Source organism: Gorilla gorilla, chromosome 10, assembly GCF_029281585.2.
Source record: "Gorilla gorilla gorilla isolate KB3781 chromosome 10, NHGRI_mGorGor1-v2.1_pri, whole genome shotgun sequence".
Lineage (NCBI taxonomy): Eukaryota > Metazoa > Chordata > Mammalia > Primates > Hominidae > Gorilla > Gorilla gorilla.
Window position 1 is genome coordinate 107,843,300 of NC_073234.2, and position 72,089 is coordinate 107,915,388.

Sequence of the window (72,089 nt, forward strand, 5' to 3'; positions counted from 1 at the left end):
TGTATTTATACCGTTAAGCATATTTTATTATCTTCAGGTTTGATATTTCTTTGTTGCATATATATTATACATATATATAAATACTATATACACATACATACATGAATTCTTCATTTACCTAGAACCAAAAGGACCTTCTCCTAGCATGCTGGAGAATGTCTAGAGACCAGACATTGCTATTATCATCTCTGAAAACTGTGGCATCAGTGAAATGACCTACCATGAAGGATGTCACTGGGAAGTCTGTGATGGCAGCCCATGAATAATTTGCACTTGTTCCTGCCAGTCTTTCAAGCTACATGACCTTGAGTCATGGAGATATGGGTGAGCAACTATCACAGTGCTCTCCATGGCCACCATAACTCACTCAAGTCTTAATATCTTCTCGCAAGGATAAACCCAGCCTCCCTAAAACAAAATCAAGCTCATGTTCTTTACATGAGAAGCCAAATTCATCTTTCTCCAAGCACAAAGTAGTAAAGAGTGCTGGACATCTGATTTCTATTTGTAGAACTTCCAGGCAATTATTGTGTGTCTTGGGCAAGGGACTTGATTTTCTAAATCCTCAGTTTTCTCTGTTGCAAAATGGAAGCAAAAAGATCTCTCCAATGTCCTCTCCTTGTTTGCTGTTTTATGCATCTTTTCTCCTACACAATTGACAATTTTAACTGCCTTATCGGTATAACTACTGAAGAATCAGTTCCCAATATCCATGAAGGTAAAAGTCAGATATTATTATTCATCCACTCCAAATCCTCCAATGGCTTCCCATTTCACTAAAATAAAAATGTAAGTCCTTACGATGTCCTCACAACATAGTTTCTCCCATCCCTCTGTACAGCCTATTATTTCTTTGGCTTTATCTATTATTCCTTCCCTCTGTATTAGTCAGCTGGGTTCCCGTGGTGAAATACCACTGACTGAGGAGCTTCAACAACACAAATGTATGTATGTATTTATTTATTTATTTATTTATTTTATTTTATTTTATTTTTGAGACGAAGTCTCACCCTGTTGCCCAAACTGAGTGCAGTGGCAAAATCTTGGCTCACTACAACCTCCACCTCCCAGGTTCAAGCGATTCTCCTGCCTCAGCCTCCCAAGTAGCTGGGACTACAGGCATGCACCACCATGCCCGGCTAATTTTTGTATTTTTAGCAGAGATGGAGTTTCTGTATGTTGGCCAGGCTGGTCTTGAACTCCTGATCTCATGATCCGCCCACCTCTGCCTCCCAAAGTGCTGGGATTACAGGCGTGAGCCACCGTGCCTGGCCACAAATTTATTTTCTCACAGTCCTAGAGGCTGGAAGTCTAAAATCAAGGTGTCAGCAGATTTCATTTCTTCTGACGCCTCTCTCCTTGACTTGTAGATGACTGCCTTCTTGATGTGTCCTTACATGGTCTTTCCTCTGTGCACGCACATACCTGGTATCTCTGTGCATGCCCAAATTCCCTCTTCTTATAAGGACATCAGTCAGATTGGATGAGCGCCCAACCTAAAGGCCTCATTTTAATTTAATCACATCGTAAAAGGCCCTATCTCCAAGGACTTTTAGATATATTAGAGGTTAGGGCTTCAATGTGTGCATTTGATAAGGGGAGGGACATAATTCAGCCCATAATACCCTCACTTACTGTGTTCCAGCTAAACTGGTCTTCTGCATGGTCTTCACACACACTCTTGTCTCAAGGCTTTTGCACTAGCTATTCCTTCTCCCCGTGCCGCTGCAAAGAACGATCATGTTTGCTGCAATCTTGTAGTTTTAAGGACCTTTTCATAACCTAATGCACATGTCAACCCATGGCCAGAACCCTATGTAAGATTCATCCCCAGTTTTTTTTTTTTTTTTGCTTCCTTGCTCCTCTCTTTTAATGTGTTCCCTTTGGCTTCCTTAAGTATTAACTCTAACAGATAATAGCTTTACAGTTTGGCTTCCCTTGTTTTATTCAACTCAGTTTCAGGTTATTACAATATCTTCATTTCTGATGTGGCCGCCATATTGGATGGTGCTGAATCACCCATTCAAAAGAAATGTATTAATGCCAGTTTATGTGCCAGTCATCGTTAGTATCTGGAAATACACAGGAAAATATTAGGGTTAGGATTAATGAAGACTAATGAATTCAGTAGTGGTATACACAGAGTATCATCAGAGCCCAAAAAAGGAACATTTACATGAAAGAATATCAGGAAGGCATCTGGAAAGAGTTGGTACTAGAGCTAAAGTTTGAAAAATGAGCAACTTAGCCAGGTATACAGAGGGGAAGAGAATTTTCTAGACTGTGTTAGCATCATGCATGAAAGTATGGAAGCATGAAACAGTATGATACGTTTAGAGAAAAGCACATGTAGAGAAGTATGAGATAATGGGGCTTGATTGATAGAAGGCTAGAGAATAAAAATCATGTGTGCTAAGATAATTTATCTTGAAAGGTCCAGGGAGCATTTAAAAATTCTTAACAAGGGAATCATTTGGTCGGGTCTCCAATTTAGAACGTTTAGTATTCCATCATTGAAGACAGTGACATATAAGAGTGAGTTCTGGATGAAGGAAGCCAGGTAGGGAGTTACTGTAGTAGTTCTTCTATGAAGAAATGAGGACTAGAACAAGAGCAGAGGCAACACAAATATAATGGAAGGTATGGCTATATGACACAGTAAGGAAATTGAATCTATAGAATTGGTGCTGGGTTTAAACATGAGAATTGAATGAGAAGAAAACTCTAAAATAAATCCCAGGTTTCTGGGTTTGGCAAAGAAAGAGATGATGATATTATTCATCATTAGAAGGAAGAGAAACATTAACTTGCAGACACATTGAGAGTAGTGAAACTTCCATAAGAGCTGTCCAGTGAACAGGTATTTTTATACATTTTGTCAAGGACAAGAAAATTTCCCATTGATTGGGGCCTATTTAATTGCCTTCTTCTTGCAAGAGTACTATTTTTCTCATCACACCTTGTAATCTTAGGCAAAGGGAAGAATGCTTTTATTTGGAGTTGCTTTTATATGAGACCAAGTATAACTAAAAAGATATAGCATATCCTCAACCCCACCCAGCCCCCATTCATTGCAGCACCTCCTAAGGTGTAGATGTCCCCTGTATCCCAAAAATGTGAGTGGTGACTAAGTGTGATGTGGCACAAACGTTGACCACACTAAAGTGACCACATAGTACTTTGCTGCTCCCACTGGGAAACAAAACATAATACAAATATACAATGCTTCACAGAGTAGCAGGTGATTTTTTTTTTCTTAAAGTCAGATTTATTGAGGTATAGTTTACACTAAACAGTTTACTTTTTGTAACTTTTATTTTAAGTTCAGAGGCATCTTTTGACCTCAAAAACCTAGTTAAGTAAGCAAAGGAGAACTTTTTTTTTTGTTTTCATTTCACTGATGAGGAAGCTGATAATTAAAGAGGTTAAATGACTTGTCCCGGGTCATACTTAGTCTTGAATAAGCAAGATTAAGTCTTCTGAGTCTTAATCCTGCTTTTTCCAAGATATCACAGTGGATCTTCCAGAACAGCTTACTTAGAAAGGACATATAATCTGTTCCTCATAACAGTTTTATGGTAATAGGAATTTAATCTTCTAAGTAATCAACTCAGGCTTTTCCACTTACCAGTGAAATTGCAGGAGGAAACTATAGAACTTGAAACACTATCTTCCACATTTCTGTATTGATCCTGTTTGATGGTTTGTGATATTAAGGGAATACATGACTATCATCTAGTGTTTCAAGACCAAGCCCTTCAAAGTAGAGTAAGCCACAACATAAAAAGTGCTTAGTTACCTTCTTGGCTCTAGAGAGTCATTAAATCCAACCTTTCTCTTCTGTCTAGCTGCCTAGGAGTGGCTTCTGTTTTAATCATCATCATTATTATTTGTATTAGTCTGTTCTCGCATTGCTATAAAGAACTACCCGAGACTGGGTAATTTACAAAGAAAAGAGATTTAATTGACTCACAGTTCCACAGGCTGTACAGGGAGCATGGATATGGAGGCATCAGGAAACTTACAATCTTGGTGGAAGGTGAAGGGGAAGTAGGCACATCTTCACATGGCAGAGCAAGAGAGACAGAGTGAAGGGGAAGGTAACACTTTTAAACAACAGATCTCAGCTGGGTGTGGCGGCTCACACCTGCAATCCTAGCACTTTGAGAGGCCAAGGCGGGTGGATTGCCTGAGCTCAGGAGTCTGAGACCAGCCTGGGCAGCATGGTAAAACCCCGTGTCTACTAAAATACAAAAAATTAGCCGAGAGTGGTGGCACATACCTGTTATCCCAGCTACTCGGGATGCTGAGGCACAAGAATTGCTTGAACCCAGGAGGCAGAGGTTGCAGTGAGTTGACATTGTGCCACTGCACTCCAGCCTGGGCAACAGGGTGAGACTCTCTGTTTCCAAAATAAATATGTATATACACACACACACACACACACACACACACACATATTTATTTATTTATTTATTTATTTTTGTGTGTGTGTGTATGTGTATGTGTATGTGTATGTGTATGTGTATATATATAAACAACCAGATCTTGTGAGAACTCTATAATGAGACCACACCAGGGAGATGGTGCTAAACTATTAGAAACCACCCCCATGATTGAATCACCTCCCGCCGGGTCCCACCTCCAACACCGAGGATTACAATTCAACATGAGATTTGAGTGGGGACACAGAGCCAAACCATACCATTATTTTATCATTTCTTTTAAGAGTTCCCTGCATTTGAATCTGGCCTAGAATACCTGCTGAGATCATATTCTTATAGATATTACGTGATGGTGTCATAAATTACCATCTGCAAAATACTATTTCAGAAGCTGTAATTCTCTGTCAAGTTCTCTGTTATATTGCTACACTCTGCAGATTTTTAGAAAGTTAAATATTATATATGTATACTTCTGCATTAATGACTTTATTTTGATTCTTGTCGTATCTCAGGAATGTAATATGCAAAGTTTATATAAATGTTTTTCTTTAGTGTAATAAATTATTAGGATATGACTCTTTTGTAAAAGGGAGAAAGAACAGTAATTTGAATCCCTGCAGAGATAGCAATGTATTTGGAGACAATTTGAAATGTTTTATCTTTATCTACTAAAAATTCCAGGTTGAAAAGAATAAAATCACCTCCTCTCTCTAAATGCTTTACTCTGGTAGTATTATTATGTAATTATTCACAAAAAGGTGTGTTCTTGTTACACATCACTACCTTCTCCTTGGAGATTTCAAAAATAAATAGATGAGAAATTATGTCCCTCAAAAAAGACCACAAAAGTTTATCCAGAAAACTTTCCCTGTATTGATTTTTCTTTAATAAATGAAGCTACATGTTTTCATTTTTAAGAAATATAAAACCTTAACTTGTTCTTCTCTCTTGATACAGTTTAGGAGGTCTTGCATGCATTCTCTAACCTCACCTCCTTTCCCTTTCTCCAACTACACTGTCCTCTTTCAGTTCACTGAACACTCCAAGCTCATTCATGCCTCAGGGCCTTTGCATATCCAGATATCTCCTTCTGCTCACTCCTTATTACCACCATGGGCCATTTGAACTGGATCCTCCCAGTTTTTTCTCTATCACTTCACCCTATTCATTTTCTTATTACAATTTACAAAAACCAAACAGTGTTACTTCTTATCTCTCTTGCCAGCTCTATCAGAGCTGCTACCACATCTGTGTTGGATGTCATGTATAACCAGTGGCTAGTTCCATGCCTGGTACATCATTGCTTAATATCTTTTTGTTGAATGAATGAATGAATGACAAAAATTCCTACTCAAATTTTCTGTTGCTACCTTTTATACTTACAACTTAATATTACATCCTTATACTCTAAACTCATACATATTTCTATAAATAGGAGAAACTTTACCTACAGAAATAGCACACTAAGATTGTAAGCAGGAGAAAGATAACTGAACTTTTTCGAATTTAGAATCCATTCTGGTCACTTTCTAATGAGTTCCTGAATCTATGTTCCCATATTTTTGGGAAGCAAATAATTGACTTTTAATAGCTTTTCAAATATGTCATCAGAATGGCAGATGAGGCCTGAAATTCTCAATGGATTGACAAAAAGCCCCTGTCCTCTTGGTAGAATGAAATATAGTACTTGTAACACTTCCTTACTTCCCCCAATTTACTTATTCTTTAAGTTACAGAAAAGGAATTCCACAAACTACAATGAAAACTCAAAGGAAGTAATTACTTTAGGTAACATACAGGTTAATACTATGTCTTTTGTTTGGTTTTTCTTCAGACAGAAAATAACCCAAACATTTTTTTAATTCATTCTTGAATTTTAGAAACCACTGTTAAAGTATTAATCATTTCTGAGCCATCTGTAGATTGAGTTTATTCATCCTTTCTTTAAGTTCCTCTCAACAAACTTAGCCATGTTTTATGATGTATAAAACATGCTAAAATATTTTTAATCTAAACCAAAATGGATTTTGGTCAGGTATGCTGACCCTGAGCAGTCAGGATATGACAGGGAGACCTAAACAACCCAACCAGTTCTGATTTTACACAAGTTCCTTGCCTTCTCCTTTAGCATATATCGGAATTGCTACCTTAGATGGTTCAGTGTTATGGGAAGTTGACAGACAGAAAATGCAGTATTATATTAGGTCAAAGGTTGACAAACTTTTCCTGTAAAGTGAATATTTCAGACTTTGTGAGACATGTACTCACTGTCACAATGACACAACTAAGCCATCTTAGAGGGAAAGCAAGCACAGACAATATATAGGTGAATATGCATAAGTAGGTGTCTTACTTCAGGCTGCTGTCACAAAGTACCATAGACTGGGTGGCTTACAAACATATTTCTCACTGTTATGGAAGCTGAGGAGTCTTAGGTCAGAGTGTCTCTCTTCCCAGTTACAGACTGCTGTCTTCTTGTATCCTCACATGGCAAGAAGAGGACAAGAGAGCTCTCTGGAGTCCCTTTCATGAGGACATTAATCCCACTCATGAGGGCTAAACCCTCGTACCCTAATCACCTCCCAAAGGCTCTACCACCTAATAAGATCACACTGGGTGCTAAAATTTCAACATATGAATTTTGGGAAGAACATAAACATTCAGTCCACTGCAGTGTGCTATAATAAAACTTGATTTACAAAAGTACACTGTAGGCCAGACATGGCTTGCTGACCGTAGTCCGACAACCTTTGAATTAGGTGATCACTACAACATGTAAATGAATATGTATTGTGTCTTAGTTCAGGCTGCTATAACAAAGTACCACAGACATGGTGGTTTACAAATGTTTCTCACAGTTCTGGAAACTAGGGAGTCCTAAGTCAGAGAGTCCGTCTTCCCAGATATAGACTATTGTCTTTTTCTTGTATCCTCACATGGCAAAAAGAGGATAAGAGCACAATACCTAGATGTATTTGTGGTGGGGAGTCAGCCATTTTAACATTTATTAAACACCCACTAAACTCCAAGGTTTCCAGACAGTGTCATAAATAAGCTTCACAACTGATCTGTATTCAGTAGGTGTGAAAACTGAAACTGCCTGGTTATTAAGCTGTGTGGCCAGGCCATGAACCCATTCTCTTCCGTCAGGTTCAGCCCTTAAGCACACATGCCACAGAGTCAAAAACAACCTAGGTTTGAATCTTGCTCAGCTATTTACTGATGGTTTGCTGTATGGAAAATTACTAGACCTCTGTGTATCTCAGAATCTTCCCCTATCTCATGGAGTGGCTAGGAGGATTAAGAAATAAACCACAAATAGCACTCGCTTAGAACAGTGCTCTCTGCTCAATGCATGTGGCTAGCTTTGACCACAATTCTGCAGACACTTCAGGTTCCAGAGAGTTCTTTCAGAAGTTCCACAAATGTTTGATTTAAATGCTGCTAAAAAATATTTTTCACTACTTAAAGTACCTTAATAAAAAGAAACATATATTCATGCAATGTATACCAAATTGAACACATATTCTCACTCTATATGTTAACTTGTGTTGTCAGTTAACTTTTACACAGACATTGAAGCAAAGCTTTTCCTGTTCTTTCTGTTTATTTAAAAATTTTGCAGAGAATTCAAGGTAAGCTGATAAAAATAATTCTTACCATTGTAACCACTTAGCTGTGTGAATCAGAATTGTCTCGACACTCTGCAGCTGAAGTAAAAACAATCTAAAATTGGAGGCTGAGGTGGACATAAGATTCTCATCTCTAATATTGTGTTAATCAGAAAAACTTTATTATTCCCATTGATTGGCTTTACAATAAGTAAATGTTATAAATCGGTTTTAAAGCCTTTATATGAAAATGACTTACTTTTTCTGTTTTATGTATTTAAGGTTTCATGTAAATTTTCATTTGGAGCTAAAAAAGACATTTTTCAGCAGAAACATTTAACTAGTACTTAACTAGTCAAGATCTGCCTCTTTAGATTGGGGCTTTTTTTAGATCAAGACTTGATTCTTATGTATCTTTTTTAAAAATTAGACTCTGATAATTAGGTCAAGACAAAGAGTTACCCAAGCAGAGTTCTTCATTCTCCTTTACTCTCCTACCCACATCATTATGTCCTAGCGCCCTTAATAGATATTTTCTCCTTTGATCTTTATAATAATCCTCTGAGTTTGCCAGGCAGGTAATATTAGTCTCATAAATGAAGAAGGTGAATGAGACTCAAAGAATATAAATGACTCCCAAGGGCATATGACTAAACAAGTGGTAGGGTCAAGACTCAAATCAGAAGACTTCTGACTACTAATCGAGAGTTTTTCCCACCCGTTTTGATGTCAAAGATGGCTGAGATTTTGGGGAGGGGCTTTGGGAGTTCAGAGGTGACCCTTTAGCCACTGCTGAAGCTGATAGAGATGCAGGATCAGTAAACATATCTTATTCTTTGTTTGTTTTTCCATAGGTTGGCTAGGCTTTCTAGTGATTAAAAAAAGCAATGTAGACACTTGTAAAGTGCTTCAATTTATTGTTCTGGACTCTGTCTCACTTGTTGCAAGAGTCATTTGACATGACGCCTTGCTAAGAAATCCACACGTAGGTCTCAAACTCAGTCCTGGTTGATCTCCTAGGGTCTATGCTCCACGAAGGCAGGGACAGTACTAGATATTTGTGTCCACAGACATCTAGAGGCATCCAATTCTGATCTGTTCATAAATATATGATAGAACCAACCATCATTCTATACATTTTTCTTTAGATCTTTTTTCCTTTTGCTACCATTGTTTTTTGGACCATTATTGCAGGCATATCATAAACTTCCTTGGTAACTCTTGGCATTTTGGTCCTGCCTCCCTCAGATTTTTTTTCTGCATAATCTCAAAGCATCCAGCAATGCTTCTCCAGCGCCTCTCAGAACAAGGCCCAGATTATCCTCCTGGGATTCAAGTTTCTTCATGATATGGGAATGCCTTATGAATACACCTCCGCTTTGGTCTCATCACCGTCCCTGCAGTCCTCTCTCTATATGGGACATGCTCATTGCTGCTTTGTGTCTCTGCCGTTGCTTGTCTGTTTGCCAGCTTTCATTTCTCTACACAGATCCAAATTGTACCCATGATTTCCTACCTAATTCAACTCTAATTTTCTATGATCCCTGCCCCAGTAATTTTAGCCCATAAGAATTTTTATAGCACAAATTTTGTACTTAATGACACTTGTATTATTTCATGGGTTAGTTAGTGCAATCTCTATGAGGCTGTAGGCAATCAAGTAAGATATTTAAATTGTACCCACATTGTCCTACCTTCCCACACTGTAGACACCTACTAAATTGGAGTAATGTGTAATAAAATAATTTATAGATTTAAGTAATTGAAATCATCCCAAGGCACAGAGAGAACAAACAAACATATTCCTGAGACATGTCTAATTCATGTGCCATGGTTATCTTGAGATAATTTTCCACTGTACTTTTAATAAAAGAGACACCAAAATTATTTCATAGTTTGCTTTTGTTTTTCCTCCTTGAGCATTGCCATGGTTATTGATATTTATTAAATCAAATCTGCCACTGAAGCATATATAACCACTCAAGAATGAATTACAGCAAATATTTAACTGCCTGCCTGCCTTTGAATTGGTTAATCAGAATGAGTGATGCATTAGCTGGTTCAACTCCTTTCACCTGGAAAGATGGCTATCGATTTCCTTTATTGTGATTTAAAAGATTTGAGGAAAGTCTAAAAGCATTTCAAAAGATTTCAATAAGTAAGACATAATTCTGCTTTTCATAACCACTAAATAAAAAAAAAACTAAATACAAAAAAGATTCTTTGAGTAAAATTCTGTCATTCTCCACTTTTTATTGTGTTAAAAAAATCAACTGTAATATGAGTGAAAGTCAAGTTCTGCTTCTATGTATGAAATGAGAAGAGAGGTGCTGTAGGTTATTAATAACAGGGGATGTTTTGTACCTGTTCTGGAAGATGAATATGCATTTTTGTGTTGGAGCCAGTCCATAAGTCAAATTCCTTTAAAACAGGCAGAGGCCAGCCTGGTTCTGGCTGCAGCCTGCACAGCCAGAAAAACAGAGGAAGAAGCGCCTTCCACCAGCATGAAACGTTATCCACTTTGATATGTAAACATTCTTCCTTCACCTGAAGTTGATGTCAGGGTAACTAAAACACAAGAACTTGGTTGACTGAGCAGAAGCAATCTGTTGTATTCTTCTGTTTTTCAAAACCAGAGATAATCAAGGACTGTTATGTCAGATGCTGGCTGACCTAACTTTTGAGTGGAAAACGAACCAGGAATCTGAGATAACTGGATAGTCTCCGCATATTTTTAAAAAATCAGCATGTCTCTTGAAACTGCTCAGACTTAGCTGATTTTTATTGTTGTTGTTGTTCTGTTTATAGTTTTTTTTCTTTTTTCTCTGTATTCCAGACTCCTGGCATTTAATCTATTGGGTGGGAATAAATGATGTAAATTGTACTCATATTTGCAAAAAGCCCAAAAAAGATGTTAAGGCTGTTAACAACAGACTTCTGCGCTACAGTTGAAATGGGCTAGGTGAATTGAGACAGAATTCTATGAACATTTTATGAAGCTTTCCTTAAATTTCTAATTGAAAATTGCTACTGTTTGTGTTACTGTTGATTCATTTCATTTAAGTCTTGGTCTTGTAGATTCTATTGATACCCCATTCTTGGGGATGAAAAACAATGTTAAATGCGCACATTTTTTAGGAAAATGGGCTGGGTGGGAGATGGAAGGCTTTGGCTGCCATCCTAGGGCATTCCTGTGCATTGCGATGGTCAGCATTTCTGTATCTAAACATTGAAAAAGTACAATGAAATACAGTATTATAATCTGGGACCACTAGCATACACACAGTCTTTCTTGACCAAAACATCCTTATGCCGTGCGTGGCTGTGCTGAGAAGGAGGAGCACTCGTCCTCTCCAAGCACATCCAATTTGCCTCAGTCCTCATGACTCCTGCCCTGTTACCAGAACTGAGCTCATTTGTTATTGAAGTTGCTTTTCTTATACCCAGCCCAGTTTTCCATTGATGCTCCCGCTTATTCTATGTAGGTATTTTCATTTATCACACAATATCCCTAGTCTAAGATTTCATTTGAGGAAAGAAAAAAAAAAAAAAACCTCTGCTGCTAAAAATAATTTGAAAACTCCTAGACAAGAGGACCTTTCAAATCCCTTACAATTCTAACAACCAGTGAATTCATGCTTCACAGCCATTCAGATCTATACGTATGAAATACAAGACATATGTGTTCAACTTTCCTTCATCGCCTCCTTTAAACTTTCTTTTTTCTTTTTTGAGTCAATCCCTGCAGGAACAGACCAAGTGAGCCCATTAAGAGAACAGTTCATTCCCACCTGCTACCTCGAGCCAGCCAACAATCTCAGCCTCACCACTCCATTCTTGATTATGTAGAACCATTCCAATCCTGAGTGACAGGATTTGCAAAGACAGCTGTTGGGCTCCACAAACATTTGGAGGAGGGGAAAATGTGAGGTTGGTTGCTACATTCTCCTACTTCTTTTTACTGAAAGGAACAGCTGCGATCTTCACATGTAAGATGAAGTAAACAAAAGCTGACAATGCCCAGCACCATTCAGCAGTAAGCATTCAAATGGATTTTTCCTCACCGCGTTTGCAGGCCCGGCACAGTCTCAGTTCCCCACAGCACAGAGAGGAAGCAAGGTCTTTGCATGCCCTGTTCACTTGGCCAAACTTTGCCCTAGATGTGCAATTCAACCCGTATAAAGCAAGCGTAATTCAAGAGCCCTGACTCTTTCACCATTTCATGATGGCTTATTACTCGTACACGGCATTGTCAGGTTCCAGCAACTCTGTGTGCAGCAGGCAGAAATGCAGTGTTTATCTCTGACAGGCAAACATTCTTAGGTTCATCGGCATGAGTATCCACGCTGAACTGGCTATCGGGGAAGTAGATCCCTGCATGGGAAAGTCAAGGTATGTTTAGAGGGACTCGATGATTCAACCCCATTGGCTGGCTCATTCCTTTTGTTTCCTCTGCCTTTTTATTTGCTTACACAGAAAACAGAGCATTCATTTATTTCTTTTCCCTCTCTCATCTCTATTAACCGCTAGGGCCATCTGCCCATCTGAAACTGTCTTTGGCTGCATGGTTGTGAATCCAGGTGACAGTGAAAATGAAGAAGTGGTGATTGTCCCTGCATGTTTTCTCTGAAGGGTTAACAAAAAAAAAAAAAAAAAAAAAAAAAAAAAGCTTTTGTGTCTGTTTCGAGTTCTCCAGTTGAAATACTGTACTCATTGAACTGCAAGAAATAAAACCTGCAAGTAGGCACTGTGCTAATGTAATAGAAATGTGTTAGACAGGGGCACTATTTCTTAAATATGCTTGAATTAAGCAAGTTCTTTTAAAAAGTGGGTGGGACTTTTGATGTTTTACATAGTTATATTTTCAATTTCTTGTGCTCAGTTTAAAACTCAAGATTCTTTGTTTCTGTGTGTGTCATTAGGGCAGGTGTTGGATGACAAGTAAATGCATTGAAAAATGAAAAAAAAGATTTGTGCCCTAACCTCCATGAATTCGGTGACTTAATATATCCATACAGATCTGACTTTTAATCAAAGACGCTCACGGGGGGGTAAGGGATAAAGAAGGAATTTGTCTACAGGATCCTTTTATCCTAAGATGCCTTACAACATCCAATTGTGTTACCGTTTTTTTTTTTTTTTTTACAAACCCATTGCTAGGCTAAGAAGTATTGATTCCATCTAGTTAAACATGTCAAGTGAGAGGAAGTGATCAATGGATTACTTCTTCAAAACATTTATCCCCCCCAGTGGAATCATCTGATTTTTATAACCTTAAAGAGCCAGGTACAGGAGTTGGGAGAAGAATTTAAAATTTGAAATGTCTTCTTTTTTCAACTCTGTTCATGAAAACTCTAGTTAATGCATGTGATTTCCTGGGTCTCCCTCTCTACTTCCCTCCATTATCACCACCTTTTGTTGCTGCTGGGGATGTGGGTGCCCTGAAGGAGCATGAGATGGCCTTCCTCAGATATCTGGGTTTTAAATTCAGTTCGTATCTCTTAAGTGAAGTGGGTAGGGCCAAAAATGACTCACTGCCCAGTGGTGTCTGGAAACATTATCAGCAAAGGCATTCACCTAAGGAGAAAATAAACACAGAATTCTCATATGGGACCATCTTTCCAACCATCTCCTGGACTTTGGTAGTCTTTTCTGAGCCAGATATCTCTCTAAAGTCACTTGCTGTCAGACCTTTTTGTCTCATATTTAGGAATGGCTGAAGTTCTTTATAAATCCCAGATGAAACAGAAGGAAAACTACTTTGAAATGATCATTTCCATGATCTCTAAAATGCAACAAACAGTATTTCTTAAGATTAACGGATGTGAGCCTATGACAGGTTCAATGTGGGACCAACTCAAGGGAAATTAATGACCGAATTATTAAAAGGCATTCATTACATCGCAGTTTCACCTGAAGAGGGGGTATCCCCCAGTAGTGCTTCTGCAGCAGAATTGCTTAGAAACTGCAGAACATCCACAAGGCAAGCACCCCAGGCCATTGTGTCTGACTGTCTTTCAAATAGAGGAATGGCTAGTTGCCATTTGCTGAGGGCATCTCCTGCACTGAGAACTGTGTGCATATATGGATGGTATCGCCGAGACTCACAAGTATGCAAGATAGAAACTAGGTGCATTTTTTTTCAGATTAGGAACCTGAGAATGGAAGATAAACTGAGAAGGGGAGCAGGGGAGGATAGGGAGAGATTGGGCAATGGGTAAGAACTTACAGTTAAATAGGAATAAATCCTGGTGCTCTATTGCACAGCAGGGTGCCTGTGGTTGACAACGTTGCATTGTCTATTTCAAAATAGATAGAAGAGAGGCTTTTGAATGTTCTCACCACAAGGATATGATAAATGTTTGAGGTAATGGATATGCTAAATACTCTGGTTTGATTATTACATACGGTATGCCAGTTTCAAAGCATCACATTGTACCCCATAAATATGTACAACTATCATGTGTCAATTAAAAATAAAATTAAAAAAATTTTATTGATAAAAGAATAAAAAATAGCATGCTTTTGGCCACTCTATTTGATAGGCATCATTTGAAAAACATAAGACTATAAGGCCGGGCATGGTGGCACATGCACCTGTACTCCCAGCTATTTAGGAGGCCGAGACAAGAGGACTGCTTGAGCCCAGGAGTTCGAGATCAGCTTGAGCAACATAGTGAGACCCTCATCTTTAAAAAATATACATAGTATAGATGATGTAAAAGGGCCACCTTTCCAAATGAGTCAATTTCTTCCTTAATTTAATACATTCCTAGGTAGTAAGTTTTTAGAGAGCTAAATTAATTCCTTGCTATGTCTTAGGATACCATTTATAAGTGTTCTTATGGGGGTTAGCTTCATTTTATGTACTAAACACTTATTTGAAAGGATCGTTGCCTTTTTCCATGTGCTAATTTGTATAGAGAGTTTACGTATTGTGGGAATTTAATTTATTCCTGCATTTTATCCAGGAAAATAGAGCCAGATGCTTTTGGACACTTGTTATTTGCTTTAAATAAGATATCAGGTTAAGATAAGAGAAATATATTGATTGGATATTGCGTCTTCCTCTGGAGAACATAAAACCTTTCACATCCTACATCTCATCATACCTTACAACTTTAGAACAGACTCTAATAAAAGGAAAATGTTTTAACTGTCCCTTTACTTATAGAGGGCAGGGATGGGAAAGTGCACTCAATTATACTAACAGAGCTCTCAATTAATCTAAATTCAAAGCGAAGGCTCCTGTTGTGGATCAGGGACCCCGAATAAACATGCTTTCTAGGAGACTTCACCGCCAGGTTCCAAGAGAGGTCACAGTACTCCTGCACTCCTGATGGCAGACCCTTGGATTCCATTGCAGGCAGTGACACACCAAGAGTAAGAGGAGCTGGCTGCAGCCCTGTCCACGTGTGTCTGCTGGCTCGCCCTTCTGTCTGGCATCTCCACGCCCCTCCTCTTCCGGACTCCCTTGCATGACCTTCCAAACAGAATGAGCTGTTCTTCCAAATATGACCCTAACTCATTCAACAGCTGGAGGCAAGAGCAAACTAGAGCTCATGCAAAGGGTATTAGCATTGAGTCTTTTTTTTCCCCCTCTTTCTCTCAGACTAAAAGGTATTTGGAAAATTCATCTAAAAACCTTTTTTTAAAAAATTTCATTCATAAAAATAGCCAAGGGGTTTCTCAGAGAGTTTCCTTTTAGCAAGTCTTTTGGAAGGAATAAATGTCTACTTTATTATTTTTCCTTCCTGTCCCTGACCTCGGAGAGGATTAGAGGGTCTGGGCAAGGAGAGGAGCCTCACACCCAGCCACCCACACTTTTCCTTCTGACGAGCCCCACCGCCATGCCATGCTCTGTACAAGTTCTCTGGAAGAACATAAGAGCCACCTTATGTGTGAGGGAATGAGACCATGCTTTGAAGAGCCAGACTTTCTCCTTTTACTTGCTCTTGAAATTGTTTTCACTCTGATCTGCAAGTCAAAGAAGTGATCTATTATACATTTAGGGACCTCAAAATCTGTTTGACTCTGTGCAAATAAGGTACAGTCCCTGCCTTCTTCCTATAGTTTTCTTATCACTAGGGGACTTGAAAAGGATTTCGTTCAACAACTGAGTCAGCATGAGCTCACACAAAACAAATCGTTTCACACCAATGTCGTTTTCTTTCTTTCTTCCCCCCCCCCCGCCCCCACTTTTTTATTTAAATAATTCGGTCAGGGAAATCCCACATGCTTAGTATCATTTTGTCAGCAAGGTACATGACAACTCTGGTCACAATAGAAAGTCGTTTAGTGAATTAATGTCAACTCTGGAAAAAGTGGCTAATGTGTCTTGGGGAGTTTGGTCCTTGCCTGTACACCTGCCTGAAGATCACAAGAGTAAGAAGGACAGGTAACACACACTGAATGACAGGATCAGAGGTTAGGAATGTCTCAGAAGCCTGCCATATGAGCCAAACCCAATACAAAACAATTTAGCAATATTAAGTAGTTATCACATTTTGTACTTCAATAAAAAATTTAATATCATGACTTTGCGGTAGGAAAGGCCAAGTTTAATGTTGGTTAAAAATAGTTTGGAGATTATATTTGTCTGTCTTCAATATGATGTTTCTTTCAAAATATCCCAAATAATCTGAATTAAGAGTAGAAATAATATCTACCATTTATTGAGTACCTACTATCTGCTAAAATAACAAATTTATAATGAAGGTGTAACTATTCCCATTTTACAGATGAAAAAAATGGAGGAGGTTAAGTAACCAGCACTAAGTCAAAATGGCTAGCAAAGATCAAAACCAACATGTTAGCCAGTGTTAGGCAGCTCAAGTCCTTTCCTCTGTGCCTGAAATGAAAGAAATTTTCCAGGAATTTTGCATTGGTTATTCATATCAAGTATAAAAAATGTTATTCATCTCAATGAACCAAAATTAAGTCAAGACACTTAAGGACTGTCTAGAGGAAAATGACCAGGATAGGAAAGAGTCTGGAAGCCATGCAAGAAAAGACACAAAGAGATGGTAAATATTTAACATGACAAATAGAAGATTTGTGTGGGATATAGGAGATACCTTCAAATAATGAAGACCTGTGGTCAACTGGGGCAAATATTTTAACCCCAAATAAGTTCTTCAACAATAACAGTTTCATTACAAATAAGGGAAGAGAAAGTGCCCAAAATGAGCATTCTCAGTCACTAGATGCAGAATCAGAAAGCCACCTGCCAGGGTTGTTATTGAGTGAAATTCTGACTTTGAAAACATTTGGCCTATACGAGGGATTCTTAATCTGATATCCATGGAAGAACTTTAGGTAAAGTCTTTGAATCCCTGGAAATTATATGAAAAATTGTATATGTGTTTTTTTTTCTTGGGAAATGGTGGGTATATTTCTTCAAATCCTCAAAGCAATTCTACAATATTGGTGAGGCAGTGAAAGGAAATCACTTCCAATTCTACAATTCTGTTTTGTAAAAGTAGTCTTACCCTTCACAGAGGTGCACCCAAGAGAACTGTGTGATTGATTTAATATTAGGGGTGAATGAACATAAACAATTGAAGAAAACTTCAAGGTTTTGAGCCTTGTAACTAAGATGTTGATACAATTTAAAAAAATCTTTAATAAAAAAGAAGCAAATTTAGTGGAAGATAATTAAGTAGAAATAAATAGGCAAACTGAAGCCTGTCTAAGATTCCAGTACTGAGTGTACTGAGTATGTAATTCAAATATTCTTTTACATCATGGCAGGAAAATGCTGAAATCTAGGGATATATGCTGACTAGTAACTGAGTCTTCTATAAATAATTTTTTTAAAGCCACTTGAACTTGAGAACCATAAAATGTTATAACACTAACTGTTCTAGAGACTACTTACTTCAGTCTCCTAATGTTACAACTGAAGAAATCATGTCTCAGAAAAACTAAGAGACATATTCTGTATTCTGGGGCCTGGTTCCCGATTCACGTCTCTGTCTGCAAATTTAAGGAAAAAAAAAATTCTAAAACATTCAAATCTGGAATAAACCTATGTATTTTTCAGGAAGAAAATATGTATATAAAAAACTAGTCTTAACTACATATAATACACAAAGGTCCACTTTGTTATGGTATAAGGCAAGACCGTAAGGAGGTCTTATGCCTCCTTATGAGGCATAAGATTGCCCCTTAGGAGTTTTAAAGTATGAATTCCACACGTCAGCATGCTCTGGGATGTTTTCACAGTATTTTTAACATTGGTCCTCATAGTCTTAATTTACCTCTGGAAATTTCCATGGATGATTAAACTATGAAGAACAAAGAAGCACATGGCTGTGTTATTTAGAGTTAGTGAATTAGGTCTGCAAGTCTGTTGGTTTCCTTTTAGATGTTGTCTTGTCCGTTTCTAAGATCAGAGGGAGACCAGCTCCAGGAGTGCTCATGAATGCATCAGTGGTCTTCCACACCATCTGATAAAAAGATTCATTCTGTGTCTCAAAATGATATTCCAGATCCAGTTCTGAGTCAGCAGGTCTTTGGTATATGGATATACATATATATATATATAAATTTTTCCACTGCTTTATTTTTTTAAATCCATCTGACAAGGTCAAGGTGGGGTTGAGACAAGAAAAATTTGGAACTAGTCCCATTTGAGACTTATTTCCTTAAAAAAGGAACTGTTTTTTAATAATCTGAAAGTTTACATAAATTTGACATGCAAGTTATATACGTGTGTGTGTACGTGTGCATGCTTGTGTGTATGTTCATTTTTTTAAAGAGACTCAAACTAAATAAAATTTTGATTGGGGGTGTTGCTGAAAGGACTATAGTGTCAGCTGTTATAACTTCAGCTTTAAACACTAAACCAAAACATGGGCTACATGTTCCAAATCATACTGAAGCTTTATAATATATGGCCTTAGAGTAGAAGTATAATGATCTCTTGGGAGAGGCAAGATCCAATTAAAATTCAGTTTGCTGTCTTTTGGAAAGACATAAGCAGTTATATATCCTTTGAGAGGGTCTTAAGAAATACACACCTGAGCTTTAAATGGCCACTCATTTGACTGTGAAGTTGAATTTCAATTCATCTGGGAGTCAGAGCACAAGAAAGAATTCAAATAACAACACTCTGATATTTCCTGGTGTGTTACCAGGGAGAAAAGAGCTCCTGGAAAATGAACGCCTTACACATTTGCAGATATTACCAACCACTTATAAAAACAAGGCTATTGTTATGCATAAAAGTCATTCCTTTTAGGGGAAGCCTAAGAGTGAATTGAAATGTGGCTGACATTTCTACCACAAGACAAAATTTTTTTTTAATATCATGTTTAAGTTCTCTTAGTTAAAAAAGAGAAAAGGGAAAAAAAGAAGAAGAAAGAAAAATATCTATAATCCAGTATTCAGAAGCAATTCCAGACACTTCACCCATGAATTAACTCACTGGACGACATTACATTTCTAAACACAAAAGCTATTAGCAGCCGTTTCTAATTCTCTTTTAGTTCAATAAGGGAATTATTGACCGTATTTTGCAATCCCACATGTTTTTAAAAGACAGAAAACATGGTACATTGAACAGAAAACATACGAATGCTTTCTATTTAATTTGTTAGTTCATGACTAAGATGAAACACTCCAACATATACAATAACCTCCCCACCCCCACTTCACTCTGAGGTTCTTTTGGTTACTTCTTTTTTACAACAAAGGTTTGATGTATTCTTTAAAATATAAAAAGAAAAAGCCACTATATTGCATCAGAGCTACTCTATCTCACTGCCTCACTTTAAATTCTGATTGACTGTAATGAGACCACAGACAGATTGATGAAATAAATTTAGATACTAAATAGCATTGTACTTGGGGTGATTTAGTTATATAGCTCATTTATTTCTTCAACAAATTTGTTGAACAGCAGTATTAGTTAAGGCAATGCAAGCTGATGTCATAAATAAACCCCCAAATCACAATGGCCTAAAACCTTAAAGGTGCAATTTTTATTCATGGAAGCAGTGCAATGTAAGTAACTACAGGATTCAGGCAGCCAGAATTCTTTCATCCTGTGTTTCCATCATCTTCTAGAGCTTCAAAGTCTTCTGCATTTATCCAAGATAAGAGAAAAGAAATTTGAGAAGGTGTACCTGTTTTTAGCCATCTTCTGCTCACTTGCTCTTGGAATTAACAAATCACACAACCATACCTAAGTGCAAAGTGGTTGAGAAATGTATTTCCTGATGGGACAACCACCTTCCAGTGATAACTTCACACTCTGAAAGGGGTCAGCTACAACACCTGTAATAATACTGTGCTGGACATTGTGGAATTTTCTAAAAGAAACAAAACTGGGACCTTGTCTTCCACGAGCGTGTACTTTAGCAATATTTTGCAAGGAATTTATTCCCTTACCAATAATAATAGTTAATATATATATAAAGTTTGTTATGTATCAGGCTCATTATTGGACCAAAGGGTGTATGTGTGGTATTTCAGGACTCAAACCCTGGTATCTGCGCTGTCCAAATTCATGCTCTTGCCTCCTGCCCTCCGTAGACTTCTAATCACTTAAGGCAAGAGACTCAAGTCTGGTTCTCTTAGAAGTTCCTACCACAGGGCAGAGCCCACACCAGACAGTGAAGGAATGCGGATTATACTAAACAAAACCCTAGGATTGATTGTATAGGTAACTGTTGGCAATAAATTAGAGCTCAATTCCAACTCATAAAAAGCTGTACTCCAAAATACAATTCAACATAAATGAAAGCTTTTTAAAGATATGAGTTGCCTATACTATAAATATTGATTTTTTTTAATCTGAGTCCATTGAGATGCAAATGCTAATTTGAGTAGATGAGCATATGAGCATTAATGGAAAAACTCACCTAAAAAGGTACAAAAGAGAGCAAGATGCCCAAGATAGATTAACACAACACTTTAACCAGAATGTTCTATCATTTTCTTTTTGCACATACACCTTCTAACTTGCAAATCTGTCTTGCTTCACATGATCTCTTCCCATCTAATTTGATGGGGTTTTCTCTGAAAGAAATGAAGGGAGGATTCCTCCAGTTCTTGTTTTCTATGGTAATTATCCTAAGTTTTAGGGGAAGAATTTTAAAAGGGGAATTCTAGGCACTTCTCAACTTGGAGCAGAATAGAGATGTATTCCAGTAAGGAATATAGTTCATGGGCATTAGTGACTTGAATATGAGGTAGAATTGGGGGTAAATAACCTATGAAATGTATAGATGATATTCTATCAGACAAGAGATATTACCTATAGTTTTGCAAAAGAAATAAACTTTTAGCTAGGCCTTTTAGAAACATGTAAAATTAACTGAGTTTACCAAGTATAGAAAAAATAGGAAATTGTCATTTAGAAGGGCATGATCTATTCAGCTAGCCAACCAAGAAATATGTCGAGTGCTCCGATGCAAGGTAGGGTATGAAGAGCAATGGGGAGAAGGGGGCAGTGAAAAGTGCAAGACAACACCTATTCCCATATAGGTCAGCAGCTAAGAGCAACAACAAAAGAGAACAATGGGCATGTACAGTGCATCCACCTGTACCAGGTAACACGCTAGGTGAATTATTCAAATTATCTCATTTGGCACTAATGCATGTAAAGTACATAGCAAGGTGCCTGTCACAGAAAGAATGTACAATAAGTGATAGCTGTGATTTAAATGCCAGTTTTATGTGGAGGTTATTATCTGTTTTCAAATCAAAGAAAGTGAGGCATGGTGAGGCTATGTGATGCTATAAACTGACTGTTTTTATCCCCACAAAATTTATATGTTGGAACCTAATCACGAAAGTAATCGTGAGGCCCCGTAAAGGTAGGGTCTTTGGGGGTTGATTAGGTCATGAAAACTCCACCTTCATGAATGCTGTTATAATAATAATAATTAGTACCCTTATAAGAGAGGACTGGGGGAGCTCATTTGTCCCTTCTACTATGTGAGGATGTAGCAACAAAGTACCACCTTTGAAGCTGAGAGTGAGCTCTCATCAGACATTGAATCTGTCAGTACATTGATCTTGGACTTCCCAGCCTCCAGGACCGTAAGCAATAAATTTCTGTTGTTTATAAATTATCCCATCTAAGGTATTTTCTTACAGTAGACTAAGATAGATGATATATCCAAAGCCCCTTAGCTGAAGAAACCAGACATACACGCATGGAAAGTTCAATAACAATGAGATTCTTTGTGAAAGTTGCTCTCCTGGCAGTTCTATTTTACTAGTAGAATATTCATCTTAGTTCATGGGTTGTTATTCCTCAATCTGGCTGCTGAGTGCCCTTTGGGTGTTTATGATTTTAACTGCCTGCCCCTGGTTCTAGTTGCCTGGGTTAGGCAATGAGGGTATTTTGTGCAAATTGTGTCCTGAGTGCCTATGCTGCAGCTCCCCATGAGTCTTCCATTCTAATTCTAATCAACTTCCAGCTATCTATCTTAAGCAGAGTACCTTTTAGGACAGGGTGATAGGGGGAGCCTATAGGTCACATGCAAGGCCTCCCATCTGTGGAGGTTTAGTTGGAGAGAGCTGACAATGAGTTGATTCCTGTGCAGCAGTAGTCATGAACCTGGGGCAGGAATCAGAGCACTATGCTATATCCCAGGGCCCAGAGAGTGTGGCCCTGAGAGACAGATCGGTGAAATCTCTAAAGGGCAATGCGCCAGATTGATGAGATTATCTTGGGGGTACTTGCTAGTCTCTTTGGCTTCGGAGGGGCATGGAGGGAGGGGAACAGATAGGCTCAGATCCTGTCTGCCCTTGAGGCTGGTCAAACATATTGCAGGTTTGTAGAGAAGTGTCTTCTCCTTGTACTTTTACAGATGATTTGCTAACCGGACCTGAAACTGTCCTATCTCCCTCCATTCCAGTGACTCAAGTGTCCTCAGAGCTAATCCAGGTAACTAGAGCCAGGGGCAGGCAGTTAAAATCATAAACACCCAAAGGGGACCCAGCAGCCAGATTGAGGAATAACAACAACCCATGCCCCAAGATGAACATTCTACTAGTAAAATAGAACTTCCAGAAGAAACAGATGACAACTTTAACAAAGAATCAAAAGTATACTTACAAAAATTGAAAAATAGCATTAAAATAACTTTCCAGCATTCAAAAACATGGCTTTTCAATTAAAAACATCAATTCAGTTAAGGAAAGGATGGCCTAGGATGAGACAGACTCACTTGCAATATAAGACATTATAGGGTAAATACCAAATGAGTCATTTTGATTCTCAGGTGGAATTGACCATTAGACTCACCTGTTAAAAACACAGACTTTTCAACTTACCCAGCCCTAATAAATCAGGAACTCTGGAAGCCGAGCCAATGAAACTGCATTTTGGTTGGAAGTGGCCACTGGTTTTGGGCACTGGTTATGGGGGCTGTGGAAACTGGCAGTACATGTTGAATGAGTTATCAGGGTGAGAGATCACCGGGTCTGCAGGGATGGTTCTAAGGACCACGGGAGAGAGATGAGGACTGAAATGAGCATGAGAGGTGGGTAGAGTTTATTGATAGTGACCTAAAAATATGAAACAAGGATTGATGAATGTTTTGTCTGCATGATCCCAAGTTTTCACCAGATGTAGACACAAATACTTGTCACAACCGTAGATCAAATAGCAAGTCTAAAATTTTTAAAAGTTTAGCTTTAAATAATATAAAACACATCAGATAAATAAGAAGTTGAAGTATCGCGATTTTGCAAATGTTTAAGAAGCTTGTGTTCATCCGGTTCACAGTTCCTTCACTCTATGTGTGCATGTGTGATAACTGAAATACACAAGTTAAATCTTTAGTCTTACTTTTTTAACCACTGACAATGATGATGGTCCATTTCTCTCCCAATGTTCCATTTCAAGACAGATGGATCAGTTTGTCAAGGTCTGAGTAAACAGTAGGAATAAATGGAGTGCTCCAAAGGCAAATCTGTAGTGGCGTGTTCAGTTTGATAAAATCACTCTTGCATATTTTTTTCCTACATTTCCTGAACCATTCCACTAAGGGAGACAACCTAGTACTTCTTGCTTTTTACTCTTCAAATGGCTGCTTCTGAGTCACAGATGTGAAATAACAGGAATCAAAGGATTCATGGATCAAGAAAAATGACTCCTGATCATTTCCAGTAGGTTATTTCCTTGGAGCTGTTCTGCTCTGCCCCCAGGAGGTGTAATGGATTTGAACTAAATGTAATAAAAAATTTTCACCTGCATCCTTATTTCCTGAAAGTAGCTCAGTCCCATGAAGCTGAACTTTCTGCAGCTGTGAGACCCACGGCATGGCTGCTTCCTTAGGGGAAATAAACTCAATGTTACTCAGAGTCAGAACCACAGAACAGCAGTCTCATGAAATGCTCTATGCCAAACAAAAAGCACTCTGCACTCAGATTTGGGATGAGATTCACAAGCTATCAGCTCTCAGAGGGCGATAGAGCACATCCAAGCTTCTGGAGCCCCTGCAGCAGAGAAATCATTTTATTCATAACTCTCTTTAACTTAGTCACTTGTATTCATTTTTGAGTGCTGCCTTAACAAAGTAACAACTGGGTAGTTTAGACAACAGAAATGTATTGTCTCACAGTTCCAGAGGCTAGAAGTTCAAAGTCAAAGTGTTGGCAGCCCTGTCCTAAGCTTCCCTCCTTGGCTTGTAGATGGCTGATTTCATGTTCACAGGGCATTCTCCCCATATAGGTGTCTATCTCCAAATTCCACCTGTTTACAAAGACACCAGTCATAGTGGATTAGAGTCCATCTAATGACTTCATTTTAACTTGATTACCTCTGTAAAGACCCTATCTCCAAATAAGGTCACATTCTGAGGTACTGAGGTTTAGAACTTATATCTGAATTTGAGGAGGGAGATGTAATTCAACTGATTATACCACTGAATCCTTTTTTTTCCATGTCATCTATTAACAGCCTGAAGAACACATTTAGAGAGATGTTACTGTGGCTTCACAGATACCATGCTCTTCCTCAATGGTTCCCAAATGCCATTTGCAGAATATATGCAGAATCACTGGGAGTGCTTTTTAGAATTCTAAATCTGCCAGGCATGGTGGCTAACACCTGTAATCCCAGTACTTTGGGAGACCAAGGCAGGCAGATCGCTTGAGCCCAGGAGTTCAAGACCAGCCTGGGCAACATGGTGAAACCCCATCCCTACCAAAAATACAAAAAGTTAGCTGGGTGTTGTGGTATGCACCTGTAGTCCCAGCTACTTGAGAAGGTTAGGCTGCAATGAGCCATGAGCCCATGATCCTCCACTGCACTCCAGCCTGGGCAACAAGAGTGAAACTTGTCAAAAAAAAAAAAAAAAAAAAAAAAGAGAATTATAGATTCTTGGGTCTCACCTCCACAAATTAAAATCCACTGGATCTAAGGAGGAACTCAGGAATCTGCAATTTACAAAGTTGCCCAGAACATTCTGATGCATCACCAGATTGGAGTTCCACAGCCAGTTAGTGCTCCCTTATTATTTTTTAGACTTGATTTGGGCCATAAATCTTATAATAGCTACCTAAGAAGTACACTTCTTCTTTAAACAATATGAACATAGAATTGTTTTCTCATCTCTGTTTTTATTACATCTTCTATCTTCCTCCACTGCAGTACAAACCACTTGATGTGCATAGATTCTGCCTTACTCATCTTTTTATTCTCAGTGTGTACCAGAGAATCCACACATAAATAACATTCAATAAGTGTTTATTGAAGAAATAAATACCTCCAGCAACACAGGCAAACTGTACAATTGTTTCATCATTTAAAGAAGTTCCTGGCCGGGCGCAGTGGCTCATGCCTGTATCCCAGCACTTTAGGAGGCCAAGACAGGTGGATCTCTTAAGCTCAGGAGTTCGAGACCAGCCTGGCCAATATGGTGAAACCTCATCTCTATTAAAAATACAAAAAAAAAAGGTAGCTGGGCATGGTGGTGTGCACCTGTGGTCCCAGCTACTCAGGTGACTGAGGCAGGAGAATTACTGAACCTGGGAGGCAGAGGTTGCAGTGAGCTGAGATCACATCACTGCCCTCCAGCCTGGGCAACAGAGTGAGACTCCATCTAAAAAAAAAAAAAAAGAAAAAGAAAGAAAAAAGAAGAAAAATGTTATTGACATTGACATATCTTTATACTTGAGAGAATTCAGCTACTCTTAAGATTTTAACCCATGCAGCCATGCCCGCTGTCCTGACTCATTTTTACTCCTGCCATGACAGCTTACCTGTGGTTTCAGGATACATCTTTCTCTTTCCAGCCTCAAGGATCTTTTACACATGCTATTTTGGAACTCTTCTGCCTACCCTCTTTCTCCACCCCATCCCCAATTGCCACTACTATTTCCAAATGAATATTTGTTCTGCCCTTCAAATTAGAAGTGGTGCCCCTGTTAAACATTTTCATAATGCTTCATTTTTTTTTCCCATGGAGACACTGATCATGCTTGTAATAAATAGTTCAATGGTTGCTCTCTCTGACAAACTCTAATCTACATGTAGGCAGGCTTCATGTCTGTTGTGTTCATTTTTGAAGCCACAGAAACTTGAACAGAGTAGGAACTCAAATATTAATTGAGTCGTTATGTGCTTTACCATGATTACATGTTTTTTCCCACCATTAAACTGGGAGCTTCTCTACAGCAGGGACTAGATTTAATTTATTTTTCTATTTTTGGCACCTGGCACAGTGCCTGGAAGGCAGAACAAGCACAATAAATTTTCTTAAAATTTGTAAGGTTTTTGTTTATTTGAGTGGTTGTTTAGTTTTTGCCTTGATGAAAGCCTGGGATAGAAATTTAGAACAAGGTTGGATGTTGGTGATCATATAAAAATAGATTTGTTCTTTCTTGTCATTAGAGCCCAAACTTAAAAAATATGTCAAATAAAAAAATAAACCAGAATAACAGGGAATATTTAATGGAATCAAGGCACCTCAAACAGCTGACATACTTCTAAAAAGCAGAAAGTAATAGTAAGGGAGATAATAGCATACGAGTTAGTTTTCCAATTGCCAAAAGATCACTTCAAATACAGCTCTTGGCAGTCATCTTCTTATGGAGAAACTGCAACACTTATGGAATGGCAATTCCACCAATCCCCTTTTTCTAACAGCAGAAAAACCTGAAGGAGACAAGCCCAGCTATAGTCCAGCTGGGACCTGTGGCAATAACCTGACCTAAAGTTACGTAAGTGATCAGGACCGTATGTGGTCCATACCCCTCTGCCTGAGGACGCTACGCAGCTGTTTAACTCTCTCAAACATTTTGTTCTTTTACTGACAACCCACTGCAGTCAAGTTGTCTATTCCCATAATATGGAATATTGGGTCTATAGTAATTTCCTATTCCTATTTCAAGGCAATCATGTAAGATAAGGGGAATGGGCACCTATTTCTCTGGGGAAGGTATAAATGTGTCTTTTATCTCTTTCCAGTATCCCCACTGTGTAGAGCTGGTCCACAATGGAGAGGAGGAAAAGTTTTGCGTTGGACCAAATCACTGCCTTAGAAGGAAAGAGATTGCAATCCCATTCATTTTTAAGATCTGCAATGGGTTGGGATGATACCCATTTAAAAAAGAAAAAAAAGAGGTTACCTCTTTGGCCTCTTTGGCAAAGGATATGAACTAGTAATAAAGCCTCAGCATCAAGGCTTGGGAGTCTGGCTCAAAGTGGCTAAGACTAGAAGCATCTTCTAACATAAATATGGCAGCATTAGGAAAATAGCTTGGCCTTTAGAGAGACCCAGATTATCTTCACCTTAAAAACTACCAAGACCCTGGTCCAGCAAGACCACCATCACAGCAGTAAATACATAGCCACCAACTTCACAGAAGGTTTTCCACTGAGACATTGTGAAAACCACAATCCATTACCGGTGGATGAGTCCCAGCTCTCTTACTACCTGGGGTTTCCAAGCAAGACTTACCTGTCCTTTGTTCCGGATTGGTTCCTGGGATCCTGGACCAAAACAAAGAGAAGAGGAAAGCCTCAAGGGAAATAAAAGTGAAGGCTTCAGTGATAGTTTAAATATATATTTTTAAATGTTAGCTTTTTTTTAAATACTTCACGGTGATGGATGGAGTATTTCAACCACAGTGGCAAAGAATGAATTACCGGCAGTGTCAGAGTTTCTTGTTGCTGTGGGAAGACAGCTGCCATGTTGAGAGGTGCCTTGTGGAGAGGCTTATGTGGCGAGGAACTGAGACTGGCTTCTATCCAACAACCAGTGAGGAACTAAGGCCCTAAAGTCCTATAGTCCACAAGGAACTAAATCCTACCAACAACTACATGAGTGAGCCTGGAATCTGATTTTCCCCAGTGGGGACTTAAGGTACCTACAACCTGGCTGTTATGGGCTAAACTGCATCCTGCCCAAATTTATATGTTTGAGTCTTAACTCCCAGCACTTCAGAACATGGTTTTGTTTGGAGACATAGTCATTAAAGAGGTAGTGAAGTTAAAATGAGGTCATTAGGATGAGTCCTAATCCAATAGGACTGGTGTTCTTATATGAAGAGGAAATTTGAACACAGACACATATACAGGAAAGACCATGCGAAGAAGACACAGAGAGGAAACGGCCATCTACAATCCAAGGAGAGAGGCCTCAGAACAAGCCAACCCTGCAGATACCTTGATCTAGGCATCCAGAATTGTATGAAAATACATTTTTGTTATTTAAGCTACCCAGTCTGTGGTGCTTTGTTATGGCAATCCCAGAAAACTAATTAACTAATTGACTGCAGCCTTGCAAGGGACCCTGAACCAGAGGACCCAGTTAAGCCATGTTCAGATTCCTGACTCACGGAACTAGGAGATAACAAATGTTTGTTGCTCTAAGGTGCTAAATGTTGGGAAAATATGTTATATAGCTATGTTGTTTTGCACATGTGCCACATAATGATGTTTTGGTCAACAACAGACCACATATATGATGGTGGGCCCATAAGATTGTAATACTGTGTTTCTATTATGCATTCTCTATTTATAGATACACAAATACTTGCCATTGTGTTACAATTGCCTACTGTCTTCAGTACTGTAACATGCTGTACAGGTTTGTAGCCCAGAAGCAATAGACTATACCATACAGTCTGGGTGTGTAGTAGGCTATACCATTTATGTTTGCGAAGTACACTCTATGATGTTCACATAATTATGAAGTTGCCTAGTGATGCATTTCTCAGAATGCATACCCGACATTAAGTGACACTTGGCTTTATGTCTATCATGCATTTAAGATATTGCAATATAGTTAACTTATGTTTTAATACACCTATTAATTCTGTTTTGATCCCACACCAACCAAGGTGCAAAACTAACTTTTTCGCCCATTTCCATAAAAAACACAATTACAATGGGCCTAATGTGGTTTTTGTCATTTTCCCTGAAGATTTGTGGTGGTATAGGAAGCAGTCACAGCACCCTGTATAAAGCTCTTCCATGGCCTGTCCCCTTTTCGCAGTCACCTCTATTATTTGAAGGAATGGTCCAACCAACCCCAAAGCTCGGGAAATTTGCCCCAAAATAATTTTACCCTGAAGCCATTGAAGCTTAAGTTTCAGGCCCCAGTTTCACATTCCTGTGAGTTCTGCAAGTCACTGGGAGCTATAGAGTCTTCTAGGTAGATTTGGGATACAAGGTGAAAATACCTCAAGAAATCTCAGAAGCCAGGGGCCTGCATCTCCAAGCCTCTGGCAATTTTCTTGTGGTTTCTATCCTCACTCTAGATATTTGCTTTTGAGACTGATTTTGAATTCAGAATTTTGTATTCTCTCAAAAAGAGAATTCTCCAAATTCTATAAGCTTCAGGCTCTACAAAACTTGTCTATTCTGCCTAACTAGATTTATCATAGCACATACCAAAGATGGCCCTGCCTCATGAGGACTTTTCATATCAGACCCTTAGATAATAATATTTCCGCATGTAAGTAATAATATTTCCATATATAGTTATGTATGAATAATTTTCATGCACCTATATCATGTTGACCATAGTCAGTGTCCATGTCCAATTTATTTTTTGTGTCCTTGGTGCTCAGAAAGTTACCAGATATTCAGTCAGAATTTTATTTAAAATATATTGATGAACTAGATTTAAAGTCAGATTAAATTAATTCCTACACATGATTTAATTTAACGGATAAAATAAGGGACTGAGCATTAGCCTGAACTGTGTACTTGCTTTAGCCCTGATGTTCCCCAGAGGGAATAATATGTGAAGAATACTGCACAGGCTGAAAAACAAGAGTTCCCAGCAGACCGATATTCTTTCTTTCTGCACGCTGTGAGACACCTGGGGAAAGTTCTCCACATTTGATTTTTCAGCTACTCCACCCATGACTAGAAGGAAGATTTTATTTTATTATTTTATTGTATTGTATTTTTTAACAGTAAAAGAAAAAATTATTGTTATTTTAATGAAAAAGAACCACCTGGAAAGTCTAGTGACATTTTTGAAGGCAGGGACCACTTTTTCCAGTGATTTGTTTCCCTATGCTAGTGCTCCATTCACCCTTGCACCACGTCAGCAAAGCACATAGTAGGTGTAGCAGGGAGATGTTAAGATGGAAACTTGGTCCTGACCATAGGCCAAGCCAGGGTGTCTAGTCTGGATTTATCCATAAACATCAATATTTATCACTAGATGATATATTGATTTCTAATCTGCCTCCTATACCTATTGATCTATTTTTCACAGCTTATAGTGGGGAGGAGCATGTTCAGTTATTATCCTTAAACCAAAACAATCTCTTCTTGAGAAATAGGATGCTATGCTCTGATGCTTGCAGAGGCCAGGAAATTCTTGCTCTGAGAGTTCCAGAAAAAAAGATTTGTCCAGATTTGAACTAATTTCAGAAAAACAAAACAAAAACAAAAAACCATCCAAGGTTAAGAGGTGACTTCTGACTCACAGAATGAACAAGAAGGCAGGGGAAAAAAATAAGTCCCCCAAGATTCAGGTCAAAGGAAATGAACAGAAGGATGATGGAGTGGCCCAGAGGAGGATCACATGACAGAAAAGTCAAGATAAATTAGTGGCAGGACAGAGGAAAAGAACTAAAGACCTGCAGGATCCTGAAAGAAAGAATGAAAGGAAGCAGATGAAGATTCTAGAGCCCAGCTGAATAGCTAGGCCGCCTGAGGGTAAAGAGGGAGAGAAAGAGGAAGCAGTGAATCAAATCAAAGAAGGATAGAAAAATACAGAGAAACAAGCCAGGGCGCGGTGGCTCTCACCTGTAATCCCAGCACTTTGGGAGGACAAGGAAGGCGGGTCACATGAGGCCAGGAATTTGAGACCACCCTGGCCAACATGGCAAAACCCTGTCTCTACTAGAAAAATATGGAGGAATGTTTGAGAGATTGTGCACTGGCAGGGGTGAGGACATAAATTTATTTGCTATGTGAATGTTTTTTGAGACTCATCTAGTTCCTTTACAATTTTAATTTAGAATTTCTTTAGCTCCAAATCAGGATCATTAGCTGGGAGTTCTTATAAATCAAAAGCAAAACAAAGCTATTGCAAACAAGTGGGAGTTCTCATAACCTTAATCAGAAAGGCTTGAGTTGCAGTTCCAAATCCTGTCTCTAGAGACCGTGAGTTTTTAATGATAGTATTTCCATGAAAGCCCAATTGAATACAATCACCACCCAGACCAAAGTGTAGGGGAAATCATAAAGCTACTTTCAAATCCGAGTCTTCTTTGAAATTTAAAATTATATTCCATGATAATGGTTCTCATAAACCTTAATGCAAGGGAGAAAAAAAAAAACTGCAGCAGAATAAAGAAGATTTAAAAAGAAGCAGGATAGGAAAAAAGACAAGCCAGAGGCTGGCTATATCTTTTCATAAAGCACACCAGGTCTGATAAGCACATGAGAGCTAAGCCCAGAAGTTTTGAGCCTTGGAGACTCACTTCAAACAAACTCCAGGGAAAGACACTCAATTAAGTGTTCAGGACAATTGTATACCCCCAGTTCACTCATGTACTGGAAGTGCTTAAACTCTGCCCTCAGTGGTCAATAAAATGGTATTAAGTCACAGACAACCCATTGCCATTGGTATTGGCTGATGTCTCTGGTAGTTTATGTGATGACAAACATTAGCCTTAACAGCAGAGCCTTCCTTTGTTTGATTTCCGTGTGAAATTCTGTGGCTGGGAGATGTTTATGTTCACATGAAAATAACTGTAAGCAAACCATCTTATGGTAGACATCTCTCCAGAAAAAGCAAATTCCATCTTTTTAAATAGAAAAAAAAAGCAGCAAAATGAAATTAATGCCTTTGGCTCATTGTGTTGTAAAATTATCCTTGAAGTTATTTCACACTGCCCTAAAAAATCATTGAATTCAGATTATAACACAGCTCTTATGAAGCTGTGTTAGGCAGTTGCATCTTTAATGAGGCTGAGTAGGTAAGAGGAACAGATACTCTAGATTGAAAGCCATCGCAAAAAATGTGAAACAACTGTATTAAATTTAATTTAATTTAACCAATGGGTGTATTTATTCCCTGCCTTCTCCCAGAAAGGATTTAGGGAGCTTAGGTAATGTGGAGGTCTGAAGGTGTAGATACTCATGAAAGCCTCAGATTAATATCTAGAACATATAACGTGTCCAGATAGTTTTCAATTATCAATGCATTAATCTAAGCTTGGAAAGGACTTTTAAACTGCAATGAAACCTCAACTAGTTTCAAACCTGCATTTTTTAGTAAGCTATTTTGTCGTTTGGAGACCCACACAAAAAACCTATTGTTCCTTTAAAAAGGAGAGAGAGAAAAAAAGAAAAACAACCTGCTGGTGTTGCTTTGTTCATCTTATCACCTTATCATTCAGCAGCCTATTCAGGATCAAATGTGGGAAAGTCTGTGTGTGAGATTAAGCCCTATACTCAGCACAGGAATTTCTTGGATAAATGTCTTTCTTAAATGGATAGCTATGTAAAAAACAGAAGAGAAACTCTATTATTACAATGCAGTTGGGTTTTTTTGTTCGGTATGTTTCAAATCTAATATTTAAAATTAAGAAAATTCAAAGCAAACCATCTGTGTGGATGTTTTCATACTCCATTTTTGTGACAATAGCCTGCTTAACCGAGATTATTAGTGGATTCTTTCAATAAGAGGAAGAGAGTACCATCATTAAGATGGTATGCCTCCACTAGCCTTTTTTTTTTGAGATTAAAGAGTGACAAAAATATTTATATATATGTTTTCATTATTAAGACGGAGTCTCACTCTATCGCCAAGGCTGGAGTGCAGTGGCACCATCTTGGCTCACTGCAACCTCTGCCTCCCGGGTTCAAGCAATTTTCCCACTTCGGCCTCCTGAGTAGCTGGGATTACAGGCACCTGCCACCACACCTGGCTAATTTTTGTATTTTTAGTAGAGATGGGGTTTCACCACATTGGCCAGGCTGGTCTCAAATTCCTGACCTCAAGTGATCCGCCTGCCTCAGCATCCCACAGTGCTGGGATTATAGGCGTGAGCCACCACAACTAGCCAAAAAATATATATTTTCTTTAAAAAAAAAAAGTTATTTTCTGCCTAATTACTTCAATATTTCATGAACATTATGGGGGAAAGAATATTCACACAGTTCTCTAAATATATCAGTGAGTTGAGGTAACAAATACAGAATTCTATTGAATTCTAATTGCAGCACTGAAGCAGACTTACTCTAAGATCCTGCTACCTGGACTAACCACAGACTATACCCAGATTCCATCTGCGAGATGTAGTGGAGCCAAACATCACACCATTGAGGAATATTTATTATATATCTTTCTGTAGAGGTGAGAGAGTATCTATAGATATAACAAACAATTGGTCAGATACTACTGGAGATTTGGAAGCTTCACTAGGTTTTTCACTAAATTTGTTGATAGCCAACTCTAAAGCTCATTCTACCACTACTAGCCATCTTCCCTTGGACAATTTCATGGACATCGCTTCACTGAAAAGAAAAATGAGTAAGTATAATCTCACTAGTACATGAATAACTATTATAAACACAATACTTTCTACAAGGTTTATCACTAATCTATGTCATTTAAGTTCTAGATTTTACAGTATTTTGGAGTGATGAATAAATAGCATGCTGTTCTTTTATAGCTAGCAAAGAAGACTCAGCTTTGGAGACAAGAAGAAGGAATACAGGAGATGTTTCCTTGAATGAGTCTTCTTCCTAAACTCTGCTAGAAGTATGTCAGAAAGCGAAGGTTACCTCAGTCTCCAAGTCATGAAAACATGAGGTCTTTCTGTTTTCTAGGGAAAGTATTTCATTTCCTGGTGTGGCTTTTTGCACACCCCAGAAGGAGGAAGACAAGCCATCGTGTCACCTTTACATGGTAGTTGAGATGCTTCACATTTGTACATAACATCTTATATGATCAAAAGAGGAACTCAAACTCGACAGGGGAGAATAAGGAAATACATCTAAAACTAACAATTATGTTAATCCCTCAATTCCCTGGGCCCCCAAAATAGTCTCCTCTACTTGCCATTTCAAAACAGCTAATGAGAGGGTAATTGGACATGTAGACACTGAATTTCCACTGCTCATGGTTTCCTTCCCGGGCTCCCAGTCACCCGGAAGGCCCCAGATTACCTCAAATGTCATAACAGGTTCATCACATTACGAATTACCTCCTTCTGCCAATAAACTACAAGTTCTTTGAGGACAGAAACTGTGATTTATGGGCATTTGTATCCCCAGAGATTCAAAGAGTGCCTGATACACAGTGGCGATAGATGATTTTATCATCTTATCATCATCGTCCTCATCATCGTTGTACCTGAATAGAGGTTACTTCCTGTTTCTTTTATTTAACAATAACCTATTATAATATATACTATGCATTTTTAATGCACTTTACAAATATTGTCCTCATTTAATCCCTGTGAGGTGAATACTATTATTGGCTCCATTTTGCAGATAAGACACTGAGTCGTGAAAAGGCTAAGTAGCTCACACAAGATCACACAGCCAGTGACAGAACTAGGATTTGGCTGGACTCTTAAAGACTCTGGTTTGCCATTTAAAGGTACACTGAGCTCCACAACACTGCCTTAGAACTTGCTCAGAGCAATTGTCATATTACTATGGTAGGTTTCCCTGTCTCCCTTAAGACTCAAAGCTTCTGGAGATCAGAAACTGTATTGTTTACTTGCAAAATCATGGGCTTAGGAGCCAGAAAGATCTCGATCTAAGTCCTGCCTCATCTGCTTCTTCTTCATGGGATTAGTAGACTGATTTTCCCCTTGCTTAGCCACGCAGTTTGAATGGAATTCACCCCATTCTTAGCTACAACCATGGATCTTGTTTGCTTTAAACCAATCATCACTGCCCAATTTTCTGGCCTTTGATGGATTTAAAGGTGAACACATGACCGATTTGGACCAATGAGGCTCAGGTGGTATTTTGTGAGGGTCTCTGGAATAGAAAATCATTTCTCTTCTGACAGAACTACAAGGCAAGGTGCAATCACTGATGGTGAAAGATAAAGATCATTATATTAGGAACTGTTGGCTGTCATACTGCTAATGTGAGGTGAGCTAGCCTTAGAAAGAGGATGCTACCTTGAAAGGCAGGGCAGATCTATGGAAATAAACTGAGTTTGTGGTGACATTGATAGCCACTTTAGTTCATCAGCTGAATCCCAATCTACTTGGTTTTTTCAGCTCTGTAAGCCAACAAATACCCTGCTAGTGTTTTAGCCTATGCCAGTTGTTTTTTCTGCTGCTTGTTAATAAGACACATACAGTCTTGGACAAATTATTTAAAAATCTGAATCTTTGGCCACGCATGGAGGCTTACGCCTGTAATCCCAACACTTTGGGAGGCCGAAGCGGTCGGATCACAGGGTCAGGAGTTCGAGACCAGCCTGGCCAATATGGTGAAACCCCGTCTCTACTAAAAATACAAAAATTAGCTGGACATGGTGGTGCATGCCTGTTGTCCCAGCTACTCAGGAGGCTGAGGCAGAAGAATCGCTTGAACCTGGGAGGCAGAGGTTGCAGTGAGCTGAGATCATGCCATTGAACTCCAGCGTGGGAGACAGAATGAGACTCGGTCTCAAAAAAAAAAAAAAAAAATTCTGAATCTTTGAATGTTATCGTATAGCTTTTTAAAAGAATAGATTAAGCTATGGATGTAAGCACCAATGCATTTTTTAAAAAGTATATTGGATGAATGAGTTAAAGTCTAAGTGAATTCAGCAAGTTTGTAACCCTTGAGCTCTTGTGAGCTCAATCTGCCCTCAATCATCTGAGAATGAACCAAACAGACTCAACCGTTTTGTGTCATCCAGATGAATAGAAAGGGCCTGAATATATTCTTTTTTAATATTTTTTGTCATAGGCCCTAGCGTTTTCATCTGCTCAGTTTCTGAGTGTGCTTGTTAGGGCTTTAATGCTAAACTCAATGTAAGCTGGGTTTATGTAATTTAGTGGTTTCTAGACTTAGGCTTCCTAAATGTTCCATTAGACAAGAAGACAAAATATGAAACAAAATAACATCAAACTACCATTAACCATTAGCATTGTCAGAGCCAGTAAAAACTGTTTTGAAATAAAGCAGCTTTTCAGGCCAGTATTTGAGAACTAATGATAGAGTTTTTTTGTAGGCAATGAATGAAGTGTTGTGGAATAAATGTGGATTTGGACTTTCAAGACCAACCTGAACCAGAGTCTTGAATCTGCAACTTTACTAGCTGTGGCTTCTTTTTAATTGATTAACTTTCTTTTTCTGTAAAATGGGAATAATGATTCCTACCTCTTACAAGCGTTGTGGTAGGAGGTATTCCAAATGAGATAAATATGTGAAATCACTCTAAAACTTCCAGAATACATGGAAATAATATATGTCTGTATTGGCAAATTATGAGTATAGTAATGAGGGATTTACATGGACACATTTACATTCTTTAGTTCAGACTCCCTTTGACGACACATAACAAACACACACAAGAATATTTGCCCTGTGTCCAGCACTCTTTTGAGAATTTCTCTCTTCTGGTTCCAACCAACCAACCAGTAGGAATGTGCCCTAGAAACTATGTTTTACAGCTCAGTCCACATCTTTTCACCTTACAAATTACTTATTGTTAGTTTCTTGGGAAGGTAAAATTGAGATATTAAGATTCTATGAAATTGGTTGGTGGTATTGAAGTCTGTGCTGCTGCTGCTGCTGCTGCTGCTGCTCCAGAACTCTAGTGGAGATATTACAAATGGGAGCAGAAAAAGTGAGAAGGTGGTCTATAGAGACAGAGCACAGCACAGAGGTAGAAAGGTTGAGATAAAGAGACAATGCAGTGAGAGAGAGAAGGAGAGAACACAGACATAGAAACAGAGACATAAAGGCACCAGACACAAGAGCAGAGATAATTTAATAAGGCCGTAGTTTCTCTTTGATTTCCAGTTCCTTCTTTTAGTCAGTTCTGATATTTAGCACACTGTACTGCACCAGATATCTTGTCGCCTTCAAATAAAGTATTTTCCCCCTTAAACATGCTAATTTGTGCTTGTATTATTTGCAATCAATAGAATTGAGAAAAACACTCTATGTCATATCTGAACTAGTATATCAGAATGGTTTTCTGCCATTGGTAACAGAGACCCAGCTCAATGGCTTAAACACACAAGGGTTTATCCTGTCACATTAACAAAAAAAAAGTGCAGAGTAGCAGTCCGGGGTTGGAATAGGGTCCACAAAGTCATCTGGGGCCAGGCTTCATCTATCTTTCTCTTACATCACAAGTGACTTCTGTCTACAAGGCCCCTCATGGTCCACAATTGATTGTTTTTACAACAGCTTTCCAAAGAGCAGAAAGAAAAACAAGTAGAAGAGCTTGTACTTTTTTTTCTATTTATGTCACTTCTGCTTACATCTCACTAGCCAGATATAGACATATGGCCCCATCTACCTGCACAGAAATCTCAGAAATGTAATTTTTCAGCTTGGCCATTGCCCAGGGTTCTGTTACTAGGGAAGAAGGAGAGAATGATTATTGGGAAGTGAGTAGTGAGTAGCAAACTGTATCCTTTCAGATATATATATATATATATATGGCCTCCATACTCTATCTGCAAGCCCTCAAAAGAAGGGCACTTACCTTCAGTATAAACAATGGTCCCTAGTTATAAGACAACAACTCAACAATGAGTGTCTGTGTGTATATGTGTATATATATATATGCATGGAAGAAGTTTTATTCATTTACTGTATATAGCTCAAAGCACATAATCCCTCAGCATGCATTCCTTTCAATAGGGTTCAGCTGTGGTTTCTATAAGACCAAAAGACAAGTTATTACCTCCACTAGATGAAATATAAAATGATAGTGAAGGGAATAGGAAAACTACATTTAAAAAATCCCTGTGTTGGGGTTGGGAGGAGGGAGAAAATCTATAGCTGTTACAGTTTCCCAGCAATGATCCAGTTCCGCAGCAATGACCCAGTTCTCCAGCAATGATCCAGTTCTTCAGGTTGGAAACAGCACACACATGAAAGGATTGTGGCAATGGGAAGTTTTCTTGCTGACCCAGCTGGCAGCCCACAGCTCTTGTCCCTGGGACAATTTCCCGTGGCCATTGTCTCCCACAGCCTCTTATACTGGTTGCCCCAGGAGGTTCTTCTTTCTCCATTGTCTTTCACAACCACAACTGACATCACATTGGAGAGTATTTCTTTCCTTGGGGTTACCTGCCTTTAGCAGTCCCCTTCCAGGCGGCATATGTTTAGCGGCCTGGAAACTTAAGGATTTTTATAGTCACAAGCTATTTCAGGACAGGCTTGGGGTTTCATCAGCTGTAAAGTTCTCTCAAAAATTTAGTAGATTTTAATCCATGTGCTGTTAGTAAGTGTCTGTGCAGGTGACTGCAGTAAAATATCTTATTTTGTTTTAAACCTGAAGACTTATTTCACCTACCAGCCTCCGTACTCTGTCCATCTGCAAGTCCTCAAAAGAAGGGCTGTTACCTTGAGTACAAACAGTGGTCTCTAGTGATAAGACAACAACCTAAATCCCACCTTGCCAGTGACCCACCACACTGGCCATCTCCTGCTAAGTGTGTTACCAGCTAGCCTGCTTTGGACTGAGGTTCAAACGCAGTTGACTTCCAACCCAACAAAACTCAAAATTATTGAATGTAGACATAAATTGCAGGCTTCAGGCAGAGTAGATCTACATGAATATCATGGCATTTCTTTTTATCTCTTCCATAGAGTGGCTGACTCTAGCCTGAGGGCAACTCTCACTTATAGAACAGGCAACACACACCAGCATATTGAGTTTTGCCAGTTGTCAGTCCTAAAGCAACATGTCTCCTTTCAGGGAAAGTAGGAAATCAGATGTGTCACTTGTGATTCTGCTCAATGAGCTTCTTTCTTTTCCATTTTCTTGAAGCTCTAGACCTGCAGCTGCCACCAGCCCACATAGCGTATTGAGTCATCTGGAAACCAGACAGAACTTTCTTCCTCCCCACTGGTCAACTTGTCATGGAGAGCATGCAATAAATTTTTAGAAATGGGTTGAGGTAGAGCTGGTGGAAAAGGAGGTAGTGAGTTATCTGCTCAGCCACTTACCCAAGGAGGGCTTCCAGCTCTTCTTAAGCCTGTGAGGTGGTGATTGGCCTGCTTGGGTTCATGACCCACACCTCTGCTGTCCGATTCAGCAGCCAGTATCTAGGCACATGCGGCCCCTAAGCACTTGAACCTGGCTTGTCTAAATTGAGATGTGATGGAGGTATAAAATACACATTATACTTTAGACTCAGTACAAAAAATTGTAAAATAGCTCGATAATTATAATTGATTATTTTCACTTGGGAGATTTGATGAAGCTGAGAATTCTACTTACATTGTAATCCAGCAACCCACTGGATTCGTCTCTTCCACTGATATTTGGCTGCTAGAGATGAGATTCCTTGAAAGTAATCATTTAAATGCTATGGTTTATTACCATGACTTAAATAGAGAATTTATAGCTTTGTACCTGACATTGTTTTTAAAGTTCTTTAGTACAATTACAAGTGGCCAGCAGTTCTCTCACTTCCTCAAGAGTCATTCCAGTGCTGTGCTTTTCATGTCTTATGACCACTACTTGGTCCACCAAAACTTTGCCTTTAAGAAAGAGGCTAATACAAAAAGAAAACAATTCTGCTTTGCAGAAATATTTATTGGTTATTATGCCATAGCAGAGAGTAAATGCTTGGGTAAGGAACACCAATAATATGTCAAAATGAGCTAAGGTTTGGAAAGAGGTTATCTGGAGAAATATTTACTCTTTTAGACAAAAAGTTTCAAGATATTGTCATTCAATTTAAAATATGTAATAGGTATGGAAATTAGGGGAATCCTCTAAGCAACTCTGCAAGTTGTGCAAGCTTTTAGCTCTATTTCCTATGAAACAAAGGGATTGGACTAGATGATGACCAAGATTCCCTTCCGTTCTGTCTTTGAATTATGACATTTGGGTTAAATACTGCAGGGGTGTGTGTGTGCAAAATCCTCTTGAACAAATTCCCTAAACAGTCCAAAACTCATAAGGAGTTGCTTACATTTGGTTCCTGTCTTTTAAGTCTTAATGGACACTAGAACACACCAGCTTTCTATTCTCAGTCGTAACATAGCCATAAATAGAAAAAGTGCTAGAGGCTTATCACTCAGAGTCTCTGCTGGCAGTGACAGTTTTGTGGAAACAGAAGGCATTAAAATACTAGCCAAAGGCAAATTCTTCATTGAGATTCTTGATCAGGTTCTAGAGCAACATTCCTGGGAACAACACCATTCCCAACATCTTCCATGACTTTAGCAGATTCCATTATCTGAGATGATATCCCTTTTGCTTTCTTTCTTTTCTTTCTCCCTACATGCATAGTCAAATGCAATTTTGAAAATCTAAGTCATCATCTGAGGGCCTGAAATTATAATAGTCTCATTATCTTTTATTCAAAAGGGTAGAGGTTACTGTTGTTGTTGCTTTAATCAGTATGGAGAACTAGCAACTACAACATTAGCTGTGGGCGGGGCGTGGTGGCTCACACCTGTAATCCCAGAACTTCGGGATGCCAAGGTGGACAGATGGCTCAAGCTTAGGAGTTCAGGACCAGCCTGGGTAACATGAAGAGACCCCCTCTTCACAAAACATACAAAAATTAGCAGGGTGTATTAGCACACGCCTAGAGTTCTAGCTCCTCAGGAAGCTGAGGTGGGAGGATGGTTTGACCCTGGGAAGTCAAGGCTGCAGTGAGCCGAGATCACACCACTGCACTCCAGCCTGGGTAACAGAGCAAGACTCTGTCTCAGAAAAAAAAACAAAAAAACAAAAACAAAAACACTAGCTATAGTCAAAATCCACATTTCAATATGATTGGATTTCAATCTAACTCTGCTTTTGGAAGGAAACGGAGGAAAAAAACACAACTTTTCCTCTCTACTTATGTCCCACTCAAAACAACTGGGATGGGAATGAGTTTGTTTGAAGGCCATGCCTATAGTCTTATGGGGTTGAATAAGCCAGGCAAAATATAAACCACAGCCAATGACCAGATTTTCTTTTCCTCGTTCCTTATACAGGAAGGGAGTCATTATTAAAAGTAGCATAACAACTAGGCTAAGACCATTATAACTCTTGGATAAAACACCATCGGAAATGTAGAGCCAAGAAAAGATAAAGTTTTTATTTTATTCATCATCAGAAAAATCACTTTGGTGGAACAGAACACTGAAAATCAGTGGTTCTAAGTGTGATCTGGTATCACAGTCTCCAAGGGGGCTTGTTAAAACACAGGCTGCTGGGGCTTAACTCCAGCATTTCTGATTTCTCAAGGTGGGGTGGGGTCCAAGAATTTTTATTTCTCACAGGTCTACAGGTGGTACTGATACTGTTGGTTTGGGGAACCTCACTTTGAGAATAATTCCTTTAAGGTGTCATCATAACAAAGAATGTGAGTGCTCTACTTGATCAGTTCAATGTCTGAACCTGAACTGTTTAGGAGGGCAAGAGGATCAATTTGCAATCAAACTCTAGATTACACCCATACTCTACCCACCTTCTAGCTCTCCTGCTTTTGGGAGTGGAGGGGAATGCTGACAAGGATGAGATGCAAGAGACACTGTTTCAAGCAATTATAAACACATGCAACTTGCTTATCACCCTTTTGGAGGAGATGGGCTTGAAATCAGATTCTCCTCAGCAGTCTTCATTGAAAAAGAGTCAGAAACTACATGATTTTCTTCTAACTTCCACACTCACAGAAATCTTAGTTTTGTTTCTCTTCCCATTAGTGGTTTCTAAGAATCATCAGCAGAAACCCCTCAAGGAATCAGGTAGTGGCACTAATTAGGCTGAGTCATAATACTAAGGTGAAGCCACACAGGGCAGTTTCTGGCCCAGAATAAAAACGTCTCTGAGTTATAAGAATATGACAGTGATTCAGTTGTCATTCCTGTGTGCCTACCATGTTCCTAGCGTATAACATACTAATGCATCTTGCACAGGGCCTTGTTATATATCGGGTTCTTAATAAAGGCTGAATGAATGGATGAGTGAGGGAATGAATGAATGTAAAAAAATCAGTACTACAATGTCTTGTATGTGGTGTCACACCAGCCCAGTGAACTTGCTGAGTTGAAGTCTATACCTTAGCAATATTTACCTCAACTTCTGTGCTTTACATTAGCATCAGCATTTTGTGAAGAAAGTATAAATTGTGACGTCTGCTCCGTTCATAGGAATGCTTCCAATGGCGACCTCCAATTCATTTAGTAAATTTCAGTCTTCTTGGTCACAGAGTGGGCAAGACCAATCAGAATATCCCATTTTCTTGTCCACAGTGATGGATCCAAGAGGCAGTCAGATGACCCAAGGAAGGCCAGTAATAGTCTTCCCTGGGATATTTTACATTGAAATTTCTTTTTTCTTTTCTTTCTTTAAAAAAAAAAAAAAACAGCAGGGTTTCACTCCCATCACCCAGGCTGGAGTGCAATGGCACAATATTGGCTCACTGCACCCTCCTAGGCTCAAGCGATCCTCCTGCCTCAGCCTCCTGAGTAGCTGGGACTACAGGCGCCCACCACCACAGCCAGCTAATTTTTGTAATTTTAGTAGAGACAGGGTTTCACCATGTTAGCCAGGCTGGTCTTGAACTCCTGACCTCAAGTGATCCACCTGCCTCAGCCTCCCAAAGTGCTGGGATTACAGGCATGAATTGCCGTGCCTGGGCTCACATTGATATTTCAAAGGAGATATTGCTTTTTCTTTCTTCTCATATTGCTTTTAGGCTGTCACCCTGGCAGATGCCAACTGGGTAAATAGATATGTAAGTCGGGAGTTAAAAAGAGAGAGAAAGGTTGAGGCAAAAAGTAAAAATTTATGAGTGTGCTGAGACACTTATCCCTAAGCCTACTTGCTTCTTTTCCTGGGTTCACATCTAGATTAAAGTTTCCAGCCACCCTTGCAATTTAAATCTGGTCATATGACCAAATTCTAGCCAGTATTATATGAGCGAAAGTGATGGGTGCCATTCTCTGGCCCATAAAAATCTCTTGTGCCTGATCCTTTCACTTTTCACTCACTTGTTACAATCAAATATGACAACCTTGAAAGCTATGAGTCGAAAACAGCAGAACTAAAAAATAGAAGGAGCCTACATCTCCCCATTGAGAGGGTTGTTGACTAATCAAGAACATTCAGTTTGGACTTCATATCAGCTGGAAAGGAGTCTATCATGCTTAATCATTATATATTTTTGAATTTGTTTGTTATATCAGGTAGCATTATTTTAACTAGTAAAGGAATTAGGGTATAAATGCCATTTAAAGCATGAGGTTATATGACATCTCCTAGGGAGAGGAGTTAGATAGGAAAGAGAAATGATATGAAGACTGAGCCCTGAGTCACTTCAACATTTAAAAATTAGGAAAAAGAAGGAAATTGGCAAAGGAGTCTGAGAAGGACTATCTAAGTGGGTGGGAGAAAATCAAGGGGACTGTGATGTTCTTGTAATAACATGAAGAAAAATGTCAGAGAAGGAAGGGGTAATGTGCTATATTTAGTCCCTGAGATGCTTTGTTTCTGCACGTTTTTTCAATTTTATGAGCTGCTTCAGTATTCTTCCAATACATTTCCTGTTTTTTTTTAAAAAAGTAATTTGTGTTAGAGTTTTGTCAACCAAGAGTCGTTGACTATGGTAGGCACCCTCTAAGATGGCCCCTAGGGACTTCTGCCTACTGGTATTCATGTCCTTGATAATCTCCTCCTGCCTTGAGTATGGACTGAACTGACCGATGTACTTCTAATCAATAGATTGTCACAGAAGCAATGGGATGTCACTTCTGAAATTAGGTGAAAAGGAAATTGTGACTCCCACCATTGGTGCACTCGCACATGCACTCTCTTGGATCATTTCATCCTGAGGAAAGCCATTGCTAGGTTGTGAGATTGTGTAGAGGCCCATGTGGCAAGGGACTGAGAACTTCCAATACCATGTGAACGAGCTTGAAATGGATCTCCCATCCTGGCTGAACCTTTGGATGAGACATCCATCCCAGACTACATCTTATGAGTGAAACCTCATAAAAGATCTTGAGCCAAAACCACCAGTGAAGCCACGTTCAGGTTTTTTATCTACAGAAACAGTGAGATAAGTTATTTTTAGCCATTAAATTTTGAGGGCAATTTGTTATGAAGCAATAGAAAACTAATGCATTCATTAACATGCTTGATGGGTACAGAGATAAACATTTTCATTACTTATAATGAAGTAGTGAACAGCCTAAGAATATTTGCTTATTTGTTCTATTTGTTCAACCAATATTTTTAGACATTTACTCTAAACCAGCATTGTTTTAGACATCGGAGATATCAAAGTGACTGATACAGATCAAGTATGAGTAAGAAGATAATTTAAGATAAGGGTAGGTCTTAGCAAGAAAATAAAAAGAATGGCATGATATAGAATTAGGCTTCTTTTTTGAGAGGTCAGGGGAAGCAGGGCTTCCTGAGAAAAGGTATTTGTGCTAAGAAGTAAATGAAGAAATGAACAGCCATGAAAACAGCAGTGGACAGAGATTTCCAAGACAGAAAATGGTAAATGTGACACCCTGGGGTAGAAATGAAGCTACCATGTTTGAGAAGCAGAAAAAAGCTAGTATCGCTACTGTGTAAGGAGCAAAGGGAAGAGTGATCAGAGATGTGGCTGGAGAGGGTAGACCTTGTAAGACAAGGAAGGATATGAAGTTTGGATTTTATTCTAAAAAACTTACATTCAAATGATGAACATTAGCACAGAGACAAGACAATTTTGGAGATGGCTTCTTTGAGAGCAATTAACTGAGAGTGTGTGATAGAGTAATGAAGATGCTAGGGCTGCCAATCTGGATAGAATGGTTGACAGTTGGGATTGCAGGGGGGCTATAGGAGAACATGGTCCTGATGGATTTTTTAAAAAACAGAAATATAAAAATCTTGGGGAATGAGGTATTCCTGGGAGGAACACATGCAAAACCTCTGAGGCAGGCATGAGTTTGGATTCTTTAAAAAACTGAAAGTTGACCAATAGGTCTGGAGCACAGTGAGCAAGACAGAGAGCTATAGGATGAGGCTGAAGAGGAATTCAGCCCACACTCTGCAGGTCTTGTAAAGCATGGTTAAGAGCTTGGATTTGGTTTGAAAAGCATCTGGAGTCTATTGAAGAATTAAAGTACAGAAATGATATTTTATTTTCCTTATGCTCAAAACACAATGAAATTGAATCAAATACATAGTAATTTACTGAACAGCTCCTAAACTGTGTGCATGGGAATTAAAGAGGCAAGAGATGTACCCTGGTGTTGAGTGGGCACATAGGCCACGAGTGGAAATAGATAGGGGCTCAAAAATCCACATATGCGAGAGTCCAGAAGAGAAATGAATCCATTTATTCCATGAGAGTAATGGCGAGACTAGAGAAGAGAAGACTTTCAACCTGGATCTCACAGGATGAGTGGAGCTCCCTAGGTAGACAAAGAAAGAAGAACCTCATAGAGAGTAGAAATATATGTAAGAGCATGGAATATTTGGCAGGGCTTGCACTATCCAGGGAGTGGGAAACAAGTTAATATTACTGAGTCCATGGAGAAAAAGTGAGAGGAGAGAGAGAAAGCTTCAGAGGTAGGTCAAGACTTTCAAATATTTAGCTTGGAGAGGGTCTTTTAAGGCTTAATATCAAGAATTGCCACTCATTGTTCAATCATAAACTTTTATTGAGAAACTACTATGTTCCATGCATTCTTTATCGTGTGATCACATTTATGATTCACCTAAAAACCACATTTTAGATACAAAATTTGAAGCTTCTAAAGGCAAGTTACTATGCCTAAAGATGCACAGCTAGCAGGTGGCAAGCTGTGAAATCAAACTTGTATTCACTCTCTAAAGGATGTGTTTAGAGAGACTGAGTGGAACTTTATGGTTGGTGAAGGGTTCGCATGTAGTAGCAGAGAGAGAAATCACTGAGGGTAGGTTGACTCCAAAGGTAGGTTGGAATCAGATTGAGGAAGGTTACTTTGAATATGAAGCTAAGGAGTTTGTACTAAATCTTGAGACAATAGGAATAAAGATTTTTGAGCAAAGAGTTGACATGATTGCAGTCTTGTTGGGAAGATTTATGAGGTGTCTGTTTACATCAATGTGAATTACCGGGGAAGAGACCAAAGGAAGAAGGGCCTATCAAGCAGCTGGCTTAGGCACATGATGATAGGAGTCTAAACTGAGTGGTGACGACAAAAATGGAAAGAAAGAGAGGAATGAGAGTAATTCCTCCAGGAAGGAGTCATTAGGGTTTGGTGACTAGATTAATATAGGCATAGGGAAGGTGAGGTTATGAAGAGTAAGTCTAAATAATTATAAGAATGGTGCTACAATATGGCCAGGCGCAGTGTCTCATACCTGTAATCCCAGCACATTGGGAGGCTGAGGCGGGTGGATCACGAGGTCAGGAGTTTGAGACCATCCTGGCCAACATGGTGAAACCAATCTCTATTAAAAATACAAAAATTAGCTGGGCGTGGTGGCAAGTGCCTGTAACCCAGCTACTCAGGAGGCTGAGGCAGGAGAATCGCAGGAACCTGGGAGGCAGAGGTTGCAGTGAGCCAAGATCACACCATTGCACTGCAGCCTGGTGACAGAGCAAGACTCCATGTCAAAAAAAAAAAAAAAAGATGCTACAATAAACAGAATAGGGAAGTCAGCAGAAGGACCTAGTTTGAGTGAAGTGAGTAAGATGAAAGAAGATGAATATCAATCATATAAGTTGGATTAGAGGTAACAACATTGAAAGTGAGTGTGTAGCTAGAGAGCAGAAGGGGCCTTAGCCAAAAATAATGATTTGAGGTTCATCTGCATAGAGGCAATAGGCAATTAAAATCCTGAGTGGTGGAATCCCACCACTTTGGGAGACTGAGGCAGGAGGATCACTTGAGCCCAGGAGTTCAAGACCAGCCTGGGCAACATAGTGAAACCCTGACTCTGCAAAAAATGAAAAAAAATTAGCCAGGTATGGTGGCATGTGCCTATAGTCCCAGCTACTTAGGAGACTAAGGCAGGAGGATTGTTTGAGTCCAGAAGGTCAAGGCTACAACAAGCTGTGAATGCACCACCGCATTCCAGCCTGAGTGACAGAGTAAGATCCTGTCTCAAAAAATAAAGTAAAAAAATTAATTAATTTAAAAAAATAAAATATTGAGAGTTTGTAAGTTTCTAAAGAAGGACACAAAAGAGCAGTGTTACAGATGCTACTTGTTTTCAACATCCATTCCCCATCTTGACCTCCCTAACCAAATTCCCATTTGGTGCAGCTATACCCCACCTCCCTTCAGCCATGTGCTTCCCTCAAAGGTGTTTCCAGATACGGAGAGTGGATCCTGAGCAATCTAAGCCAACAGTGGTCCATCCCATCTCTCTCAGGAATGTGCACAGGACACAAAACTAGGTAATGAGACAGAAGTAAAGAGCCTAAGGAGGCAGATGGCTCCCCTGTTCCCCTGGACATTGTCCTATTTCTGTCCTAACTCAAAACCTGGAACTGCTCTGCCATCCTCCACCTCTGAGAGTCAGGCTTCATTGAGCAAAATCATCCCTTGATACAATGAGGAACCACGTCTCTGAAATTACTCAAGAACAACCAAACCTCTGAAATCAGTTTCAAACATCTAAAAACCAGTGAAACACAGAAAAGCCTTGGTCAGAAGCTAAGGAAGACAAAAAAAAAAAAAAAAAATTAAGTTAGGTTCTAAACCAGGTGTCAGGAAAGTGAAAAGAAGCTGGAGATTTTGACAGGGCTTAGGACAGGCTGGGGTGAAATACCCAAACAGAGATAAAGTGAATGAGACCTAGGAGGCAACATTTGGAGGCAATAATCTTTTCTGACCAGCAAATTCAAAGAGCTGCTCTTCACGGGATTCCTGAGGTGATTCTAGGGACAGCAAAAGGTTATTTCTGAACTATTACACACATTCTCTTTTTTAAGAGAAATACTCACATCGACAGGGCAAGTCATTCCAAAACCAGCCTCGATACAGCTATTATTCAGATTCACCTTGTCAGTATGAAAATATGGGTTGAAATGGACTTTGCTACTTGAAATTAAGTGTGATCACACTCAGTAGCCAAGAGAAGCACTCCAATCCAAAGCGCAATTATGAGAGGCTGGGAGCCACAGGGAGTGGGGTGTAGCATTCAGAAAAAGAGAAGGGGTTCATTCTCTGGGATTTTCCCTGTTTGCAGCCTGAATCCCACATGAATGTTCTTTCTCTTCCGTCATTCGTCTTTCCTGCGTTCAGCATCCTCTTCTCACTTCTCCCTCACAGTTATCTCTCCCTTGGAGAGAGTAATCTGGACCCTTGGGTGACAGTCATATGTGGCTTTCACGAGCTGCTGGAATTAACTAAAACTCACTCTTTCCCAATAAATCTCCCCTGAGCCGACACACAGCAGCTGCGAATTCCCAGCATGGGCCTGGACAAACTACTAAGAAAAACTGGCTGTGTTCCTGAATCTTGCTCGTCATTGGTCCCCAAGAATCCTGGACATTGACACCCAGATATTCCAAAAAGAGTTGTGCTTTTCCAAGCTCGGCTCTTTACTTAACCTGCCTTGAAGATTTGGCACTATAATTTCCCAGAAGTGCGGGCTGGGCTTGTTTTGAGAAAAGGTGAAATGGACAAGAGACAGAGTTCAGAAAATAGTGATTAAATACAAACAGCACCAGCTATTAAGCAAGAGTCAAGGCCAGGAAATGCAAATAAAATTGCCGAGGGTTGTTTAGACAGTGGCTACTCAGAAGGAGAGGTAATATTTGGTTGTAAAGTGAGGCCACAGACATCTTTTCTGATTTAATGAATTTGTGATAGTTTACTTCTTTTCCCAGCTTTCATTTCATTTATGGGGCGATGGCTGGGGGATGTAGGGGATATGGAAAGTTGAGCACAAGTGCACGAAGTATTTACTGGCTAAAGATGCCTATGCTTCTGCCAAGATTGTGTTTATTTGTTAAAAATATACTTTATTGTGTTGTTACAAAACTAAATCTGTCCCCAGCCCCCATGGAGACAGGGCGATTTGGTTTCAGGGTGAGGTGCCAGCTAGTGCTTTCAGGGGCATTAATGTGCCAGCTGCTCCTCCAGTATTCATTTTATTTCCAGTCCCTAGGCTGCTTTTACACTTTGTGTTTTTTTGTAAGGAAATCAGGATTAGAGAGCCTTTTGTCACTGATGGGGAGGGGGAGAGAAGTATCCCCTTTGAGCTCCATACACAGGGGCAGCCTAACGGGCAAGGCTCAAAGCTTTGATTTACTTCTCATTCGCTAACATTTTCAAAAAGAAAGGATCCACCGCGTCAAGCTGTTCTGTTGGAAGCTTGTAAGGCAGTAGATTTGGGAACTGGAGTTTCCAGAATGCAATCTGCAGCCACCAGGCCAGGGTTACCTTTAAGCTCCATGCAGATTAAACATTCCCAGCCTGGGCAAGAGGCATCTGTAGAAAGGAACCCCTCAATATCAAACAGCGAAAGGCATTATTGGGTGGTCCCTGTTTAAGGGCTGAAGAGAGTGTGTGGATTCCTATTGATTTTTATGAAGTTAATTCTTTTTACCCACTTAGAAATGCCAAACTGCTACTAGGGTCCAAAGTCCCTTCACTGGCCAGCTCGTCCCAGTGCAGTGACCAGTGACCTGCTGGAACCACTCCAGCGAGAGTCTCCTCTGCTGAACAAATCACCCAGCCTCCAAAAGAAAGAAGAAGCTGCTTTTAGTGAGCAACTCCTCTTAAAATGGAATTGCCAAACACACACACACGCATACACACACACGTACACACATCATCATCATGCAATTTTTTGGTGGATGTTTGTGACAGGAAGAAATTACTAACAAAATTTCCCCAATAATACTTCCCTCTTTATTTTATTATTATTATTATTATTATTATTATTATTATTATTATTATTATTATTATTTTGAGACAGAGTCCTGCTCTGTCACCTGGGCTGGAGTGCAGTGGCAGAATCACAGCTCACTGCATGCAACCTCTGCCTCCCAAGCTCAAGTGATCCTCCCACCTCGGCCTCCCAAGTAGCTGGGACTACAAGCACACATCACCATGCCCAGCTAATTTTTGTGTTTTTTGTAGAGGTGAGGTTTCAGTGTGTTGTTCAGACTGGTCTTGAACTCCTGCACTCAAGCGATCTGCCCACCTCAGCCTCCCATAGTGCTGGGATTACAGGCATGAGCTACTGCACCCAGCCCCTCTCTTTTATTTTTAAGGGCAGAAAAAGACGAAGCGAGAAAGGAGCCTCCCTTCTCCTCCTCCTCTTTCCCCTCGCAGTCCAGCATCAAAACACTCATTCTTAGGATGGAGCAGGGGTGGAAAAGTGCAGGAACATTAGGCCTTGTCTATGTATTGGCTCCATTAGGAGCTATTGTTGCTCAGCAGCTGTTCCTCTTGCTTCCTAGGAAGCCCTGCCTGCAAGTGGGCTGGGGAACCAGTGTGACACTGGCAGCTGGGGGAAGTGGGGAGGAACATCGAATATTTTTTGCACCATGAGAAAGATGGGCTTTGTTTCTCAAAAAAGAACAGAGATCCTGTTTCTGGGTAGCTGTTATCAGAAACTGGTTTTAATAAATACAGTTGGAGAGTGAAAGTAAGAGTGTGTGTGTGTGCGCGTGCGTGTGTGTTTTGGGGGCGGGGGATAGAAGAGAAAGAGAAGATAAAGTCACAATCTACTCAACCTTTAATCCTTTTTTTAAGGTAGGAAAAGCTGAAAAATTTCAGCCAAATGAAAAGCATAAAGTGGTTGAGAAAGGCTTTATGACTAAGAGAGGATTGCAATGGAAAATACGTAAAAAGAGAAGTTAAACCAGCTGGCTTATTTAATTTTGACTCCCCACTCCCCCTTTCACTTTTTTTTTTTTAACCTTCAGCTTAAACTAGGGAAAAATGTACTGTGTAAATATTCAGTGTTTTTCTTAGTTTTTATCCCTAACAAAATTTTTTACAGGACTTAGTTTAGTGAATCTCCAGAGACTGGGTGTGAACGTGACTTTTCACCCCTGGGTCACAGGTCACTTCCTGCTGCTTCTTGTAAGTAAAAGCTCTTACTATTCCATGGGTCTGGCTGTACCCAGAAGTGGGGGTAGGGGTGAGGGATGGGAGGGTGGAGTGGGGGATGGGGGAAAACTCAATGCCTATTCATTTCTCACATTATTTTATTGTCAGGAACATTTCTCCTCCCATACTAAAGAGCTAAATGTCAAACTTCTATTCCAAAGTACATGAATAAATTAATACATTCCTAGTGTATGAATTTATTCATGCATTCAATAAACATCATCGAAGCACTGTCAATGTACTAGGCATTGTGTTAAGCACTGGGAAAACAAAGATAACTAAAATATATTCCCTGTCTTGTACATCTTCAAACAAACAAGAGAGACAGATTCTAGAACAGTAATTACAGCAATTACAGTAAGTACTGTGAAAAAAAGAGCAAAAAACATGTAACTCTGCACAGGAAGGGCAACGAAGACTTCCAGGAGGTGGTGGTATTGGAATTGATTTTTGTGAGCTAAGTAGGAACAACCAGAAGGCCAGGAAGAGGAATGGCATTTCAGACAGAGGGAGCGGCCATGGAAAAACCTTGTTTTCACTTTGGGTAACGAGCAGTCTGCAATGTTTTACTCTGACTAGGGTTCTGGGAACTTAGGACAAAAAAAAAAAAAAAGGTGGGATAGGATAGAATTGGCCCATGAAGTTTAGAGTTGAAACCAAGGATCCCCAAAAGGCAACATCCAGAGATAAAAATATACTTAATCCCTAGTGGAAAATAACACCTACACATCATCCTAAGGGCACCAAGTAAAAAGAAAAAAAAAAATGCAGCAACTGGAGGCAGCACAAGTTTGGAGCTGTGAGGAGGGAAGTCTGGAGCTGTTAGGAAGAAGCCCTGGCACAGAGCTATAAGGGACTTTTAGAGGTACCGTAAGGCCCGTCTGGGGTGGGGCACTGCAGTGTTAAAGACACAGAACCTGTTCAGGCAAGAGTGGAAGCAAGAGGACGCATACCACAGTCTGGAATTGACAGTCATCCTGACAGATGCCCTGACAATTGAAAAAGATGGTAGAAAAGGGGGAGTCAGGGGCTACATCCTCAGGAGCCTTGAACATCATCTTCCCAGCTGGGATTTCCCAAGGGTAACATGGGTACCACTGGTAAGAACCAATGTGTCATTACATGGTACACAAACAGTGTTTTAAAGACTTGTAGTAGTTATGTACTGATTTTCTAGTTTTATACAAACTAGAAAAAATGTGTAACTAACACGAAATCTGCAATTACACAGATAGGAAGATTGCTTAAGAAGAAGCTAATATAAAAGCACCATGGTGAGTTGATCTTTTTTAAAGAAATAAGAATATACCAAAAGAGGTGCTACACAAATATAGCAAAAATTGAGAAGGTAGTCTATAAATGACCGAAATTTGAAAATAGTGGCAGTAGGCATTGGAGAATCTCTGAAAAGTGTAAGCACTGGACTCTATTTTGTAATGTTGTTCTTTTGGGGAAGGGGAGACTAAAGACACTGATTAAGGGAGGTTGTATTTATTGTCCAGAACCACAACGGACTCTGCATAGTTTTCAGGTTCATATTTCAAGATAAACTCTAATTTCAATCCTGAAGTACTTGGACAAGTCTTTAAGAACCTCTTTTTACTAATTTGAAATGTCCATAGCTTTATTTTCATCTTAAGTAACTTAGTGTGTATATTTACATGAATAATTTTATTAGAAACGTGCAGTGCTCAAAATGACTTTTATGGTGTAGGGTAATAGGGGAAAAAGCTATTGAATGTTGGATAGATCTGTGTCTTTGTAACAATTTGGTCAATCTGATTTACATAGACCCTAGTGTCTCATTTTGTGCTGAGGTCTGGTACATTTTCTATTAACCATGTTTTTTTTATTTTCTGTAGTTCATGATGCTTTGACATCTTGGGGCATCTTGCAGACCAGGGATGGACTGCCCCTCCCAGGTTTGGCTAATTCCTGGAGATACTAAACAACTCGGCTTAGAACACACCTTTTATATGCAAGACAACAAATCCAGGCTCCATACCCTCATCTCATCCTTTTATCAGGCTCCTCCAGCACAGAACATTATCCTCCTGCTCTAAGTCACCCAGAGCCAGGTACTGGACAATTAGAGACCACTCTTGTAGCTCAGAGCCTGTCCAAAGGGTCCAAACTCTTCAATCCGAAACTTCAGCTCAGCTGCTTACCCTGCCTCGCCAATTCCTTCCCATAAAACCCTAAATAAAGGCTGTTGCCCCAGCTTTCCCCTCAATCTTTCTGCCCTCAAAGCAATCCTGGTGCTTCCCCATATGCTCCATTCTCTTGACAACTATAAATAACAAATTCTTCTTTCAAGGAAGTTGTCTATGTGTCTATCACCTTACCATACCTAGTTTAAACAAAAATCCTAGGTATAGTTTAAAACATATTAAGGGCCGGGCATGGTGGCTCACACCTGTAATCCCAGCACTTTGGGAGGCTGAGGTGGGCAGATCACGAGGTCAGGAGTTTGAGACCAGCCTGGCCAATATGGCAAAACCTCATCTCTGCTAAAAAAAAAAAAAAAAAAAAATTATCTGGGCATGGTGGCAAGCGCCTGTAGTCCCAGCTAGTCGGGAGGCTAAGGCAGAAGGATCACTTGAACCCGGGAGGCGGAAGTTGCAGTGAACTGAGATCGTGCCACTACACTCCAGCCTTGGTGATGGAGTGAACTCCATCTCAAAAAAAAAAACAACACCATACTAAGGAAATTCAATTTGTAAAAATCTGTTAGATAAATAAATGAATGAATATCTTCACTCACTTAAAACATGTCTCTCTATGACCTTATTAAAAGTGTTCTTACGTGATTAAAAGCTGTTTACATTAGCTATCTATGGTCATCATTCTCTCATGCAATCAAGCTCAGAATTTGTGAGAAATTTGGGCTCAGAGTAAATTACACATCGCAAAAACAATACAAAGAAACTATGGCCTGCAAGGCAGTGTTGTTCCTTGGTTTCAGGAAGACATCCAAAGAGGAATTTTCCCTGGCCAATACACCCATTTTGCTGTCTTCCTGTGTGAGGTATTATTTTTATATGCCAAGGTGGTTAACTGCTCTAACAAATAACCATAAATTTCAACTGCGTAAGAGAATAAAATTTATTTCTTAATCACTAAAATCCAGTGCAGGTGTTCATAGTTGGACAGCTCTCCTGGCTGTCTGCATGACTCACGAATCAGTAATTCTTTCATCTTGTGATGCTGCCATTTTTACAACGTGGTCTCCAAGGTCACTAGAGAAGGTGGCAAATTATGGAAAAAGTCATATCAGACACATACCCAACTTTACACCAAGTGCCAATCAAAATATCTGCATACATTCTATTGGTCAGAAGTGGTCACATGACCTTCCATAGATGCACAAGGACAAGGAAATACAGTCTGTGGCTGGGCTGCACTTACCAGCAACCACCCTTCCAGAGGAAACAGGAGCCCAAACCTTTGGAAGTCAGCTATCCTTTTCCACCAGTTCAAGATGTATTACCCAGAACTGCATTCTGGTAATGGAGCAACTACAATTGGTCAAGTGATTATGTAAATCAGTGGTTCTTAACTTTTAAAGGATCATGAATCCAATAAAACTGTACAGATCTCCTTCCTAGAAAAATACATAAGCATAAGCACTCACAATCTTCATGGAATTTCAAACTCTTCGTGTATTTTCTGAAGCCCATCTGTTATGACCATTAGAGAGTCATAGACATATACTTTTGGTGTAGGTGAAATTATTTATTTCAGAAATTTGTTTTGAACAGTCTTATAAATCATAAACCATGGGCCAATTTAAATCTGATTTCTTAAAATCTGCTGCTAGATTGGGGTCTAATTTTTTTAAATTAATTGCTAGAATGAACGAGATCCAGAGTATTAGTTGTGTGCCATCCAACTTTCAGATGCCAATTTTGCACTGAGCAGAAATCCTTATTGCTACCACTGCAAAAGACTTTTGTTGGTATCCTGCCATCCACTTGCTGCTCTCCAATCCATTTCACATGACAACCAGAGTGACATCTAAAAATTCAAATTTTTTCATGTCATTCTCTTCTAAAAATCTTTCAGAACATGAAGACCCAAACCCTGGACATGGCATACAAGGCCTTGAGTACACTAACCCAACCTGCTTCTCACATTGTGTGCACCTTTGCTTTTTATGCTTCTACCCAATTGGCCTTTCTTTCCCTTCCTCCCACCTCAGGGTCTCTGAACATGCCTTGTACCTCCTTTGAATTGTCTTCCCTTTATTCTCTTATATAGTTAGCTGCCACTCTTCCTTGAGATCTCAGCTCAACTGTCATTTTCCCAGAGAAGTCTTTACAGAGACACAGAAGTCAGATCTCCTATATGGTCTTAGAGCACTGTAAATTTTTCTCCTGGTGTTGATCATGGTTTATACCAATATGCTTGTGTAATTATTTAATTTGCATGGGTCGCTGTCACTAAAAGGTAAGCTCCATGAGGGCAGAAACTTTCAGCACCTAATGACACAGCTCAGCACCTGGCTTAGTGCGTGGAGCATAATGGCACTCAATATTTTGTTGAGTGAATGAATGAATTAATGAATGTTGCACATGCTTTCCACTATATCTTGGAGAGAGGGAAGATAAGTGATAAAGGCTCTTGAAACCAAATTATCTTCTCATTCTGAGAAGTGAATAGAATAACCAAGTCAGTGTTTGGCATAATTTTAAAGAACTTCACAGTTAGGCAATGACTTTTACTACACTCCATTGTAACCTCTGCTCTTAGATATCTTCCAAATCAGTTAAAGAAAAAAAAACAGCAAAATCTGTGTTCGTCATTTCATATCGGCACCAGATGAACAGCTCATTGATGGAGTAAGGGCAGTCGAGGGGGAGTGTCATAAAAAGACAATTCTTTTTATGGTAAGCAATATGCTATTTATTAGTAAGTAGTATACTATTAGGTCAATACAGGGAGGCTTCCTGGAAGAGATAGTCTTTGAGTTATATATAATCTGAAGGTCTCTTCATGACACCTCTTTTTTGAACTATATTTGATACCCTGAGTGCCAACAAAATATTTTCCCACAAATCTTGCTCCTCAGATTTTCTGGTTTGTTGTCACAAAGATAACGCTATAAATTATGAGAAAGACTGGCAAGACTTGGGTCGAGCTGGCATTGTAGTCCTCCAGCAGAGAACAAGATATTAAACAATTGTGTTTCATATTTCCTCTAATAGATTGTATTATTTTTCAAAATATCCACTGTCTCTCCATTTAGGAGAATTTTACCCTCTTGTCAGTCTTGGCCGTGTGATTTCATCTGGCAAATGACATGGGAGTGGAAGTGACATGCACAGAAGATTTGAGAGCCGTGGTGAGATCCCATCATTTCCCTTCTGACACAAGGCACACCACATCCCCAGATGGAGGTATTCTGTCAATCTGGATCCTAAAGTGAAAAGGATGAAGGACAAAGTCACAACTGATGGAGAGCCATCATGGAAGATGAGGAAAATATTAGCTTTACTCTTACAAAGCACTGAGATTTGAGGGTCACTTGTTCTTGCAGCATAGCCCAGCAAAGAATGACCGATACACTTTTCTCCACAAAACCTCTGTCTAATTGAACTCAAACTCTGAACTATACACTGAATGAAAGAATGGTCTGTTCCTATTTCGATAGGTCAACCCTCATTTTTATAAGTGCACAGCTTCAGGAAGGCACACATGCAGTCATGAAGGGAGAAAGCGGAGTTCTCAACTATTGAAGCCAGTGGGCTAACTTCTGCATTCACCGACATGAAACATGCTGAAGTCTGTTTGCCTTGCAGTTCTGTGCTGGATGTGCCAAGAGGGCTCTATTTTAGAGAAGGAAAACTAACAATAGATTCCCACCAACTAAAAGGGGATTTCTTTTCCTGGGAAGGAAAAAATAAATGGAAAAAAAGATCTTTATCTGGTGATTCGTACTGAAATGAGAATAGTCAGAGCTCATCATCATATCATTTTTAATAGTAACGTCTCATAGAGAAACATAAAAGAAACTTATTGAAGACAAAAATAGTTTATACAAACTTTTTGCTAAGCATATAAAGTTGAATGCATAACATTCCTTCCTCCTCCAGTCTACCTTCTCCATTCCTGTTTCATTTCCTTTTTTTGTATTTTTTCCTTGTCCTTACCCAAAATCTACTCAAGGCCATTTTGGAAGATGCAAGGATGATAGATATGGGTATAATAAATAAATATATCCTTTTATGTATATTTATAAATATATTTTTACGTTTTCAAAGCAAAATATAAATTAAACATACAAGTGTTTCTAGGAGTTCATTCCATACCTCTACAATAGTAAAAGAACTTGCTTAACTGAAAACCTCTAAAGCTTTAAAAATTCTTTGAAAGCCAGTTGAAATTTGAGGGGCTTTGGCACTTAGTTTTAAGAATACCAAAGTGCATTTCCATTTCCTGCAGGGTTAGCTGGCCATGAACAACTGCAATTCAGTTTCATAAGCTTTCCTTGATGCTTGCTAGGACCATAAATTCCACCTTCACATACAATTTGCAGTTTAAAGGTATGAATTATCTTACTAAAGAGGCTTTTTGCTATGAGCTTTCTATTCCAAGGTGAATCCCAGTTAAACGCCCCCTCCTGCCCCAATATTCTTGAATTTGAATTGTGGTGCACATTACCAAGGATTACTCCATATTTTCAGGCAATATTGCCATCCTCCTATATGTGCTCAGTCTAAAATATTCAATGAAAAGTGTATATGCAAAGCTAGCTTTACTATTTAATCACTAAAGTTACCTTTGGGAAGCTGAGTATTGATACACAATGCAGAAATATCAGTGATCAGTCCCTGAAACACATTTAAACCAGAAGTAGGAGCAGTTAGATTTATGTACCATGATGTCTGAATTTGCAAAGGTTTTCTGGTAATCTGAAGAGTTGTACTGAGTTACTCTCAGCAACTATTTTACTTTATTTTGTAGCTTTGTAATATAGTAAAAGAGGCCTGGGTGAGGAGTTAGGAACTTAGGGATTGCTAAAAGGATTTTATATATAATATTTTTGAAATCTAACAAAAAATATAAACAGTTAATAATGTCATGACCATGAATATAATGAATGACTCTTTGTTCTGAATTGCTCTACTCCAGTATAAAATGTTTATAATTAGGTTGATCTGCACAGAAATTCAAAGTAAATTATGTGTACATGCAGAAGAGAGCTGACTTTCCATAATGGCTCTGTAGTTTAAAATCATCAAAAAAGTGAGTATTGCAAAATGTACCACTCCATAAATACTACAGTTCATCAATTAAGCAATACACTAAGCATGGAATGATGATAATTTTCCTGTGTATGTCAACCAGGAAACACACAAGCTGGTTGTTAAGTTGCTTCATCATAAGAATAATGATTGTGTGAGTGCTTGGCTAGGTCATTCTCTCTCCCAGCTTAAACATTAATGGGAAAATAATGGAATTATGGAGCTGGCTCTTTTCTTGAAAGCCAGATGTCAATGTCTTAGGATATCTGTGCTATTAAAAACCTCAAATACCCAATTTGTAACTTTAGATGACCAAGTCACTGAAGGTTAGAACTAAGTGGAATTTTAGACATCTTGTAGTTCATTACTTTCATTTTAATGATATGAACACTGAGGACCAGATAGACAGAGGAACTTGTTCAACATCACAAATCTAGCAATAACAAACGTATAGAAAGGACTTTGCCCTCATCTATTGGTTCCTAGTCCAGAGCTTTCCTTTCTGCCATGTCACTTGGAAAATAAACACCATTTTCCAAAACCAAACACAGGAGTAACAAGCATAAAATGTGAACCTTTCAATTAGGATTCAAAACTATAGAATAAACCTTTGAAGTTTCCAATCTAGTAGCAATTTAAAAAGTGAAATCTTACTAGAAATGCCTAAAGTATGCTCTTTTTCCTCCCGTGCTATGGGGAAAAAAGACTTGCTACTCATGTAGTAAGCTTAATATTAAGAGAACTCCATAGTTTATTTTCTACTCAGAGTAACCTTGTATTACTCTCACTCATTTGAAATATCCTTAAAGCCAAAGGATTATACATGAGGTACAAAATAGAAAGACAGAACTTTATAGTAAAATTTTCTCTAAACCAGAGTTGCTGACTTCGTTTGACTTTTCTTTTATCAATTTTAATACATTCATTTTCCTATTACAAAATCTGCATATGCTGGAACTATTGCTTATGTGTATATGATATATACACAAAACTGAGTCTTATAAACACCCTTGAAATAATTCAGACACACAAAAAATTGCTTTTTAGTCAAGTGACACCTCAAGGGGCCACAGACTCAGTGCTGCCACAGTTCCACACAATGTTGGTTGTTCATGTATTATTCACTTTTTGGAAACTGCCTTTTGAGCAATGAGTTTACACAATTAAATTTGATTTAATTATAGCCACACCCTGTGTTTCACCAAAAGTCTTATCACTTTTGTCACCCATATTTTTGTTTAATCTCAACTCCTGATTATTTCTTCCTATTAAAGAAATAAAATTTATCTTAAAAGGGCAATGATCTGTCACCAATGAAGATCACTTGGAAATAATATTAATCAGGCTCTATAAAATATTTCAAAAAAGGCCAGGTGCACCTGTAATCCCAGCACTTTGGGAGGCCGAGGCGGGCAGATCACAAGATCAAGCGATCAAGACCATCCTGGCCAACATGGTGAAACCTCATCTCTACTAAAAATACAAAATTTAGCTGGGTGTGCTGGTGCACACCTGTAGTCCCAGCTACTTGGGAGGCTGAGGCAGGAGAATTGTTTGAACCCGGGAGGCGGAGGTTGCAGTGAGCCGAGATCGCACCACTGCACTCCAGCCTGGTGACCTAGTGAGAGTCTCAAAAAAAAGAAGAAGAAAATAAATAAAGTTTTTTTTTAGATTTTTAAAATTGATACACAGTAATTGTACATATTTATGGAGTACGTGTGATGTTTTGATATGTGCATACAATGTGCAATGATCAAATTAGGGTAAAGATATCCATCAGCTCAAACATTTATCATTTTTTCTCTTATTTCAAAGAAAATTTGATTAACTATGGGCAAGAACATTGGAAAAAGCACATGAACATTGGAAAAAGCAAAAAGATTGGAAAAAGCCTTCCAATCTTTACTACAGGAAGACTACTTTCATCAGTATGGACACGTCTGGCACACTTCTTATACATCAGTCTTTTTGACTTGAATAATCTACAACATATAACTTATGTTTCCACAGGTGTATTTCTAAACATTTCTTATAGGGTGGTTTGACACCAAAGGTGAAAGAAGTCCTGCTACATGTCCTAGACTATTACTTCTCTTATTTCTTGTGCAAAGAGGGCAGAAATATTCAAGCTGTGCATTAGTCTGTTCTTGCACTGCTATAAAGAAATGCCTGAGACTGGGTAATTTATAAAGAAAAGAGGTTTAATTGGCTCACAGTTTCACAGGCTTCACTACAGGAAGCTTAGGGCTTCTGCTTCTGGGGAAGTTCAGGTTCACTCCAGGAAACATAGCAGCTGCTGCTTCTGGAAATCCTCAGGGAGCTTTTTTACTCATGGCAGAAGGCAAAGTGGGAGTAGGCATCTCACATGGCAGAAGCAGGACCGAGAGAGAGAGGCAGAGAGGTGCCACACACTTTTAAATGACTAGATCTCACGAGAACTTCCTCACTATCACCAAAGGTGAAATCCACCCCCATGATCCAATTACCTCCCACCAGGCCCACCTCCAACACTGGGGGGTTACCATTCAACATGAGATTAGGGTGGGGACACAGATCCAAACCATATCAAGTTGTAATAATTTTCATTTGCTCCATGCAACCACAATGCTAGCAAGTATCAATTTATTAATGCTGACATATGAACATTCAAACATATATGACTATCATGTACTCTGTGTGTGTGTGTGTGTGTGTGTGTGTGTGTGTGTGAGAGAGAGAGAGAGAGAACAGGGGGTGGACAGTAGTTATCTCTGTTTAATTATCCTCGATAAAAATGTTTCTTCAACCTGCTTCAAGGCAATCATCCCAGCTAACCTGCTCTGAAGCCCTTTGGGGGCATTTGAAGAGGAGAGAAGTCCCTTTGTTTCCCCTTTCAACACTGGGCTAGAGTCTCCTTACCTCTCTCAGACACTCTGACTCAGTACAGGCTGCAGACACTGTAACCCCCTTGATGAGTAAGCTGTCCTTTCCACCTGGAGCTGGGGCTGCTATCTGAACAGGAGAAGAAAAGCTGTGAGTATTACATGAAAAAGAATAGTCCCTTCTTTTCTTAGAACTACACCCCCCCCCCCAAAAAAAAGGAAAATGAAAAGGGACCCAGGGAAGGGGACCCATATGCCAAGCTGGTGACAATAGAGTGTAAGAGAGGTTATCCAGAGTGGCATCCTGGAGCCATTCTGGATGGGTTTGAATTCTGGCTCTGAGCTTATTTTACAAACTTAGACAAAATCCATAAATCCCCTGTGCCTCAGTTTTCTCATCTATAAAATGAGAATCATAGTGCCTATACTATAGTTCTCATGTCATAGGGTTATTAAAACAGTGCCCAGGACATGGTGAACACTCAGTCATTACCAATGACTATCATCTACTGAGAGGCTATTGTGTTTCCCAGTGCCCAGTTAATGTAGCACCCACTTCCCTGGGAATTCTCCGGTGAACTTCTACTTTCCAAACCAAAATCAACTCTCAACTAGCTATTTAATGATGGTGTTCTCTTTCTTTGGTTAACACAATCATTCTTTAATAGTACATGTACATAATTTTCATTTTTTATAATGGTTAATTTTACATTCTTAGATATACATGCAAATTCCTTAAACATAAAGAAAATGAAAACTCGACAATGATAAAAACAAATTTACAGCCCTCACTCATTCTCACTACACCTGCATTCTATTCGTTTTTTAGTGTCAGCCAAGATAACTCATGTCTTAAGAGAAAAGACAGGACAGAAACCAGAAGTCATAACAACCCATTATGCCCAACTGCTAAGCCTAGTTATTGAGCTAAATATATACATGCTCTTTGGTATGGCAATAGGGAGGATTGTATACCCTCCCCAGAGTTATGACAGCAGTTATGAAATGCTGATGACTTTGCTGGAGATTGAGTGGGACCAGCGCTAGATACTTCTGGAGCAGTCATGGAAGAAGTGGAGGGCCTACTTAAGGAGTGTGACTTGGGTTAAGATGTTTCATTCTTCTAAAGTGAAAGGGTAGTGTTATTTTTTTGTTTGTTTGTTTGTTTCCAACCTTCTTTCTGGCTTTCTTCAAGTAGTCTCAGCTCAGCAGCCTAAGTCTAATTCTGGATACTGAAATTTGCACCACAAACCACCACAGGGACAACAGGAATTAATGCCCAGGAACGAATGCTAAATCGCATCAATCTCCAAATTATCTACTCTACTGGAAAGCCCACTTAAAACTAGACTTTTAAAGTAAGTAGCATTTTGGAAGGAACCCACAATCCCTTTTTGCATCACCAGGAAAACAGCTTGCCTGTAATCCCCTAATAAAGAAAAAGTCTCGTAGATTAATCTCCCTTAGGCAAGCACTATTACTGGTGTTTTAACTCCATAAGCAAGTCAACTGCAACAAATAAACTAAAAGAATGATAATAAGAATATTATAATTACCACATGCTTTTGCCTTATCAATGTCTTTCTTTCATGAAGTACTTTAAAACTGCTTTAATATATATAAGATCTTTACCTGCTCATCCTTACCCCTACTTTCCAGCAACTCTGATAAGAAATTACTCTCAATAACTCTGAGAAATGTCCAGTGGGATTATTTTGAATGACATAATTGCAGCTACTGAGAAAGAGACTCAGTGTAATTGAAACTAAATTAGGATTAAATTGTTTTGAGGAGATTGATAATTGTACCTTGGGCTTTAAAATAACTAAACTTACGCCACTAACCTCACCCAGTCCGAGGGCGGATGCATTCCCATACATCTGCTGGAGTGTTTTGATGTATCTTGGAGTATGGCCAATCAGTGTTTTTCCTCCCACATTAGCATACACCTATATTTATCTAAGATAGTTTATTATCTGCACATGACAACACTTACGAGTGCTGCAAAGTTCTATGGAGAAAATTAACCAGTAGGCCATTGTTGAAAGTCCTCCTTCCTCCCCCTGAGAAGCAAATAATTTGGTATGGCTTTCTCATACAGACTGCTTTAACCCTTCATTGCCTTCTTTTAAAGCAGTCCAAACTAAACTGCTAGTGCTTACCAATAGCCATATTCCCCCCTTCTTCCTAGGCACAAACCGGAATATATTTTTCAGCCTCCCTTATGGTTGGGTGGTACCTGTGGCTGAGATCTTACCAACAGTGTGGGCAAACGTGATGCGTACCATATCCAGTCCTCGGCCATAAAAACCTTGCACCTGTGAAACTAGTTCTCTTTCCCTAGCTGAATGGAGAGGACTGAGGATTTAGAGTATGTGGTGAAGCCATTAGATGGAAGACCCTGGGTTCCTGAATGACTGTGTGGAACAGACTCTATCATTTCACCTTGTCATTCACCATTGAACTATGATATGAGCAAAAAATAAATCTTTGTTGTGTTAAGACACGGAGGTTTGGGCTTTTATCTGTTGTAGTCATTAGCATTATTTATTTTATCAAATATAGTAACTTTCTCACTTGCTTCTGTCTCTCCATTTCTACAGTTATCTTATATTTTCTTCCTTTCATTTTTTTCTGCAAAGAATTATTGCATGTCCAATACATGTGCCAGAAACAGAGCAAAATGCACTGTAACTATGTTCAAAGTAGCCCAAATGAACAACCATATACCTAACAATTTCAAAAGCACAATAATTTAGGTCTACTAATTCTTTTGAAGAGAGATCAGCAAACTACAATCCGACCTGTTTTTTGTAAATTAAGTGTTTATGGGAACATAGCCAGGCAAATTCATTTACGTCTTATATATGGCAGCGTTCACACTACACTGGCTCACAAAGCCTAAATTATTTACTATCTGGCCCTTTACAGAAAAAGTTTGTTGACTCCTGTCTAAAAGGTCTCGGAAAGGATTCTCAAAGGAGATGATACATGAGGTAGGTTTTGGTGGAGTTCACTGTGGTAGAAAAAGAAGAAGGTGACATGCTGGAGAGGGAGAATAATAGCCAAGCAAAAATCATGTGATGTTAAAGGTTACTCAAGCAGTACCGAGAAAACACAGAGGAGACAGTGATTCTCTCTGTCTCAGATCACCAAGCATTACTGGGAATGAGCAACTGGAAGAACCAGACAGAGATGTTTTGAAACGAGCAAACTTGTTGACCTCAGACCTTTAATTATGTCTGGGTGCCAAATTTTAATGAATAATAGTCTATTAACACTAAATAGCATCAAGTTCAACTATAGATACATGTACAGTACAAACTCATCCATCATTTCATAGCACAGAGCAATAAGATTTCCTGGTGAATCAGGAGATGCATCAGCAGGTGCCGCTCTGAGATGGACTTCACTCATCAATTCTCTGAAAATCCGTTGAAAAACTAAAAGAGTAAGCTGTATCTTACAAAAAAAGAAAGAAAGAAAGAAAGAAACAAAGAAACAAAGAAAGAAAGAAACAAAGAAAGAAAGAAACAAAGAAAGAAAAGGAGAGAAAGGAAGGAGAAAGAAGAAAAAGAAAAGAAAGAAAGAAAGAAAGAAAGAGAGAGAGAGAGAGAGAAAGATAGATCCCAAGAGCAAAGGTGGAAAATGTATGTGCTTATATACTCCTTGTCTTTGTCTTCTTGGGCTGCCATAACAAAATATTAAAATATTATAGACTGGGTGGCTTAAACAACAGACATTGATTTTCTCACAGTCCTGGAGGCTGGAAGCCTGAGATTAGGGTTCCAGCACGAAAGGTTTCTGGTGAGGGCTCTCATTTTGGCTTGTAGATGGCCGCCTTTTCATTATATCCTCACCTGACAGGGAGAAAGAGAGCTCTGGTGTCTCTTTCTCTTCTTATGCAGGAACTAATCCCGTCATGAGGCCCACCCTTATGATCTTGTCTAAACTAATCATCTCCTAAAGGCCCCACCAACAAATACGATCGCACTGGACGCTAGAGATTTAACCTATACATTTAGGAGACAAACAATTCAGTCCAAAGTGCTCCTCAAAGCATAAATACAAACTTTCAGTAAACATAAAAACATTTATTCATTCAATGTATTTTTTGAGTATCTCTTATGCGACAGGCACTCCTCTAAATTTGGGGGTGCAACAGTGGAAAAAACACACAAGTTTCCTTCTCTCCCTTGGCTTACTTCTTAGTGATAGGAGACAGAAAATTAACAGATAAATTATGGAGCAGGATACTATCAAATTTTGATCAATGGCATGAAGAAAGAGACCAGGCTTCTTTAGAATAGAAACTCAGGGAAAACCTCAGGAAGTGACATATGCAGTCATGCTAGAATCATAACAAGGATCTGGCTATGCAAAGATTTTGGGATGGAGTGTTCTAGGCAGAGGGAAGAGCACAGGTAAAATTTTCAAAGCAGGAAAGAGTTTGGCCCATTTGAGCACTGAAATAAGGCCCATGTGGCTGCAACTTTGAAAAGTCAGGGAAGAGTGGAGGATGAGGAGGCTGAAGAAGTAGTGAAGGAAAAATCCTTTCACAGAAGGACTTGTGGACATCATGTTGATGCTCAGCCTCACTAATTATAAAAAGAAATGTTGAAAGGAAGAATCTTTTTAAACTATCAAACTTACCTTAAAAAGATTTTTTAATTGGGTGTGATTAGAGGAAAACATATCTGTTCCAGCACTGGTTAAGGTGAATATTGGTACAAATCTTCCAGAAGGTATGTTGATCATGTATTTATCAAGGCTTTGAAATGCCTGCAACCTTGACCCAGCAATTTCTGTTCTAAGAAATTATTCTGAGAAAATCATAAGTGACTTTCTTCATTTGATGATGTTCTTTGTAATGTTACCTATTGTAGATTTTGCAATAATATTTTTAAAAATACAAAATAAATTTCCTGTAGAGTAGACTCTTGTCATCATTTTGAAGGCTTGCAACCTACTGAAAGTTTCATATGAATCAAAAAAAAGTAGCCAAAGTTGAAGATGTAACACTGTTATAGACATTGTTTGTGACACTCCAAAATTCTTATGTTGAAATCCTAATCCTCACTATGATGGTATTAGGAGGTGGAGTGTTTGGTAGGTAATTAGGTCATTAGAGGAGAACCCTCATGAGTGGGATTAGTATCCCAATAATAAAAATAGACTCAGCAGAACTCCTTTACCCCTTCTGCCATGGGAGAAAACAGCAAAAAGACAGCCAACTATGATCCAAAAATTGGACCCTCATCAGACACTGAATCTGCTGGCACCTTGATTGTGGATGTCCCAGCCTCTAGAACTGTGAGAAACAAATTTCTGTTGTTTATAAGCCACCCAGTTTATGATATCCTGTTATAGCAGCCTGAACAAACCATGACAAAGATTATAACATAATGTTTTCCATTGAGATTTGACAATAGGTATCAAACAGTAATAAATTTCTGCTTTTGAGTAAGAGATATAAAGATACAAAAGATATTTACATCTATGGTACCAGTAAGAAAAGCCTGCATAAAATAAAAATTATATGTTTCTGTGAGAATAGCAAGGAGTGGCAGATGCAAGTAAGCCTTGATGAACTGAATTGCAAAGCCAGGCAATCAATCCCTTTTTAAATGAGGAAAGAGTACATAAGTTCTCATTCCTGCAGGTGAGCCCCTAGTCTCTATCTAGATGGATGGAGAAACCAGCTTCTTGCAGTTCAGGAGATTTTCAGTGAAGGAGGTGATATGGTTTGGCTCTGTGTCCCCACCCAAATCTCATCTTGAATTTTACCTCCCATAATCCCCACATGTCATGGGAGGAACCCAGTAGGACGTAATTGAATCGTGGAGGCCGGTTTTTCTCATGCTCTTTTCATGATAGTAAATAAGTCTCATAAGATCTGAGGGTTTATAAAAGGCAGTTCCCCTCCACACGCCCTCTTTGCCTGCCACCATGTGAGACATGACTTTGCTCCTCATTTACCTTCCACCATAATTGTGAAGCCTCTCTATCCATGTGGAACTGTGAGTCAATCAAACCTCTTCCCTTTATAAATCACCCGGTGTTGGGTATGTCTTTATTAGCAACATAAGAACAGACTAATACAGGAGGAGAAATCAACCAGCCCTTATTCAACAGTGAATGCTGGCAGGGAAGACTAGAGTCTGATAGAGTCCCAGATGAAAAGCAAATTGCTCAGCCCAACAGTACTCTCCTCTTCCCCAACCTCCAAATTATAGTGAGAAGGAGATAGTAGAGGACAGGCTGGAAAAAGAACATAATCACATCATCTCTCACATTCTCATGATGCTTGGATTCCAAGTATATGTCAGATTGAATTCTGAGGTGAAGCTACAGCCCAGCCTCCTTCCAGTTTAAATATTGACATGGTTAAAAAGTCTTCAAAGGAGGTTGGGAGTGTGGTTAATCACAGGTGAATTCAATTTAATTAAAGCTATGATTCAGTACCAGCTCAACCCCCTTCTAGGAGAGAGCTAAACAATTAGTTCCTTCAGCAGAAGTTACACTCTCTGGATAATAAACAAAACAAAAAATAATGTACTTCAGTCTCTGTTGTTCTTTTATATACAATATCCAGAATACCATTAAATAAGTATAAGACATGCAAAGAAACAGGAAAATGTGATCTTATATTTAAAAGAAACTATAGTCACTAGAATCAAACCAACAGATGACCCAACTGTTGGAATTAGCAGAGAAAGATGTTAAAAAATTTTTTATAAATATCTTTTTAAAATATACAGGAAAAGTAGATGCAATGAATGAATAAGTAGAGTTTTCTTAGGGGGAAAAAAATAGAAACACTAAAAAAGAGCCAAATGGAAAATTATAGGACTACAGGAATAAAATATCTAATACATTATTTATTAAAGAAACTTAAGAACAGTAGGTTAGCCATAAATATGTACTGTTCAGATCTCCTACTCTGGGGAGAAAAATTGACTGATAGCTCAGCTATTATTTCTATGGATCTACTGTAGCATTCACACCAAGACAAGCCTCAATAGGCTAATCCAGCCAGTAGCTAAGAATGATAGAGCCATTAATGCAAGCCCACTCCTGTGAGCTGTTGGATGTCTCCAGTGGGTGACTTTGATTAAGAAATTCCCATCAGTCTGGCAAAACTGTTTTTAGATCTTTGCAGCATTCCTAGACCTTATCAACACAATCCTCCTTCCTTTCCCTTCTCTCCTATAGGTATGAAATTTAATCATGGCCTGAAGGCTCTCTCTATTTTCTTCTGTTTCCTCATCTTTTATCCTTCACAGACATTTCCCAAATATATCTTTTGGAAGTCTAACCCCATCTTTGCATCTGATTCTCAGTGGATCCAAACTAATAGGAGAAGATTTTACACTTCAGAAGGCAGTAAAAATGAACTTGAAAATAGATTAGTAGAGACTTTATAGCCTGAATCTCAGAGATGAAGATGATTGAAAGGAAAAAAGGGGCCAGGTGCAGTGACTCACTCCCATAATCCCAACACATTTGTAGGCCAAGGTAGGAGGATCACTTGAGGCCAGGAGTTCAAGACCTGCATGGGCAACATAGCAAGACCACATTTCTACCAAAGAAAAAAAAAAGTTTGAAAATTAGCCAGGCTTGGTGGTGCACACCTGTAGTCATAGCTACTCAAGAGGCTGAGGCACGAGGATCGCTTGAATCCTGGAGTTTAGGGCTGCAGTGGGCTATAAACATGCCACTGCACTCCAGCCTGGGCAACAGAGCAAGACCCTGCCTGGAAGGAAGGAAGGAAAGAAGGAAGGAAGGAGGGAGGGAGGGAGGACCAATGTCCCGAGGGATCAAATTAACTAGTCTAGTGCATTTGAAGTGTCAGAAGGAAAGGAGAAAGAGAAATGTTTGAAGAGGTAATGGCTGAGCACCTTTCAATATGATTAGAAATAGCCACCCCAGGATGAAAAAACCTCAATAAAAATCAAGCAGAATGAACACAAGCCAAACAACAATGAAGCACATTATGGTCAAACTGCTGAAAACCCAGTATAAAGATAAAATCTTAGGTTCAACGAGAGAAGAGGCGATGTTACATAGAGGGAACAACGATGGGGAGGTTCACTGACTTTTCATCTAAAGCAAAGTAAGCCAGACTGCAATGGAGCAGCAGCTTTGACGTGCTGAAGAAGGGAAATTGTCATTCTGGAGTTTTATAACCAGAAAAGCTGCCCTTTATTTGTGGGGATGAGACAGAGATGTTCTCCGATTATCAAGGCTGAGATAGTTTATTGCCAGAAGACCCATACTACAGAGGATGTTAAATGGGGACTTTAGATTGTGTAAAGATGGTGGAAGATAAAGGATCAGATCTAGAAGAAACACTGATGAGCACCAGAGATCGTAAATGTGAATGTTTTCTTTTTTCTCAACTTGTTTGGTGCAAGTGAACTGCTAAAAGCAAAAGTGATGACAAAATTTGGTAGAAACAGGAAAATGTATGCAGAAGTAAAATGTATGCAGATCATGGCACCCAAGGCCAGAGAAGATGGTTGGAGGCATATTGTTGTAGGATTGTTGCCTTTTTTGTGAGGTAGTGTTATGTTATTTCAGACTAGACAGTGGAGGGGTGGAATGTATATTATGATCCTACAGCAACCACTAGGGAAATAAAACAAAGGGTTAGGACAAAAAACACAAAAATAATAAACTGTAATAACTATAAGCTTTTTTTTTACCATGACCCTCAAGAAATATTTTATTTAGTTAGTTAGTTATTGTTTGATTGATTGATTGGAGACAGAGTCTTGCTCTGTCACCCAGGCTGGACTTAGGTGATGTGATCATAGATCACTGTAGCCTTGGACTCCAGGGCTCAAGCAATCCTCCTGCCACAACCTCTCCTAGTAGCTGGCACTGGAGGCATAAGCCATCGTGCTTGCTCAGCTGATTTTTAATTGTTCTGTAGGGACAGGGGTCTCATTACACTGCCCAGGCTGGTCTTGAACTCCTGGCCTCAAGCAACTCTCCCGCCTTGGCCTCTCAAAATGTTGGCATTATACACATGACCCATTATGCCCAGCCAGAAATATTTTACATTGCTTCCAAGTACACAAGTGTTCCACAACTCTCTCATACAAACAAACATATCATACAGAATACATTATCCCAAGCAATATTTATGATTACTAAGTGCAATGAATATTTTCTATTCTATTTCAGTTTTTAACATCAATTATGACCTATTGGATCAATTTTTACTACCAAACTCCTGCACTGGATCACAACTTGCAATTGGAAAAACACTTTTGTGTAGCCTCTGCTATGTCAGGTCATTTACTTCTTAATTTCTTTAAATTTTTATCTTGTCACTTGATTTTCACCAAGAAAAATCTCATGCATAAGATAAGCTATCCCCATTTTAGAAATGAGTAAACAGACTTGGAGAATTTAACTAACATTCTTAAGACCACAGGCTAGTAAGTATAAAAGGGAGGATTTCAGTGTAGATATAAATATAAGAAATCCAACTGCAGAGCTCTTAAGAACTCTACCACACTGACTCCACCTTGATCACTAAATTTGGGCATCTGGGTATCATGAATGGTTGCACGCACTCATACACATTTTTCTTGGGATAAAAGACTAGTTTTCATCTGTAACCTGAAAAAAGCAACTGAAGAACAACAATACTACACTGTTCTGCCCTAGTTTACTGCCCTAGTTTGTTTTTTCATACCATACAACCAAGATCCGTTCGCATTATTTGAGCAGACACTTTTAAAAGCTCCAGTCACTTAACTATGATAGAACTCTAACCTGCAAAGCTTCACATCTTATACTTTCCTTTGTATATGCTATTGGTGAGTGGGTGGCAACGGAAATCTACAAACATATAAAAGAGAAACTTTAATCTACTGAGGCTATTTTTCAGCTCTAAGATTCTGTAAACCTATAATTGTAATCAAGGGCCCAGCCACCTGTTATTCTATAATGAAGCCACAAGATAGGCAGTTGTCTAAATTGCTCAGAAAGATATACAAAGACAGGAATTCCTTTGTTTCTTTGTTAGTCTTCCCTGGAGTTTTGCAAGACCTAAAGTTAATTAGAGTCTCTTAGTGCAATTTAACCATATCCCTCTTAGTTTATTGTCTATCATAGAGATAGAATAATTTAGCTTTCCTTAGGATAATCTTTTTTCACATACATATATACTTAAAGGTAACTATTTATTCATGATTTAGCTTTTTCCTGTCTAGACTAAATAAATATAATCTCCTTAATTTTCCCCCACTGGTTTGATT

At 39.0% G+C, this 72,089-nt stretch overlaps 1 long non-coding RNA gene across 1 annotated transcript; it reads left to right on the forward strand.

The window, feature by feature from the left end:
* The first annotated feature begins 12,124 nt into the window (after window positions 1–12,124).
* On the forward strand, window positions 12,125–29,420 carry LOC101136079 (uncharacterized). Its single transcript, XR_175991.4, has 2 exons — window positions 12,125–12,448; window positions 27,492–29,420. It is a non-coding gene; the product is annotated as an uncharacterized lncRNA (long non-coding RNA).
* The last annotated feature ends 42,669 nt before the right edge of the window (window positions 29,421–72,089 follow it).